This window comes from Phalacrocorax carbo, chromosome Z (assembly GCF_963921805.1).
Source record: "Phalacrocorax carbo chromosome Z, bPhaCar2.1, whole genome shotgun sequence".
Classification (NCBI taxonomy): domain Eukaryota; kingdom Metazoa; phylum Chordata; class Aves; order Suliformes; family Phalacrocoracidae; genus Phalacrocorax; species Phalacrocorax carbo.
Genome location: NC_087548.1, coordinates 48,213,808 through 48,285,896, shown reverse-complemented (window position 1 = coordinate 48,285,896; position 72,089 = coordinate 48,213,808). Strand labels below are relative to the sequence as shown.

Genomic DNA, 72,089 nt, shown 5'->3' with positions numbered 1-72,089 from the left:
TGTGACCAGTTCCCAAAATCCCTTAGAGCTCATCAGTGACAGCTCACAGGGCAAATTCCTGCCCTTGGTTATATTCCTGGGGGTAACTGAGCCACGGCTTCACCTTCTGGCTGTTCTTTTATTGACAAGTTGCTCTTATACTCAGGTGGTCTCATGTCCACTTGTGTCCACTGGTCTTGTGTCCATTCATCCTACCAAGCTAGTTCACAGAAGTTTAGAAAAGCAAAAAAACCAAGACCTCCTATTAGAGAAACGTTTCAGAGAAGAGGCAGGAGGATTTAATTAAAACTGGGACTGACTCATCAGGTTATATTTGAACAGACCCCAGTTTTTCACACAGACTGGCAGTTTTCTGGAATTACAGCCTTTCAGAGGAACGCTCCATGAAATAGACCTGGAAGATTTTGTGATTCACTGCTTGCACCTCCCTGCCCCAAGTCAGTAGAAGAGATTTCACAAGCTTAAACTCCACAGTAGCTCCATGGAGCACGTGTCATACACTGTCAGCAGTCCTGGCCAGAAACTAACCAGAGATGGGCAACAGAAAGAAGCAGGGCTGTGTGAAGTGAGTGCAGTGCTGATCACCTATTACATTATTCTGAGATTGAGAAATTACTGCTTCTGAAAGCATAACTTGTGGAAGGCTTAATCACACATATCATTCCTTTATAGAAATGCAATCTATTTGCAGACTGCTAGAGAATACAGGATATCCAGGACATTTTTTTTACAGATTTCAACACATTGATGTTAATGAGCTAAATTAATTTCTCCAGGAGCCGAATGTGGCTTTTAAGAGCACCTCCTAATTGGTTGTGCAGTACAAGCACTTACTGATAACATGCATTCTGTTTTGTACATAAAGGAAAAAGTTCAACTCTAAAGCATAACTGATGAAAGAACAATAAAATTCTTCTGGTATTTTCATTTCAATAAAACTTCTCTGGATTTACATATGTGAAACTCAGACTGAATTGGATCTTATCATTAAGAAACAAGCAAAATGAATACAATTTATGCCATTATTTTTTATATTTTTATTTTCTGTTGCTCTTAAATCTGGCCTGGGAACCTCTTTGAAAACTGTATCTGATCTGATTTTGTCTCTTTCTTATTAACGTGTTTGGAATAGAAAAGCAAGCAAGATAGTAGACAACAGTTTAATTTCTTTTTAATGAGTTTCATCAAACAAATTGGTTTAAGAAAAACATACATGATTATAGGTATATACAAGTGGAATTAGTGAAGTTACATAGGCAGGCTGTGTGTATTCCACAGCATATTCAGCACCAGTGTGCAGAGTTCAAGAACAAATATGAGAATAGTGTTAGGAGCACCAAAAATTACTTTTACGATACTATACCTCCGTATGTAGAGAGTAGGCAAATTCCATCATCTGGAAACTGAAGGGTGTGCTTCCTCTCTGTAATACATTCAATAGCCAAGGTATATTAAAAGATACAATGAGTAGGTTCTAGTGAGATCAGTGAATGCCTTTTTGTCAGCTGCTGCTGTTAAACAGTGTGTTGCAGTATTAGATTCACTGCAGTCGCGGTAATCACAGGTGAGGGGCACTGCAGTGAAGGAGCTACAGATCAAAGCTCTTTGTAGTATCCCTTATTAAGTCTATATCAGGCTTACTTCTTGTGGAGGGTCTTGGGAATCCAATAAATCTGAATTTCGGAATGAACTGATATGTCTAAGGTAACACAAAATATTTTCAAAGGCAATGATTTGTTGTTGTAAGGGAAAGTTCTTAACAATTGCCACATTCATAGTATGTCTATAAATAGAAACATGTATATTTTTGTTCACTTCCCTCTGACAGGGCCCATTGAGAATAGCAGTTGCTCATATCTCCCAGAGCTCCCTTGTGTGCCTTTCCTGTCTTGCTATTATATGAGGGTGTGGAGGTGATCAGAGAGACCTCATCATCCCTTTCCCTTTTCACTTCTAATACCCTTATAACTTGAAAAATAGACCAAGCACATTCAGATTTTTCAAAAGTAGCCCCTCATTTTGGATACCTCAGTGTCTGGATGATTTTTCTTAGGTATCTGTGATACCCTGAGAATCTTTACCATTAAATTACAGCTCATTCTGGAAAGTCTGGCCGTACTACTTGAAAGCTTACATACTGCCTGCATACCACCCTTTGTAGCTGAAAGTGTGTCACTAAGCTCCTGTTGTATATTGTCCATTTGCTGGTTTGCTTGTGGAATACAGGACACACAACATATTCTTTTGAGTTTTAATTTTGCTTTCTCTAAACATTTGAGGTACTTGCAGAAATTTACAAGAAAGCAGCCTTTTATATTTAAACAAATCCCAGATTGATCTCACATGTAAAGGTAAAGCAGGGCATGGTAAAAGATTTTGGTCCCCTGCCAACTCTTCTGTGACACATTCAAGTTATATGGAGCCAATTAGATACTCTGCATGGCAAATGTCGTATTCTAGCCAACAGAGCTGTGTTGCTCAAAGAAGCCTGTGTTAATGGCTTTTGCAGAAGTTGGAACAAACTATGGGAATGTTATCATAGTCAATGAGGGATTCAAGCCTTCCTCAAAAAATATTAATGGAAATAGTTGTCCGGAGATTTCCCAAAAGATTTGAAGACTTTTCCCCTCCTCTAATAAAAGAGATGTTGAAAAACTGCAGACGTTGCAGTGTTCAGAATCAAGAAAATGCTCAGCAGATGCTGTTTCTGTCCCAAAGTGAGAAGTTCATGGCTTTTTTTGGCAGCCCTCTGCCTGTGTTGGTGGAGTTCACACAGCCTTTCTGAAAGGATGCTCCGAGGTGGAGTGGGCTCCAGAGGAAGTGTGCGTCATGGGGCATGACGCACTCCTGCCCTGCGAGAGAGCTGAACTTGCCCTTGCTGCTTGACACTTCCCGCCAGCCAACACACGCAGCACTGCTGGGCTTGCTTTCTGAAGAAACACTCATTTGTTCTGTGGGAAGAAATTAACTACTCCCATTGTCAGTCAAAATTAAAGCAGAGCTTCTGGTGAAAGAATGAAAATGTGCCAGGCTGATGGTGTATCCTGAGCACCCCTTTCACACCTGCCCTCAGTGTAGAAGGCTCTGCCAGACCTCAGCAGTACAGTGATTCAGGTGCAATGGTTTTGGCAGGTATCGGGTGCATAGATAAGGAATGGCTAGTAATGGAGGTATTCATGAGAAGGACACTGACAGTCTCAGTGGGAGGGCAGAAGTGGTGCAGAGGGGGTCTCCATCCTCTATGTACCACTCAGTCCAGCCAGCTCAGTTTTGCTGTGCTTTCCCCAAGAGCTTTTTACCTGATTCCTCACAGTGGTGACACCAATCCAAACGGTTGCAGTGTACTAGCAGATAAACAGCACCCTTCCATGTTTTCTGTAATTGTGAGTGAGCATGTCTACAAGACCTTGTACCATGTCATCCAGACATACCACATGAGCTCAAAGTTTCTGCATGGTGTGGGATAGATGCACCGAACAATAAACCGGTGAACAACCCCAATCTTCAGTGACCTAAACAAGTGCCTGCTTTGTCACATCACAGCATGACCAGCTTTGCCCATTTTGGCAGCTCCTTCTGTTCTGATGATTACTTTAAACTCTCTTTCAGTATATTTTGAGGTGGGAGTGTGGAACCACTGAAAAACACATTCTGTATTTTGCAGCTATGGGTGTCTTGTTTTGTACTGCTGGGGGACCTTCACATCTAAGGGCATGGATTTACTCCTTTACTAAAACACCTTACAGCCTAGCAAAGGCTCTAACAGGCATATTTTGTCATATAAGACATATCTACACAGATAGACACACAGCTTTTGTTTCTAGCAATGTACATCAAAACAAGTCCAGTGAAGATGAATGGTGTAAATGTGATCAGGACTTTCCCCTTTCTATTTCCTTTTCTTTCATACCTGTGTGTCAGCTCTGGGAATCTCTTTGCCTATTGGCCAAAATAAAGCTCCTAGCACTTGCTCATATGGACACGACAACTGGGGGTTTTTTTTGAGTTTTTCTTTTCTTAATTGTATTCTAACAGTTACTATTCTTCTTGCATTTCTGTGACATCAGTGTGAAGGAACAGAAAAGATAAATTGTAGTGTTTGCTCTTCTTGAAATGATCTAGCACTGCTTTGGAGGAGTGTCTTCCTCTCATTTAGCCTGAAAGAGGCTGCGAGTACTGCTACTAGCCATTTTATTCAGCACAGAAGAAATTAGCGCCTTACATGGCAACCCTGAAGCCAATGGGTAGCAGTATAATGCAGCTCCCACATGCACAAGGACACATATGTGCAAGGAGTTAATTCTTATTACAGTATTTCTGACCTATATCTGGGGTTGAAAAACTCCACGTGCAAGGGCTGCTTCTGAAAATTTGACCTAAACTTTCATTTAAGGTAAAAAAAGAACAGCAGCAAAACTGGTCTTGTACTAGGGGGAAAAAAAATGAAAGTGGTAACCATCATAGTTTTTCCCAGAATTGTAATATTCTTGCTGACACTACTTCTTCATTAACAACATCTTCAACTGAATGTATCAAAAACCCCCGAGGCTTTTATTTCATATTTTGAAATAAGATTCCCTGCTTCATCTGACTTTTTTTTTGTTTTTAGTAATTGTCCGTTGTTTTTCTAAAGAGGAATACATTATGTAAAAACAACTCTTTTAAAGTATTTCAAGAGATAAAAAGGCAGAGCAAACTTCTATTGAAGGAAACAAATGAAATTAGCAACTCATGTGATCTGGCCTTTTTCCTCCAATGCTGCACCAGCCACTGAGACAGTACAAGTACACACTATAATTCCCTGTTTAAGTAGAGAGGACGAGTTCAGAACTGTATCATTTAGCGAGAGGAAAATGGCCAGCCATACAGTGCAACCTGGTATACATCGTCTCTAAAGCTGCTTACAAATCATACCTTTCCAAATAGTTATGTGCTGTCTGCTAGTGGCTCATGTGGTCTAGATTAAAACAAAATTGCCTGCATCTGTGTTTTATCAGATCTTTTTGATCATCTACCATGCTGGGCCAAAAAAAAAAAAAAAAAAAAAAGATTTGCTGAACTTTTTAGACTGCTATGGGAGAAATACACACTATGTGTGTAAATATAATGTGCTGTAGTTTTCATTAGAGATAAAACCAATAAGAATAAATATTCTTTCAGCTTGACACATAAGCTTAACTGCAATAGAGAACAGTATCCAAAAGATGTGGAAATAGAGCGAGCTCTAGCTTTCCTCCAACATGTTTATTATTGATTCAAAAACCATACAGAGATTCACCATACCGTTAGAAAGATTCACTTTTTTTACATTTCTTTCTACTGTCCTTCATAGCAGATAAAGTATTTTAATTCACTGAAACCCTTCTGCTTCATTGTGAAGCAAGAACCACAGCCAGTAAAAACTTAGTGCGTTGTCTGTGATGTTCTCAGCCTAAAGTACACTTGTAACCTTGTAACCCTGCAGAGGAAGGTGGAGGGTGGCAGTAAAGGAACAGTGGCTACCCCTGCCTACGGAGGTTATGCTCCACATCCTCCCATGCATGCAGGGAGGGAGCGGAAGTGCCAGCCACCATGCAACCTCCCACCGAGACCTCATTCTTGATGCTGCTGCTACATTTTTAGGTTATGTTCCCACAAATCACTATTTTCCTAACCTTCTGACAACCAGCTATGAAGAAAACACAGTAAGTGGCACATCTCTACACAGTATCATGAAAAGAAATGTGTTTTTATGTTATTGCAGTTGTTTGCGTAGGAATGAACATGTGCGGCAACAGCAGAGCCAGGCTGTGAAACAAGCCCAGCACAGGACTCTGGGTGCTCTGCCAAAGGTCATAGCCCGAGCAAATGTCATGTAGGACACCGCAGTCTCTTCCTTCCGTAAGTCTGATTTTTATCTCATTTTGCTTGGGTTTTTTGCAGCCATTTTCTCAGCTTAGTGGTCATAAACTGAAGGATGGCTTATGATTGATAAATTCCTGAGTCTCACTTACCTTGGGCCAAGGTCAGAGAACCTATATGTATGACACCATACATACAGTATATATTAAGGTATAATATACAGTATAACACACCCACATTAGTATGCGATCCTTTGGTCCCTTGTTCATGCCTCTATGGACAGGGAGTAGCACAGCACACCTATGGGCAGTAGCCAGGAATTCACTTCTCAGGAAACCCCTCATGCCTTTTCTTTTACACTTTCTCACATGGAGCTGAAATTTCTTTTATGTCCTTGTCCCTTTACCAAGATGCTATTCAATTAAGACATCTGGCAGTCTGTGTCCTGTACGCTCTGGGGAGCTATGCAGTGTTACCTTTTAATGTGGTTTTTTTCTAGTAGAAAACCTGACTGATTACATTAGATTGTTGCCACATCTTAAAAGTACTTATTAGTGACTATTGCTTCATTAATGTTACTGGTGCCATTGAAAGTAATTTTGTGTCGTTACCCTTGCCTCTTCTCACGTGGTGGTTTAATTAAGGCGTTTGTTTACTTTACTGTTATTGCTTCCTGTACCAGGAAGCCAAACACAGTCTAAAGATGTTAACAATGGATTTAAAGTCACCCATATGTAGCTTGGGGGAATAATTTTTAAAAGTCCATTAAAGGGATAGGGGTAGATGCATACATATTTCTGTTATTTCCCTAGAAGGAAGGAACTTGATTGCCTGGCTTTATCTGCAGCATATGCTGATATTTGTTTACACTGGCTGTTTGCCTAAACATCTCAATTTCCTATATTTCCAACACAAGAATAAACCTAATGATTCTCTATAGTGTGTCCCACTGCAGCCAAAGGAACATCTCAATTACTGAGCTCAGCTGGATAAATTCCAGCAAAAATCAAATTCTCTTTGAACCTTCAGAGCAGTTATAGAGCCACAGTCATGCAGGAAATCCCCTCGCACACAGATCCCACAGAAAGCACCTGGCAGTCCTGCAGCTGGAGCAGTTTCAGAAAGGTGCGCCATTTGGTGCACTCTTGCCTATGGAAGGCATCGTCCCAGCTCTGTGGGTTGTGTTCACCGGCAGTTGTGCCTGTTCCTGAGCGATTGCCAGAGAGTTTAGGACAGAGTTTAAGACAATGTGGCCTCCAGTTCCCATACAACCACTCACAGGGCAAGCAGGCGGGTTAGAAAGTCAGAAACCAGAGGCTTTCCCTTTCCCTGCCTTTCGCTGGTGTCTTCTGTAAGGTGGTGGCTGAGGGGGTCGTTGCAAATTGTGCTTTGTCTCTCCGTGGCTGCCTGCACAGAGGTCACACTTAGCAGGTGTAGGCAAAGAGCAGAGCACAGGCTTTTCTAGCTGTCCTGGGGCAGGCATTGGCTTAGAAAAGGCATCAGGACAAAAGGATCAATACTCTGTTCTCTCACAAGAGAATAACTGTGAGACGTACAGCCCAGTGACTCTGACAGGAGCATCAGCGGAAAACTTATTTTTCAGGGAGTGTCTCTGAGCCTCACACCACTGACATGACAGGATCTGTGCACCCATACCAGGACATTTGGCTGGTGTTGCTGGCTGGTCCAAGAACCCCATTTGTGATGCCTCAACGTGCCACTGAGGTTTATTTTCATGAGGAAGTGCTGATCAGATATGAAGGGGAGAACATTGCTTATAAATGAAAAGCAGCCTGCAGCCAAGATCCTAATGAGCCACAGCTGGCTGCTGGTCTGAAGAGCTGGTAAGTGCACTAATTACATCATGATGAAGCATTCTCGCTGACATGTCATCACACTGCTTTCAGTACACAGAGCACAACTAGCCAAGTCTATATATAGGAAAAACGAGTCTGCTAACTCCCTAATACTTCAGAATAAAGTAAATTACAGACACACAAATCACTGTCACAATACAGAGATGTGCCTGAGCTCCAGCCTTATAATCAGCTGATGAACTGGGGCAGCTAGGACTAAGCAGACCCAAGAACCTATTGCTGGGAAAAATGATACAGGGCAGCCATTGTCTCTCCCATGTGCTAAGGCAGTGACCTACTGAAAAAGGTCTCCAATGATCCTGCCTCTGGCAGCTGTGGCTATGTGCCAGTCACCGAGCCAAGCCTAATCTTCCATCCTTTCACAACTTGTGGCCTCCAAGGAGATGGTCTTGCTGCTCCTTTTATTTTTCTTTTATTTCTTACAAACTCATGCAGGGCCTGAACTGCTACATCTGGTGAGAACTAAGAAAAGATAGTGGTCTAGAAAAGCTGCCCCTACAAAACTCAGTAACAGTGCCTGTTATACTGGAGCACCATCTACTGTCTACAAAATACCTACTTAAACACATGTGTATTCAAGCACCTCTCTTGCACTCACACCAAAAACTATCTCTGACTACCCTCCTCTGGTCTGAATTTTCTGCCTGCCTCCTGGGTCTTGTCTCCGGTGTAATGTACAGCCATCTTCTGAGAGCTGGCCTCTGTGTGTATGTGTGTGTCTGTGACAGAGGACTCAAAGAAAGCAAGGTACAGAAGAGTCTGTGTGTGTGTGATCTGCAGGGTACAAAGATGGGCGGGACTGAAGTAAGGCAACGCTGGCATCAGACCAGTAGGTAAGGCCCCACATATACAAAGACAGTGGCACTCACCTCTCACCCAGCCAGACTAATGAAAAAGCAAAAGTCTTCCATACACCTATGAGAAAAAAACACCATTATTTCTCCTTCCCTTCCTGCAGGGCAATGGGCTGCAAGACGTGGAGCAAAAGAAAATCTTCTGGACTAGTATTTCAGACTTTCCACAAGTTCAGACAAATGCTGTTACATCAATTAGACTAGTTGCATCCATTAAAACTGTTGCACTAATTACAGCAGTACTTTCAAGACTTTTGGCAATGATAGCGACAGGAGTTTAAGAATGTGAGGCAGAATTTTGATGTAAAGTCCCAGGACCTCTGGTCGTAAACGTGGGCCTGTAATATTTACTTTTCACCTCCTGAATACAGGAAAGTTGGGACGGGATAAAATGGGGGTATGGTAAGAGAAGAAAAAGAAGATGAAGGAGACTGTGGATAATGGAGGCAGAAAACAACAGTTAACACCAGAATAAAAGGACAAAAAAGAGAAAAAAAGTAAATTAAAGAAGCAATTGCTACAAAATACAGAGAAAAGTGTTGACAGAAATCTACAGCTGCAAGAGAGGGGTGGAAGGCTGATTAGAGAGAAAAAACTAAGGAAAAAGGTAAAGTAGGAGGGAGAAAAAAAAAACCAATGAATGTAGAAAATGTATTAGAAGAACAAATGCAAAGAGAAGAACCTCATTCGTATGACATATGAGATGGACAGCAAGTATTTAACAACAAAGTATTCTGCTACTTCATTAGTTCAGAAATGTACGTGTAAATGAGAAAATTCAGCTCGGACCACAAATAAAAGGTTTACTGTCTCAGTCATACATTTCACTGTCTACTTTAGCCATCTTCAGTTAAAAAAAAAACCTTTTTCTTCGGCCTTCCTGAAGTTTATTGTTAAACAAAGTTGCACCTCCACATGTGAAGTTGTAAATGCTTGTGGTTTTCATTGTGTGGTATTACAGTATGACCTTGCCAGTAGATCTCTGAAACATTTTCCATGAAGTCTACCATCAGTAGAAATGTTACTGTTCAAGACTGGAAGCAAGAGTTAAGCAACAGACAGGTTTCTTTTCCAAGAGTTTTTAAAAGGCAAAAGTTCCTGGCCTGTCTCCCTGCCCTGAGAGCCACTCTGTGTGTACTCCATGGGACAGTAACTTTTCTGTCTCCCATTTAAAATGTTTAAGCTCTTCTAATAAAAAATTTCTGTTTACTTTTGTGGAACAGTTGGTTACTGTTGAAATAAGTGAGGGTTTTGTCATTGCCTTCTGTGGATTTGGTCTTTGGAGTAGATTTGGAGAACAAGATGAGATGAACTCACTGTAGAAACGAGCTGAACCAAACAGCCAGTCTCCAAGATTTTCCAAAGTGTTTATATGTTTGTTGAAAAAAGAAGGCAGTTTGCTGCTCCTCCAGTTTTTTCCCACAGATTTCTAAAAACCTTCCTCTCAAATGCCATCAACAGCCTGCTGTAACCTGTGCCTTTTGGATGCTGGTCTACAAACATCACAAGAATTTGTTGGGCTGTCTCACAATGTGCTGAGAGAAGACAGGGACTGGAGAAGTAGAGGGTGGCTGCAGGAAGCTGAGGGTTAGGACAGGAAGCCTGAGGTCTCTCTGTCAGATAGAGGCAGAGGAGTAGTGCAACGATTCAGCATTAATTCAGCATGGTTCAGAGCCCCCACTGGGAAACCCTCTGAATTCAGAACTATGTGGTATTTGACACAGTTTTTTTCTATCATGCTGTAAATGTAATTTGTTTAGTTTGGGAATGTAACTACACTGAGTAATCATCCAAGGAAATGCAATGGTTTTTCTATCTTTGGAAACTTGTTTTCTGCTCTGTTAAGGAGAACCATTTTTAAAGCTCTGAGCATGTCTAGGGTTCACTCTTACTCTTTCTTGAAAATACAGATGCCGTGCCACTTCAGAGAGTCCTTTGGTGTGTAAAGTGGCCATAGAAAATAATCTTACCAGGCAAAGTATGTAGAAGTTTAGACAAGATCTATTTGGGGGCTTAACTGATTGTCAGCAGCCGCAGCAGCACAAACTGCAAAACTTCTTTTGTAAAGGGAAGGTTATCTGAAGGTCACTGTGTTCAGAGAAGAGTACTTCACTCTCTTCTTCAGCCGCCCTCACACTCCGTGCTGGCACATTCTATTGTAGACAGACGTTGGCTTCTTCAGATAACACATCTATGATTATGCAAATCAGAGAAATCAGTGGCATTTTATTTATTAATAATTCTGTTATCCAATGCAAGCCGCATGTGGTTGCAGCTGCTCTGGGCCAAAAAGTGCTGTCAAAAATCAGTCTTGGATCAAAAAAAGTTCTGGGATGATGGAATGCATGAACCAGATCATCTTCTCCCAGTGTATCACACATCTAAATGTGATCAACTCGTATATCTGATGGACATGATTCCATAGGCTTATTGCTCATAATGACACAACAAATAATTTGGAAATACTGTAGTTTTCCAACTACTAAACCAGGATATTTAATATAAAAGTGGATGTAATGAAATGCTTAGTTAGCCACAAATCTTCTTTGCATGTCTGAGAACTGATTTTGACTTTTAGTCCAATCATATGTTATGAAGATTACAATGTGAAACTATGATTAAGGTAAACTGATGCCAGCAGCATTTTCCTCAGCTTGGCCTCCTTGTGCTTAGGGCTATGATATTTCAAAAGTAGTGGTTTAATCTTGCAATCTCGTGCTCTTGGGAACACTTAGAATGATAATTTTGGAGTCTGATTAAGTGACAAGGATTGAATTTCTACATGGCATAAATATAATATTTTCCGCATTGTGCAGTATATTGCTTTCTATTGCCTCGTTCTGGTGTTCACTTTGCCAGTTTACATGTGGATAAATTAGGTACTTTGAGAGTGAAGAACTCAGTGCGAAGATGGGAGATCAATGTCTTTATTACAGAACTGGAGACCAAGCTACTCAAATCCCAAAGTACACACCATGTATTTATCAGTGTTTGCTTGGGATGTGCACTTGAACAGGTACTTTACATGGTGAGCAGACCCAGATTGACATGAGGTGATCAAATATCTCCTCAGAGGTGGCTGTGGGCAAGCACTTTTGGGGAAGAGCCTCACTTCAAAAACATGTGGCTATTTTCTCATCTCTCCCCAAGGGCATTGTGGGTGGAGGGGCGGGACGAGCTGGCATTGGTGCTCCTTTCCCTGCTCCCCACAGCAGCTGGTGGGAACTGCAGAGGCAGATGAGTGCATGGAGCTGAGGGGTGGTTAGGCAGATGGTCTGTCTCACAGACTTACAATGCAAGAAGGCGGCTGGGGACAGCTAGTTTGCTCCCACAGAGAGACTATGTGTACTAAGCTAAAGATCAATGTAAGCTTCACCTCAAAAATTCTCAGTGAGGTTGGATTTGTCTTAGCACATTCATCTCCTTCCAGTTGTTCTCATGGACATCTGACAGCAGTCTGCCTCTGTTTTCATGACATAGGTCACAGTACATGTCATGGGGAGAGAAGTGTAGGACATCGTACAAAAATGGTCTTTCAGTCACTCCTCAGAAAGATTATGTTTGTTGTGTGAGTTTCTCAGCTCTCATAGGAAATTGCTGAGGCTCTTTTCTTTTTCTTTTTCTTTTTTTTTTTTTTTTTACGAGCACATCTGCTTGGCATCTGAATTTCTAAATAACTTAAAATTAAATAAAGCACAGGGTTAACCCATGTGAGACCGTAAATCTGTAGGTCCTTAGGAACTACATTTTGAATTGCTTCATGTGTTCCGCACTACAACAGTGACTATTTCCACACAGCTCTTTATACATAATCTGAAAACACAGGAATGCAGCCGGAAATGAGATCAGCATGAGAAGCAGCTTTATGCCTCTCTGTCAACTATACTTCAAAACTGTTAGCGTTATAGAAACATCTTCACCCACTGAAGGGAATAGAAATGATCAGCAAGTAGAAATGACCATAGGAAAAGTTCCAAGTATTGATTTCTTGGGACATACATATACTGGTGATGCAGCTACACAAACCCCAGGCATGATCTGCAGATAGCACTAATGCTAGCTTTTGATCCTAGAGGTCTTTTCCAACCTTAATGATTCTATGATTCTATTATGTTTGCAGATGACACCAAATTGGGTAGGAGTGTTGATCTGCTCAAGGGTAGGAGAGCTCTGCAGAGGGACCTGGACAGGCTGGATCGATGGGCTGAGGCCAATTGTATGAGATTTAACAAGGCCAAGTGCCAGGTCCTGCACTTGGGTCACAACAACCCCAGGCAATGCTACAGGCTTGGGGAAAAGTGACTCGCAATCTTGCCAATGGAGAAGGACCTGGGGTGCTGGTTGACAGCTGTCTGAACATGGGCCGGCAGTGTGCTCAGGTGGCCAAGAAGGCCAATGGCATCCTGGCTTGTGTCAGGAATAGTGTGACCAGCAGGAGCAGGGAGGTGATCGTGCCCCTGTACTCGGCACTGGTGAGGCCGCACCTTGAGTACTGTGTGCAGTTTTGGGCCCCTCACTACAAGAAGGACATCAAGTGGCTGGACCATGTCCAAAGAAGGGCAACAAAGCTGGTGAAGGGTCTAGAGAACAAGTCTTATGAGGAGAGGTTGAGAGAATTGGGGTTGTTTAGTCTGGAGAAGAGGAGTCTGAGGGGAGACCTTATCACTCTCTACAACTACCTAAAGGTGGTTGTACTGAGGTGGGTGTTGGTCTCTCTCCCAAGTTACAAGCAATAGAATGAGAGGAAATGGCTTCAAGCTGCACCAGGGGAGGTTTAGATTGGATATTAGGAACAATTTCTTTGCTGAAGGAGTGGTCAGGCATTGGAACAGGCTGCCCATAGAGGTGGTGGAGTCACCATCCCTGGGGGTATTTAAAAGACATGTAGACGTGGCACTTCAGGGCATGGTTTAGGAGACATGGTAGTGTTGGGTTGATGGTTGGACTTGATGATCCTAGAGGTCTTTTCCCACCTTTGTGATTCAATGATTCTATGATTCTATTACTCCAGTTTGGAAGATGACACTTATGTGTCCGGACTGCGGCCATGCAAACTCGAGGGTGCTCTTGGTTGTGTATCCAGGTGCTGTTGTGGGTGATCCCTGACCCTCTGTAGGGGTGACAGCCACCCAGCCTCAGTCTTGCATCCCATGGAAAGGCCACAGTGTACTCCAGCCCCTGCTTGTCCACAGCACCTGGGGCTGGGGGATGCACAGCTGCCTGTGGCCTCCCTGGCAATCAGCTGCAATTTAGCCAGTGATTTTTAATCAAATGCATGAGCCAAAAATGCATTTAGTGACCTAATGAATGACCTGCTGTTAAATATGAGGATTGGTTTATTTTTTAATGCATCAGTAATGTCTTTTCCTTGTGGGTTTCTTAGTTCCTCTGCATTAGCAAAGACTGCTCTTGAGTGTATCAGACCTCAGACTCTAGGTGATATAAACCAAGACACCTTCACTTATACTGTGAAGCTTCCATGGCAATACACACTAATGGAAAATTTGGGCCAAGAAATGTAGAGGAAATAGCTGACAATGCACTAAAGTGCACACACCTTTCAAAGAGTCACTGGTTTAAATTATTTTCTACTTCTTGCCAAGAGTCCATGTTAACTCCTACTTACCCAATAAAGTGCTAAGAGAATTTGTTTCACCACTTTTGCTAGATTGCCAGTTTTCAAAGGGAATAGTTACCACAGGTAAGCAGCAAATGTCACCCTTGAAATCTTGGTAGGACTCAAACCTGTGACATACTTCACCAATTTCTGATGCCAGACTTCATGACTTAAAACTCATGACAATTCTAGCATCAGCTATAGGGAACAAAACAGCTGATACCTCAGAGCTGACTGGGTAAAACCTCTCTCTCCCAAATGCAGTAGCAGATTGAAGAAAATTCTTACCAAGAAATGTCAGTGAAGATGAGAATTTTCTATGCCAATCTACACAGCTTAATTTTGGACCAGTTACAGATACGATAAAGCACCATATCCATTGTAAAAAGCAATGAGAACAATGCATCTTAAAAAAAAAAACAAAACAAAGCCAAAATCTCAGCTTATGTGCAGAGTTGGAAAAACCCCAAGAGGCATGTTACTCAATCCTCATGTCCAAGATCTGAATGCACCACAAAATGTGATGGGAAAAACTTCCTCTTACTTTATTCATTTCTTTACGAACACAGAAATCTTGATTTTAGAATTTTATTGTGGCCCTTTAAAAAGTACAGCTATACTATAATAACAGTATACTGTTGTTATTCATGTGACAGTCCGATCTCCAGGCAGGAAATTCTGACACAAGAGCTCTTATTTTGATTTCCCTGTGTTCTACTGCTACTCATGTACACTCTAGTTCTGATTTTTATCTTGGAGGTTGTGGTGATATTCAACAACAACAACAAAAAAGGACACATACTTACCCATTTGCTTTACACTCTGATTTGTAAAGTCACATATATTCTGAAGGAGTACCTCAGGACCTACTAGAAATGAGAAATATTTTCTGTGTCCAGATAGTCTTCTAAAGCTGATTCCTTATTGATACTCAATGCTTTATAGATTCAACCACAAGATGAGATGTCTCTAAGTTCATAGTTTTCAGTTTAACCCTAATAATTCTTTTCTATATGGAAAAGGATAGCTACTACGTGGGGATACAAGGCCCTTGCACCTGCTGTGTGTTTTGATATGGGAACACGTGTGTTAATAAGCATCAGGCTGGAGCTTCTGGGCCAGAAGCAGCCTCTGAGACAGTGCTTGAGCCTGTGCAGTGTATCAGCAGCTGCTGGGTACCCTTTTACCCCATGACCGGGGATATGTGTACTCTACCCGCTGTACTCCACAGAAACATCCAGATGCCTTCTCTATCCATTGAGATCCCCCTTAGATTCAGTTTTCCTTTTTCTTTCCCTTCTCCTTATCTCCTGGGTCCTGCTTTGACAGGGCATTTCCCTGCAGTCATCCAAGCTCTTTGCCCTCTGAGTGTTGAGCAAATGGCTATAAATGGCAGCGTGGCCCTCATACAGCCTTGCTTTGCTCTAAAAGAAGAAATATGAGAAAGTATCTCTGCAGATGTTCTCACTACAGCCAGAAGACATCAAGCCATATTCTCTAAGATCATCGTCTAGCCTGGCTGGATCTGTCACCTTTGGCTTTTTATATACATGCAACTTTTTAAGGGCATTTTTCTTTGGAAAGTTGTCCAGACCCCCTGCCCAACAGCTGACACTGTGCAGCAGCAGCCACCAAAGGCCTCAAGCCTGCTAAATAATTTTTAAATATTCCCATGCAGGACTGTCGCTTTGTTTGAACTGTTCAGCTGATTCAGCACTGCAGCCATGGAAAGGCTGATTAATGGCTTGCTTATTTTACAGACTAACAGTCCGCAAGCCAACTGCCCGCTCATATTTCTGTGATGAGCACAGGCTTATTTCTGTGTTTCAGTAGGTTGCTGAGACTTTAAACTTCTACATTCCTGAACAGTTTGTGATTATGGTAACAACTACATGAAATTGAGTGCCTATTATTGTATTTAAACATAGTGTGTAGCCCTGTTTGTTTACCATAGGTCATAAAGTTGACTGAAAAATTCCCTGGAATTTTATTTTAGGTTGAAAATAGTTTCGTAATGAAATTAATGGAAAAAAAGATATTATTTCATTTAAAGATGAAAGAAACACAAGATAAAACATGAGGGAAAAAAAAAGAAAAAGAAAAAAAGGCAAGGTATTGGCTGATTGATACAAGCTGTTATTACAGTTTGTACAGCAAAAGGGTACTTTCCTAAATAAATAATTTTGTTCACTTCTTTTAATTCAGTAGTATTAAATAGCTCGGTTTCTTCTTCCCAGATTTTTAAAATCTGTTTTCTTGTGTTGGCTCTCTTGATGTACAAGTACAGACTGACCTGTACTACAGAAGAAGATGGGTTTAAAGTTCATTCTAAGGAATGACATAAAGACATTGCCAAAAACATAAAACCAGAGAGGTTTTGCCTTTTTTAATTTCTTACAGTGTAAAAATTAGAGGTATTATTCATTATAATAGCAGAAAAGAACAGACAAAGGCACACTTTGCTAAAAGAACATGCTTTAATTTGCTCAAACATGTTTGTGTGAAGACTTTATGTTGCCTATTAGCTTCTACAAATGATGTTTGGCGTCACCTTACTTAAATATAACAATGGAGGAAAAAACATTGTTTACATTTATCCCCTTCTGCTTACTAAAATGCATTTGATAGCTCTATATGTTCTCTTTTGGCATATTGACTTTATCTGAGCTTGAAAATTATATACTAGTCCAAGTTTTTTCAGGGTTTGACTTTCTCTTAGTAAATGCAAAGACAAAAACAGTAATGCAATTTTAAACCCAAATGGAAAGGGCAGAAGGAGGGAGTGAGTCTCATTATTAACACTTTTGTTCTGTTTGCAGGTTCCCTTGTATTTAAAGAACTTAGAATTTCTTAGAAATCAATAGAAAAGCCGAAGTTCTATTTGAAACGCCTTTGTAGCTCAAAAAGACTGGAAGGCTGAATATTTTTTAATATTTTTTTTTAATGTTAAGAACATCAGCCATTTAGGCTATATATACAGTGTGTGCCTCCTGAAACTATTATTTCAGAGGACTGGAATGAAAAAGGCTACAAATCTCCTTAAAGTTTAACAGGTTAGTTTTTAGCTGTATTTAAAACCCTCACAAATCCCTGATTACCCAAAAAATCATTGCTGGAATCCTTGGGCCACTCTCCCCACCATTACTGCTCTCCCTCCCTCATATCCACAGGAACAGTGGACTCAAAATCCAAAAAAGTCAAGCTATCTTTAGCCTATAGAGAATTCATTCCCCTGAAGAACATCTCTCACTGGTGTCAGAATAGACACTTTTTCAGTGTAGAATAAGCAGTTTTTCAGTTCAGTTCAGTTCAGTTTTTCAGTTTTTCCGTTCACCTGCAATTCTGGACAGGAATATTTAGAAGCTGACTCAGGACCGAAGGTTGCTCCTGCACCCGTCCCTGGTCATTTAGTTGTTTTATGAAGCTGCATCCCCACAAAAACTTCACTGCTGATAAAAGCTTTATCCCTCTGCAGAGTCAGGGTCACTGCTGCAACTAGAATGAAGCTGCACCGCTGAAGTCTGGAAGAGATGAGACAGAAGAGATGAGCACGTTTCTCACAGCAGCCACGACGACCCTGAGGACATTGCTGTCCTTTGTCTCTGAGGAATGCATATTGGTTTTGCTGTTGAGCTCTTCTATTCACATCTCAGAACAGTAATACAATACATATGGATCTGATGTACAGTCTCGAAAGGATGACAGCATTATGATTTAATGTGCTTTGTTTTAATTTAGAAATATTTTCCAGATTATATCCTGGAAAGGGATACATCTCTGCAATGTATTTTTGTTAAAGCTGATTAATTCAATAATTCTATTCATTCAGTGCTGATCACAGGCACAGCCTGACACAGTATTGAGGGCCATCAGCTCTTTCTATAAACTCTGGGGACCTGAGGATACTCAGCACTTTGCAGAACCAGACATTGCTACAGCAGGGCCAGGATGAGCCCCAGACTGAAGTCCAAGGAAATCTCAGTTATATCAGGCCCATTGATCACCCTAGTCATAGAAGGATCATTGAGCCACTGAAATGCTGTTTGCCTTTGGCAGAAACCTCTCAGTCATGCTCAAAACTGGCATAGAACAGAGGGCTGAAGTTGGGATTGTTGACAGGCAGAACACCTGATATTTCACAGGAGAAGAATCACCATAGGCTCCTCAATTCTCAGTGGCCTTAGGGAAGAAGGGGGATGGCTTTGATTTTCAAAATCTCATCTAAATCTCACATATCCTTACTCCTAAATACCCCTTTAAAGTACTTATTTATCCAGTTAAATACAAAGCCTCTTCCTATGATTCTTCCTTACTGCTTGGGGTACACATTTCTGCTCATATAAGCACTTTGATATACAACATATTCAAGTCCATAGTGCTCATGAATTACTCCAGCTGCTTCCCTCCATTTAGCAGCCTGATGGTATAGACACTGCCTGTAGTCCTTAACTTGCATGAGTCTAGCTTTACCTGTCTGTACACGCAGTTCAGGTGAATAAAGCATTTGCAATCATGACCTAGCTCTGCTACTAATTCCCCAGCCTGGGAACTGATATGCTGAAATCTGGATGTGACAGGAGTGTGACCTGTGCAGGGTCTCTGTGCAACTCAAAAACCTGAGGTGTTACATGAGTTAACTACAACTGAAGCATGAACCGTAAAGAGACACCCCACCCCACAAAAAAAACCCAAACAACACTGTCAAGCAGATTGATTTCCAAAAGTTGACAATTTCACAGAATCACAGAATCTCAGGTTGGGAGGGACCTCAGGGATCATCTAGTCCAACCTTTCCAGGAAGAGCACAGTCTAAACAAGATGGCCCAGCACCATGTCCAGCTGAATCTTAAAGGTGTCCAACATGGCTGAATCAACTGCCTCCCTGGGGAGATTATTCCAATGGTTGACTGTCCCCACTGTGAAAAATTTCCCTTTCATGTCCAATTGGAATCTCCCCAAGAGCAACTTGTGTCCATTCCCCCTCGTCCTCTCCATGTGACTCCGTGTAAAAAGGGAGCCTCTATCTTCTTTGTAGCTACCCCTTAAGTATGGGCACATGGTGATGAGATCCCCTCTGAGCCTCCTTTTCTCAAGGCTGAACAAACCCAGCTCTCCCAGCCTATCCTCGTATGGCAGGCTTCCCAGTCCTTTGATCATCTTGGTGGCCCTTCTCTGGACCCCTTCCAGCCTGTCCACATCCTTTTTGTATAGCGGGGACCAGAACTGTACACAGTACTCCAGGTGTGGCCTGACAAGCGCTCAGTAGAGTGGGACAATGACTTCTTTATCTCTGCTGGTGATGCCCTTTTTGATGCAGCCCAGCATCCTGTTGGCCTTCTTGGCCGCAGCAGCACACTGTTCGCTCATGTTGAGCTTTCTGTCCACCAGGACCCCCAGGTCCCTTTCCACAGAGCTGATCTCCAGCCAGGTGGATCCCAGTCTGTGCTGCACTCCTGGATTATGTTTTCCCAGGTGCATGATCTTACACTTCTCCTTGTTGAATTTCAAAAGGTTCTTGCTGGCCCACTCTTCCAGCCTATCCAGATCTGCCTGCAGAGCAGCTCTCCCTTCTGGAGTGTCTACTTCCCCACTCAACTTGGTGTCATCAGCAAAATTCATCAGGCTACGCTTGATCCCGTTATCCAGATCAGTTATGAAGATGTTGAATAACATTGGGCCCAATATCGATCCCTGGGGGACCCCACCTGTGAAAGGTTGGCACTTGGAAAAGGAGCTATTTACCACCACCCTTCGGGTGCAGCCTGTCAGCCAGTTCCCCACCCGCTGCACAGACCACTTGTCTAGACCATAATGCATTAATTTCTCCAGGAGGAAACTGTGGGGGACCATATCAAAGGCCTTGGAGAAGTCCAGGTAGACAACGTCCACTACCCATCCCATGTCAACCAGGCAAGTCACTTTGTCATAGAAGGCCACCAGGTTTGTCAAACATGATCTGCCCTTAGTGAAGCCCTGTTGGCTTTTCCCAGTCACATGCTTCATTTGACTTGTGATGGCCCCCAGGAGGATTCGTTCCATAACTTTCCCAGGGATTGAAGTAAGGCTGATGGGCCTATAGTTACCCGGATCCTCCCTCGAGCCCTTCTTGTAGATAGGGGTAACTTTTGCCTTCCTCCAGTCCTCTGGGACATCCCCCGCTCTCCACAACTTCTTGAAGATTATGGAGAGGGGCCTTGCAATGATGTCAGCCAGCTCTCTCAACACCCTCAGGTGGATGGCATCAGGGCCCATTGATCTGTGGGGGTAAAGCTCCTGTAGTAATTCATGTACTAACTCTTCCTTCACTGATGGTGGGTCGGTGTTTGCATCAATTGGCAATTTCATTCCCAAAGCCTGGGACTCAACAGTGCTGGTAAAGACAGAGGTGAAGAAGGTGTTGAGGACCTCTGCCTTTTCTGCATCATTGGTGATTGACTCTCCTTTTCCATTTAACAGTGGGCCTATATTTTCCTTCTTTTTCTGCTTATGGTTGACATGTCTGAAGAACCCTTTCTTGTTATTTTTTATTTCTACAGCCAGTTTCAATTCAAATTGGACTTTTGCTTTTCTAACTGCATCTCTGCACACTCTGGCTGTGCCGTTGTACTTCTCGGCGGATAATCCTCCACTTCTCCATCTCTGGTATGCTTCCCGTTTGGATTCTAGGAATTAATCTTCTCTGAAGTGTCAGAAAACAAGGAACTGAGGAAAATGGGGACATTCCAACCACCAAACCCTTCTGGAATTGTTAGCTAATAGTTCCCAGAGAAATAGATGATTCACTTATGAGTTGTCATCTGCTATACAACCCCACCACTGCCACAGCCCTTAAGAAATGAGCAAGTTAGTAATAAATCCTGTATTCTAAACAGGAAATGATTCTTCAGCTGGGGATATCTAAAAAAGAAACAAGCTGCAGTCTCTCAAATGGCACATAGTGAAATTATTGTGCTCCTCACTCACCCCTAGAGAAATTTTATGGCTTGAGTCTGCTGACTTACTGCTGTTACCAGATGCGTTGAGGCAGGAGCAGGTTGTGAAGTTAAGGTTATACAAGAGAGGTGGAGATGCAACTGTTTGTTTAGGTTTGGACCCTGGGGTGTGAAGGGGAGCATCGGAGGCACTGACCTTGCTGCTTCAGAGATTTTTTGCCTCTCTATAGTTCCTGGCAGTAGACTGCATACCTCTCTCTGCTCCTGATGCACTGCCATATGGGGCAAAGGCGATGACTACTCTTAGGTCAACAGAAAGCAAAGCAACTTAGAAAAAGCTCCTTCCTCTGCCTTTCCTTCCCCTCTGAAAACTTCATGCTTTCCTGACATACAGGTTAAGGGAAAAGAGAAAAGACATATGGATACTGTCAATAAGATAAATGGATACTAACAGTGAAGGGCAAAGTAGGGGATTGGGAAAATCACTTGATTATGTAATGAATAATCTTTCTGCAAATGATAGGTCTCTGTTGTCAATTAGAAAGGCCAGAGCTGGAGCAGACCAGAGCAATTACCTTGCTTGTAAATAATGATGGCGAAAATAACCTTGAACCTAGGCTCCCTTATGCACAAATCTTGTGTGAAGCAGTAACTTTTTGGAGGTTTATTAAGCATCACCCTGTTAAGCCTGGACTAAGTTCTCTCAGGGAATGAGGGCATCAGTCTTGCATTGGCTTTAGGCAATGGGAAATACATTCTGCTGGTCTTGTCTAGGGCTGATCATCTATTAAGGACACTCACTCTAGCACTTGGATGGGATTATTATGCTGTACCCATGTGGCACTCTCTGAATCTTTTCCTGGGTGGTAGCCTACAAGTAAAGTCTTAAAGGTATGCTTGTGTCTTCCCACAGTATGATCACATTAGGTAAATTTAAAATGCAGATGATAAAATATTAGATTAGCCAATTAGTTCAAATACTTTTAGGCACTGGTGAAATATGAGTTTGGTTTTTGTTGTTTTTTTTTTAAAAAGCATAATTCTCTCATTAAAAAAAACCAAACCAAACAAAACACACACAACAAAAAAATACCCTGAACCCACAACAACCAGCCTAAGACCTGTTTTCTGAACTGACAAAATACCAGTTTCAAAATGCATCTTTAAACTGTTAGGAAGGCCTTAGGACAAATCACATCACATCCAAGCAAATCAAAGTTATAAATAAGACACAGAGCTTTTTGACAAAGAAGCTGATTAATAATGGGAACAATTCACCCCATAATGTGATGGATTCTTCACTTCTGGGAGTTCTCAGTCAAAATTACATTCAACCCAAAAGATATGATTTAATTGAACACAAGCTGAAGGAAAGAGTTGACGAAATGCCACAGTCTGTGTTAAAAAGAATAGCAGCTCAATGGTTCCTTGTGGCCTGGAAATCTGTAGTGTGGTGCAATGTTAAAAGATACTAGTTTTATTAAAGTGCCCTGTAACTACCAAGCCTGTTTCAGCTACCTTTCCTACCAGCAGTACATGACTGACCTGGCATCTTCTGTGGACTACAACATTTTATAATAGAGATTGTTCTCCAAAACTTGTCAACAGCAATGCTTCATCTTTTTTTGCTTTTAATCCTTCTACTTTTTGTTTTTGTCTTTTATTGCATTTCAACATGCTGTTAGACTTCCGTTAACTTCATTGCTTTTTTTGACATTTCTCTATGTTTAAGGTTCTTAGGTCCAAAGTTTTTGCTCACCCCATCCAATAAAGACAGGCTAAGAGTGAAATTCCTATCCTAGATTTTGATTTCTTTTTCAAAATCAGTAGTACAAGTTTGGCGGTGTTACTGCTAATCTTTCTTTTGTGATAGTGATACTCCATCAGTGGCAATAAAATCTTATGGCTGAGTTTAGGAGCCTTTAATCTGAATCTACTTGCTCAGTCCATTTCATTACTCACATGAGAAAAGACCCCAGACAATTTCCTAGGTCTGGACCATGTGTGTAGAGAGCAGAACTGAGACCTGAATGAGGAAACATCTCAAAGGGGATTTCTTCTCATTCATTTTCCAACACTGCCTCTTTGTCTCAGTCTGAAAAAAAACCTCTATAAATTCTTGAGTAGTCTCTGACTGGTTGCTCTTCATAATGCTGGTACCTCATCTTGTGGGAAAATAATTTGTGGTTTTGAGTTTGAGTAGAAACTTTCTGATATGTGTTCTCAAGCTGAGATATTTTTACGACACGTGCACTCACACACACACACATACACACACACACAGACTGCTTTCTGCTTCGTCATTTCACTCTGACAATCCTGAAACAACCAGACTGTAGCTGATCAAAGCCTGTGACAAAACATTTCACGGAGGCAGGTGAGAGAGATTAGAGACAACTGTTAGAGCGATATGGGACTGCACAGGCAGCTGCATCTCTCTGACATTTCCTCTGCCTTTAATTTTAGCATCACTTTTTCCAAGCAAGTTTGGAATTGCTTCAGTTTATGTGGCTTGCAGCTGAGCTATGCAAAAATTTTAATCTGAAATTCAACTTCATTACCTGCATTTGGATTTTATTACAGGCATGTCCTGGAGCCATTGCTTGTACATTTTCCTAATTGCATAAATCACTTGAATGAGCTTCTACAATATACATTTCCCAACAGCACCATGAGAACCTCACAGTTTCTCATGAAGTCAGTTGAGAAAAAACACAATGGCTTTTGAGGAATGCTAAGGAAGGAGAAAAGAGATACAAGTACAGGAATTAACGAATGGCTAAATGAAGATATAGCAATAAGTTCTCATCACATTTTCTTTTGATATCAACATGGGTAGGGTAGTTACTTTATGAACATTAAACTGAATTGAATTGAATGAACTGCAAAATGATAAAAAAGAGTATAATTTTCACAGTGAAAATTAAATCCATGAACTCCACTTTCAAATGGAGCATTCAGACAAAGAGCACAGCAGGATACAAGGCTCGAATTAGACATTTATAACACATTAGAGAAAACTAACCACAGTTTTGAAAGGGACAGGTCTCCTGACTCAAGGCATAAACCTTGAATCCTTGAAACATGAAACTACAGAGCACCTTAGCATGGTGGCAACTTGCATATTAAATCATGGGCTGGTGATTTTCCAAAGTTGTGTTCCAGTTTGTAATTTTCATTTCTGAGTTTGAAGTGATGTGCAAAAACTAGTGAACACACAGCTGTTGAATGCAAGAGCTGACGGTGACTCAGTCCACACATCTGCCATTGACCACTGATAACTTCATAGCAGAAGCAATGCTCAGTAACACATGTAAAGCCACAAATGCAAAAGCAAAAACAAAAGTAGGTTTGCTGAAATACTTTAGGGGCTGCTAGATGTCAACAGATTTCCGTTCCCTCAATCAAGTCAGTTGAGGGCAATGAATGTATCAATACTTTCAAACTGTGCCTTCTAGAAGTCAGGGTTTGCAAATGTTAACTGGTGTGGGGTAACTAGAATGATTAGTCTCTTTGTGGCTAGCATACACCCGCTACTGTAACTTTCAGGAAATGTCTATAAAATATTATTATGGATGCAAGTTAACATAAAAATGGCAGAGCAGCTGTGTTTCATTAGTATTCATACAACTGTTAACATTGAAAGACCAGTTTTCCTCACCACTAGGTCTATGACTGAAATGTGGTTATCTTTTGAACAGGCATCTTCAACCAGGAGGCAGCAGGTATGTGTAAAGGAACAGAGGCAGATCCCATTAGTGATGAAATGTAATATCCATTAAGGGAAAAAATAAATTTCTTCAAGTAGAACATTTCATTGCCATAACTATAAACCCCAGATTCCAGATAGGTATAACTTTCTACTGAATTATTTTGAAATATAAAGTGAGAGACAAGCAAAAAGACCACACTAGATACACTTCATCAATATTTCGTGCTGGGGGTTTCCTATGTTTTCTTCTTAGTCATCTTGCACCTTATCCTTTTGGAAACCATCTTTAAGTTTGGATGTCTACTCTTCCTCCAGTCTTCTGAATTTAGCTCTCTGTCCATTTTTCCAAAGTCACAGTCACACAGAGTGGATAGCCAGTAATGCCAGGGCTTCAGTAGAGATGTTGACCTTCTTTAGGATCTGAAACAAGCAAATGACATCACTTATTCCCAATTCATTGCTACTGGAAGAGCCATAATATGTTTTCCAGCTAGGACATTTTTGACACAGGTAGTTTAAACTTTCTGTAAATTGAAGAAAGAGACACCTTAGATATATGAAAACAGTATTTTACTCTTTGTTCTCCTGTCTAGTTTGCTGAATTAAACTATGTGAGGTTTGCTGGTTCTGAGGTGACTTCCGTCTTTTCAACCACTGGATGATCTGCGGAGAAGAGAAGAGAAACACTATACTGAATCTAAAGTCACAATTACACCTTGTAATTGTTGTAAATAGATCAAAGGACTGCAAAGTAAAGTGGACAGGTAGTCTTGCTTTAACTGAAGGTATGGTACTCTAATTTGAAAAACAAATGAGAAAGCATAAAAAGTTAACTTTAATCCTGCCTAACAAGGTATAATGAATTTGGTTTTTGTGCAAAGCCATTTGTGATGGCAGAATGTCTGTACAATATACTAATATGTGTAATTGTAAAGGTAGCCACAACTTAAATAGAAAATATGCTTGAAGAGGCAAGGCTTATATGATGAGGTGGTACCATTTTTTAATCATCATGATGGCCTAAACCGTTGACCAGATAGATCAGTGACACAACTCTGTCAAGTATAATAGTTGATCTTATAAAAACCTGTCTCCTCCCAGAGATCTTTTTTTCTTTCATATGGTCAGACCATTGCCATTGCAGTAATGCTACCAAGAAAATGTTATTCACAAAGGACAAAACCAAAAGGCAGTTTGAGGATAAAGATGAAAGACAATCAAGGGTCTTTGCTGTATCATAACACAGATGGCATCAGAAAGCAATGCTTGTCTGCTTGATTCAAGAAACAGCTTGAATCCAACACATTTTTATCCATAATGCACATGAACTGCATTTTAATATGTACATTATGACCACATTACTCATACCTGAGGGCCCAACAGTTGTTAGGTATTAGCCAAAACTGGCTGTTTTTTTCACTCAGACTCTCACTGGAGCCAGAAAGAGAAATAACATGGTTACAGGTGCTGAGCAAAGGACACCAAGGGAGAGGGAAAAGATCCTTGACTTTCACTGATTCAGATGTGAGTTTTAGCACCTGACTCCAAGTGGAGATCTAACAGCAGAATTAGAAAATAATCTTTTCTGGGGAGGAAATCTGTGGGAGTTGGGTAGCTGTTAAGGTAAATCCACTTTGGATTGTATGAAACTCTGAGGTCTCCTGCCGATGTACTCTAACAGTGACATGCTCAAGGTTGCTCGCACTGCTGCTTCATCTGCCCTGCAGCCCCTCACGGGTTGCATGTGGGATGGGCAGATTTCAATCTTCAGATTTAAATATACAAGGGTAGATAACAGAGGCATGAGATCCATTTCCCATACTTGCCAGAGCAGCTCCCTATTAACAAGACTGTGTTTTCCAAGCCAATATCATTCTGCATCTGTTATCCATTTTACTTTCATTTTGTAAGATTACAGTGTCTTGAATAGGGCCTGTCCCTCCATTTTTCTTATTTTTAAAACTGTTGTTGTAAAGTTGTCTCATTTTAAGAGATGATGTCCTCTGAAATACACCAGTATGCCATGCTTCACCTTTTTATAGGGAAAGTGGATTTTAAAATCCATGGTGGTTAAAGTTGTTTCCATCTTATACTCTTAGACAAGTGAAATACCTGCAGAAGGAAAAAGAGTGGACTCACAAAGATATTTCATACTCCTAAACCATTCTATCACTGAAAATTAAAAAAAAATATTCCTGTGGTCCTCAACTGTTATTTATGCAGTACTTCTTAGACTAGCCATTAAATACACTCTTCTGTGCATGGTTTTTACCTAAATATTGTTGATTTTTACATGAAGTCTACTTTGAGATAATAGGCACTTGATAATACATCAGTGTAATGGATTGCTTATATTTAAGATATTTTAGGAAAACTGACCTTCTCTTGCTTAATCCTGACAACCATCAATTTTTCCATCAGTATTCAAATAAACTGTAAATATAGAATGCATTTGGTATATCTGTAAGTGGCCTGGAAATACTGAGCAACAGAATACTTAATTGAATAAGCCTGGGCTGAAATTTTCCTGACATATAGTGGTGAGTTTAGTGACACTCTCACTTGCACAGGATTTACCTTTGATGTATTTTGAACCTTGGCTTTCTGTTCCCTTCCCCAGTTCTCCATTTCCCTCTGGCTGTAGAAGGTGCAGCATGCCAGCCTCCACCCTATCTTTCTTCTTCTACCACTACTGACCAGCAGAAACTTCAGGGCTTTGCTTCCAGCACTGCGTTACAGAAGAAGCAATGGAGGATATTCGATTGCTCTGTTCTGCCTTTTGCTCAGAGAGTTTGCAGTTTATTTGTATGCTTCACATACAAATATATAAGGTGCTTTTAGGATCAGTGGGGTAAAACCTCAGGGTATGTGGAGGGGAACACACAAGGGAGGGCAACCAGCGATGGCAACCTACAGCTGGAGCCACTGGACCAGATCCTGTGGTTGGTGATCTGAGCGAGCTCAGTGGGGTCTGTTCCAAACTCCTCGCGTACACTTCTCCAGAGTCATCTAAAAGTCAGCAAATCAGCACTTGTTGTAACACAGAAAGAGGAAATACTTAAATACATTTAAAAGTGCAGATAAAAAAATTAATGGAAATAATATTCTGAAGTAAAATTTACTCTTGTCTGGACATTTCCATGGCAGATTAGCTCAGTTTGCAGATCAAAGACTGAGGTTTTCAGTTTCAAATTACATATGGGCTTGACAATAAACCTACAGTGTTTTTCCAGCTCATATTCTTGTCAGAGACAACATGAGCTCAGCGATCAGAATGGATGGCACACATCAGTGGCAGCCCATGAGACAGGACAGGAGCCACATCTTGGATGATTCTGCTGTGGGTAGCGATTTTGTCAGAAAAGTTACAGGTGTGAAATGGTATAGAGTGATTAGGAGAAGATAGAAGCAGGAACAAACAGAAGCCACTTTTACTTGGCTGCTTCTGAGGACGGTAACAGGCTGGTAGGCCACTGAGACCTGTGATTTCATTGCTCTGGGGAATATTTAACAAGTGAGGAAGATGGAAGGACTGGGTTCTTTGATATGGTAGCCTGGACTGAACACCAGCAATGTCACACACACCTCAGCTGTACAAGATTTTTACTTGCATTTAGTCTTGTCCTTCTGCATTTGCACTTATGTACTTGTGCGTGCTGAAAAATAGTTGCAGAGTCAAGGGCTCACTTTTGCTGTGGGGTTAAAATCAATTTGTCTTTAGTCTTATGGATTTACAGCACACTGCAAAGGGCCTATGTATTGAAATTCCAGAAAAAGATACTGCTTGTCTTTTACTTCCTGAGTATAGGATTCCTTTTTGATATTTCTTAAGAAATAAATTTTTTTACAGTGAGAACAATGCTTCACTGGAACAACCTCCCCAGGGACATGGTGGAGTCCCCATCGCTGCAGGTTTTCTGGATGCGACTGAACAGGGTGCTGGGTAATCTCATCCAGGTTGCCTTTTCCCAGGAAATGTTCAACCAGCTGATCTTTTGAGGTCCCTCCCAGCCTGGCTGTTCTGTGATTCTGTGGTTCCATGATTTCTTTTTATCCAGTTAAAGATACGTACAGTTAGCTGAGGACCCTAAGAAACTGCATCTGTTGTAGCAGCTACTTTAAAGATTATAATAATATTAGGAAAATCTGTTGGGCTACAGTTGCACAGTATTGCTCCTCAGTAGCAAAGAAGTCCATATTTTTTAGTACATTACTGTTTTTCTCAGACCACTCACTCTGTTTAATTTTGGTTTTTAACTTGGGTGATTGCTTTGCAATGTTCTAAGAATTCCTTGTTACATGCTGAAGAGAAAACAACTAATGAGCCTTTTCCTATATACTAAAATGTGTTTGTTCTAGGTCTTAGGCCTTTGTGCATCATGCACTCAAGCATAAAGTCAATGCAGACTTTCTTTTCTAGCATACTTTATGAGAAGTACTGACAATCCCCACTTTGCGTCACATACAGCCTTAGTACTCCTTGTAACGTGCCCGGGAGGCTCTATGGATGCAGCCTTTGTGAGGCCCTGTCTGAAAAACATCATCTGCTCATCATTCCCCTGTCAGATCAGGAAAGTTAATACTGCAAAAAATATTGTTCATTTTTCAGGTGAAGGAAATGGTAACTAGTAAAAGAATAAGATCACACTTTTAAAAAAAAGACATAATTGAACTCAGTCAGACATTTTCTGAATCTTTGCTGTCAGCAAATTGCGAAAAGCAAGGCAGCCCTCTTCAGAGCTTGAGAGGAGCTGTCATATCAGAACAGGTCTCACACTGCTAAATCTGAAAGAACAGAGATCAGTCTACCTATAGGTTAGATCCTGGTGCTTGCAGCAGTCACCTCTTTGGCTGGTGATCTGGTGGCATCTTTTGCAAAAGGGAAAGGTACATAAACCCAGTTGAAGCAGTCCTAGAAACAGCTCCTGGGGTGTCTGTTTCCTCACTGGACACATCATCATGAAAAGTGTGTCAAGGCTTCGCTCTCTGGGTTCTTTCTTCACCAGTTCAACAACATCCATTAGCAGCTATTGTATTCTCAGAGGCTCCTTCAAGTATTGGCCCATCTAAAGCTCATTTATTCTGTTCATTAAATGCTGAGAAAGCTTCTGTTATAACTAAAATCCCTGCCACTAACAGGAGCAGTGGCAGGGCTGCTTGCTGACCTCACACCCGTAATGAGGTTTTAGTCCTTTGTTTCTCACATTAAGGAAGTTAAGCCTTCTTACTGGCTCCTCGCTTGAGTACCCCTGCTTTGTTGTTTTGTTTGCTATTCAGTTTAATTTTCTGTGCCTTTCATTAAGCTGATTCAGCTATTACTTACACTGGGAGTATTTGAGAAAAAAAAAAGACCTTTTGGCCATTCAAAAATAAAATAAAGAAAGAAACCCCCTGAGATTCTAATGTATCGCCAAAGACTTCCCAAATGACAACAATTGCAGTAGCCATTTCTTCTGGAATGGGTCCTGTCTTTGCCAATTCTACCAGGACTCTAGATACATTTATTTAATACATAACATAGCGATGTATTGTTTTGGCTAAAATGATTGTATTTCATGTTCTGTGTTTCAATTCAACTTTGCATATAGGCTAAACAAACAGATCTATTGTCTCCTGTCCCATGTGCCTATTTACTCTGATTTTTTCTTGGCATTTTAACGCAAAAGCCTTTCCTAAAGTGACAGGGACATATTAATCTAGATACAAAACAAAGTTTTATCTTATTGAAAAAGGCAATTTTAGCGACATCAAGACTTTCCACATTTCAGCTGCATTTCACCAGAAAAAAAAAAAGGTTCAGCTCTCAAGAATTTATCACTCAGTCATCATTGAAGTTTTTACAGTGCTATTTTAAGAACCACATGAAGGCAAATCTCATGACACCTTTTCAAGCTACTTTGGCTGGTGGAGACAGGCAGCCGCGGAGGCAGTGGGCACTGCTGCTGCCTCAGCCACAGCTGATAAGCGGCAGGGTCTCCAGGCACGCCCACCTGCACAGCATGTCCAGGAGCACTGCTTATGAGTCCCACTGCCACTGTGCCACCTTTATGCAATGCATTTATCCTCACTGGAGCACTTTCCTTGTTCAGCAAATCTTGCCTTTTCATCCTCTGAAGCCCTCCAGCTGTTGTTTGCAGCTCTAATACTATCATACAGCACACCTCTGTTTCATTGAGTGCCTGGAGGCATGCAGCTCACATCCAATGTATGTACTTGTTTCTCTCTTACCCACATATATGAATATATATGCATGGATACACTTCTAGAGATACACCTGCACATACACCCCCCACACTTCTCCCGCACACTAACGGACCTGATCCATCTTTCATGAATCCCTGCATTCATTCAGCAGCTTCCACTTCCCATTTCACAATTCAGAGCTGTGTTAGCATCACTGGGGAAAAACTCCCAAGCTTCTGCAAGCAAATGTCAACATTGGAAAAGTTCCGGCTCCATCCCTTTCTCCACTGTCACTGCTTCAGTTCCCACTAGGCCTGACTCCACACTGCCAAAAGCTGGTATTAAACATGCCTGGATATTGGCTTAAAGAGGCCCTAGCCCTTGTTTTGATATTTTGCTGTTATCTTACTTAAGCTGTAAGGTATTCTACCTTGAACAAAGAGTTAGGTTTAATAGAGTGTGCAGTATATGCATTCCTAGAGGACCGTAGCTGGATTTTGTTGTGATAACACCCCAAATTAAAATTGACAAGTGCTCAGCTTCAGAACTGCTCAAGTCAGCTGTCCTTGCTGTTAATGGATTAGACATTTCCCAGAACACATGATGAGAGAAGCTTCCAGGAAAAAGGTAAGTGTAAGAAAGATTAAAGACAGTTTCTATAGGCTGTGCTGGTATTCAGGAATGACAGTGAGGGAGATGATACATCAGCAGTCAGCAATTGGATTTCATACATGCATAGCAATTCCCTCCACTTTTAAAGAATCAGATGAGATAGAAGCAAGAGAAGTTGAAATGTAGGCACGACACCTGGTTACACCACCTGGCCTTGCTTTCTTTGCTTATGGCTTTGCTATCCTTTTACTATTTAGCTGAATTACGCCTTGCTGGTTTCCCAACTCAGGCTCAGAAATACTTAGATATTTTTAAGAAAAAATTCCTTAAAAGTAGTTTCATGGTTTGGCAAAGACAAGTTAGAGACCCACAGGCATTGTATCAGGAACATGCCCTTTTCTATTTTCAAGTAAAACAGGGCCACTATTTGTCTGCGATATTGATAGTGGCACAATTGCTGTCTGCATATAGAGTGGGGAGCTCTCCAGGATCCCAAAGTGCAACCCCATGCCCCAAGTGCCTTCTTCTTTCCTACGACATCCAAATGCTTCTGGAACCTTCCCATGGATTTTAAGGTTGCAGGAATCAATATAACTTACGCTATTCTTGGCTGTACACCAACACAGAGAGAACTCGGCCACTTAGCATGTTATACAGGGGTGAAATTAAGAACTATTGAATTACTCTAGGAGAATAAAAATGCCTCTGCCAGGGATGCCTTCATGGAAGTGAGACTTCTTATACTTTGAAGAGATACTTGAGAATTCCAAGGACAACATGGTATGCATGATCTTGCAGTGATGAGGGAATAAAAGGGCAGTTCAAGTGAAAACTTATGTATTTTCCACTTCAAAATTTATATCCCAATCCCAGATAAAAGTTATGGGGAAACTGAGTTTGAGAGTATACGTCATCAGTATAAGATAACGTATAGTGTAGGGCTAGCAGAATTATTCCATAGCAAAATTTACGAGCCCATAAAATTAATATAATAACTCTTACATGTAGTAATACTCTATGGTAACTATCATATGGTTATGATTAAGCCATTTTGGTCTCCACAACCCTAAATTAGATTAAACAATTTTAAAGGCAAATTCGTCCCTGCCCCTGCATTAGTGCCTAAGGCAGAACAAAAGCTGTTTGAATAACCCAAATGTACATTTTCCTAATTTAATAGGAAAAAAACCCCAGAAGTTAGAGTTAAATCAGACTTCCTCAGGTTTACTATGCTTTGTCCGTTTGGCAAGTGTAATCTGTAATACCTTAGAACAGGACTTCAAAGTTATTATTTTTTCTTTCAGCATCTAGCCCTTAGAGGCTCTAAAATTGGCTGGAGTATCTTGCACATATTATGATACTTATCCACACAATTTCTGTGTGTTATTGCTGTAAGGAGGTCTTATATATATGGTTATTGAATAATGGAAATAATACAGAACAAAGGAATGTTATATATCCTTAAAAAAATATTTTATTTAATCTCTTTCTTTTATGTGTCTTAATGGTCTTATACACTCTTTAGCATAACTAGCTTCATCAGAAACCTTTCAGGAAAAGATATGTTGTTTTCACTCTTTGCAGGCAAGAAAGGAGCTGGCTTGGGTAAGATCAGAATTAAATCCTTGGTAGAAAAAGGAACTGAATCCAGCTTGAACAGTCCCAGACTTGATCACTAGCTTTACAGTAACTTTTACTCTGTTCCTTTATGACTTTTTTTGTAACTTAAAAGGAAAATGAATGCTCAAAGTGAGTGCTTTGATTCTCAGAGGATGGGCTAACATTTCTCATACATCAGGAATGACACATTTCTTAAATAAAATAAAAGCTTAACTGTTCATGTAACAATATACAGCCAGAAACTGTATAACATGGGCAAAAGAAAGAAAAAACATTTTCACATGTACAGCAAAATAGTCCTTTTTTTGTTCTTTTAGGGGGAGAAAGAAAAAGATTGCAATTTTTTGGAGTGCCTGTTTTCAGAGTGTTTTATAGTTCTGTGACTTTAGACACTTCTGAAAGCTCACAAGATTCATCCCATACATATCAAGTCACTTGAGTGCCACACTCACACTGCTGAAGATGCATTGGCGCTTAGATGCTCCCAGACACCGGCACCGTCGAAACATAAGATGGATAATAACTAATGATAGATTTTGAAGACAAGGAAAACAATCCACCAACTTTCTCACAAAATCCAGAGTGTAACTTTAAATTTCAGACCAGCTCAGGAATGTTTTTAAGCTTATTTAATGCCAATTATTTTACATAAGGGTAAGGGACATATCCTTCTACACCTCATAAATTTGACATACTGTAGTCTGAAATCTTGTTAGCCTTCTGTGTTACCAGATGCAGCTTACAAACATTAAGGATCTTATGGACGTGCTTTTATACTGTTACTCTCTACCAGTGCTATTTCTGCAAGCATGTGTTTTCTATTTGTCCTTTCCATGAACTCTCCATTTTGCTTAGTAGCTATATCAAACTATTTTACTACAAATCTAGGTTTCTAACTACTTTGGAGTTTGGGGGATGATTGGTGCACGCTCAGAAAAATGTATACATAATTTTGTCCTCTGGAAGCACATTAAATACCCATAAATTAAACTGAAGTGTCTTGTGGAAGAATGCCTGCTATTCTACTGCAATATCTTAATCCACCTCTTTATACATTGGTAACATATGGTATTTTAAAAGCCATATAAAGTTAAGGCTCTGGCTTAACTTGTAAATGCAAATTAAAGGACACCTTATCCTTAATCCAGTGGATGTGTGTATGCTGCCCAAAATGAGATCCTGTAATTCCCTCCTAGCACTGCTCCAGTAATACAAACTACCATCTTATCCAGTAAATTTGGTGTTACCCTCTCTTTGCTCTGCAGCTTCTACCTCAGATCTGGTTGGCAAAAGTGAAATCCAGTCCGTGTAGGTTTAGATGAGGCCTAAACAAATAAAGTTATTTTTGCGTATACAGAACCTAACTTACAAATTCATACACATATGATGTTCTCACTGGTTTGTGTTTCACTGGCATGCACACACATATTGATTTTTAACATATATTTTTCAATAAAATGTAAATTTTACTTCCTGCTGTTGGTCAATGAGTTTTTATCTCTTGAGCATTTAAGAACCAAATAAATTAGAGAGAATCTTCTGCTGCAATCTGGTTGACATGGATACTGCATTGAGTTAATATTGAACAGCATGAATGAGAAATGCCTAGTTGTTTTACAATAACTGTCTCCATGTTAGATAATGTAAACCATCCATGGTAAAAAAATTCCATACCATTTGTCTGCCTCAAGGAAAAACCTGTTTGTACTCTGCCTAATGACAAACCCTAAGAAATACCAATTTGTACCTGATCATTACAATAACCTTTGAATTTAGCAGCTACATGTGGAAAGGTGCTGTCCTCCTCCACATGCCTGAAACCTTTGATCTGAGCAGTTACGCCTCTAAAGGTGCTGACCTCCTCCTCCACATGCCTGAGTCTCTTCTGGATGTCAGTGCTGAGCAGTGGCGCTGAAGAAGCACTTGTTCCCCCTCCCGGGGTTTCAAGGTTCAGCATTGACCCTCTGATGGCTGCTCCCAGGTCTTGAGACACAGAGCCTGTCTGTGTGTCAAAATCAGAGACTTATTATTTAAAAAAAATGGTGAATACAATTTGAAAAAGCTGTACCAAAATTTTTTTGTCAGCTTTTTGAAGCTTTGGAACAGATGGATTTTATCTTTTCTGCCTAGCTGAGGGAGTTTCTCCATAGAAGAACCTTCTTCAGACTACTGCTGCCTCCTCTGGCATACATTTGTCTAGTTCACTGATCTTTCTCCACTGTTTCCAAAAAGATAAGACCATGCTCTGCACTGTAGTCAAGAGCTTCACAGATATGTGCTGGGGGAGAAAATATTAATTTCCTGGAAAAGTGGTTGTTTTCTCAGAACATTCTCCATTCTGAAATTTTAATACAAAACCTTCTTTCTCCTAAATCCAACTTGTTTCCATGGGAAAAATCATATATCACGAAAAATGCCAAGTAAAGTCCAATCTGCATACCCCCTGAGGCTAAGACTTCACCATATGCTCTTTCCTTATGCTGTGATCCCTCTGGTTCTCAGGAAGGAAACGCATTTCCAAAGACATCTGTGAACATGTAGCAAACGCATTTATGGAAATAAAGGTGGAGCTTCCACAGTAAAGTGACTCCTATGAGAAACACAGGTTTTTTCCTTTTTTGGATAACAAGCTAGCTCATAACTGAGAAGTCACTGGTCACACCACTGCCTTTCAGGTAGAAGTCTATCCCTTCCCTGTAATATCCATTTTGTTTCATTCATTGGCATTATTCCCCTAAGATTTGTGTGAAAGGGAGCAGCAAGACCTCCTCTCCATGGATTAATTGGCTTGGCCTCAGACCCAGATAGAGCAGCTGTCATTCACATGAATCATTGCACAAATTAAGATTTGGATTATTCCCTCTCTTTTCAGTGTTTTACAGATGAAATGCCTCAATTAGACATGATCCCTTGCTACATTGTCATTTATTCCCACCATTCCTGAATGTGTCACTGTTGGCAAACCATGCTGTGTATGAAGACACCAGCCAGATTTGTGCAATGGCTTCTAAGGGTAGTGGCTGGTAGCAGAAGTGCTGCAGTTTTTGGCTTTTTTTGGTAAGACAGGTCTGTATTAATACAGACTGAGCAGCCTCCAAGTGGTGTGCACCCACATCATCCTCAGCTATTAACCATTTGCCCTAACACCTCAGAGGCAAAGGGGATACAATCATCTGAGATTTACTGTTTAGGGAATCCTGCTTTTCCTTGTTCATATCTCCTTTCAACAAGATGCTCTCTGCTCATTCTTTTCACCTTTGCAGCACAAGGCTGGATTTGTGCATTACAAGCACATATGATGTCTCATTAACCAGCCATCCTTCAGTTTACTAAAGCTTTGTGCTTCCTTTTGATGCTTTTATTTTCCTGTGCTCCTTCTCTGCTATGCCATTAATACAACTTTGACACAAAGCTTGCCAAGAGAATTGCATTGTCCTACTTCAGGCCTTTTATTTTGGCTGGTTAATCTGTTCAACATAGCTATAAAAATATTTTGATGCATATTATCTGACAAAGCTAGGTTGAACTTTAGCCAGGCTAAATACTTAGTAGCAAAAATAAAAGCTGTATTTTCTTTCCCTCCACAAATCTAATTCTTTCTCACTATTTCCAAGTCAGTGGAATTAGAGCTGGCTGGAGGGGAAGATCCAAAACAATGTATACAAAACCTGAAATATTACAGGCAGCATGAAATCCTGTGTATGTGCATCCATTTTGCTATTCTTTCAGACAAAGCAAATATTTATTAACAGTAAGTAACCAATTTATGTTTATGCTGCTGATTTTTAAGGAAAATAATTAATTGCTGTTCTTTAAAAGTTGAAGTATTTATGTTTCTAGTTTCTCCCGGTCATGGTTGTTACAGTCACAGGTTTAATGGGGTGAAGGGGTAGCTCTTGTAGTTCTTAATCTAAACTGAGTCCAAAGCTAAATGTGTAACTACTACTCAGCTAGTGTGCTTGTGATTGCAGCTGGCTGGGGGTCTTCTTTTTTAACTAGGCTGATTTACCTGATGTACTTTTGCGTATGCAGAGTGAAGGCACTGCAAACTCACTCTAGGTGGCAATTTCACAGCAGGGAATATTATCAAAGTACCAGAACATTAGCTATGCCTACATTTGAGAAATGCATTTTATGCCATATATGTATATACAGCATTCTTGACCCCTAGTCTTGGCTCCAAGCTTTCCTATGTGTCCAAAACATATATATAACAGATGTTTCTTTGTTTCACACCAGCCACTGTAGACACAGCTGATACTCTTCAGTGGACATGTTTATTCAAACTTTCAGACAAAATATCTCAATCACCTGGTAAGAATTTAAATTTGAAATCTGCCTTTCTTCTGTGCAATATGAAGCTTGACTTTTGTCTCAATCCTTCCTGCAGCTTTTTTGCCACTCCTGCTAAGCTCAAACTGTGCTATACCTGGAGTTTTCTCTTTTCCCTGGACTGTGAAGCCTGGACACTTAGACTGCCTTTTTTTGCACCAAGCAGTTTTATGGACTAGTGTCCAAATCAAAAGGAGGAAATGATATTCACTTCTTAACAGAAGTTTACCACAGATCTTAAGGGTTCAAAACTGGTGATGTCAAAGACAAGTTCAAAAAGCCTTTGGTCTGCTGAAAAAGGAGTAATTAGCCCCGGGTTTCTGTACCTTTTCCAGCTTTTTTCCTACTCATTTATTGAAGCACGTGGCCAAAGAGAACTGTCTGCTAATTTTAAGCACTTTGTATGACAATCAACCAGTTTGCAGCTGGTTTATGGAGATGACATTAAGTTACATTCAGAGGACCTTATTGTGATCTCACCTCTTAAAAAACAGGAGCAATCTTCACTAAAGCCATGAGGTATGCAGCCAAAAGACAGGCACAGACAAGATCAGTGTGAGACATGCGGTGTCTGGTATGTTGCTGTGTACACTTCCTTGCTGCACCAACCCAGCTGGGGTTTTCATCATAACATGCACAAAAAGGCTTACTAAATGTGAAATAAGAAAGATGCTTAATTCCTCTGATTTCTCCAGGGAAATCCTCTCCTCCCTTCAGGGGTGGAAATGGCCATGTGACTTTCTGAACTGGTTAGACTGGCTGCCAAGTGTGCAAAATATTGCCAGGTTTGATAGATCTTCCCTTGCTGTTTCTTTCCTCATTTGGCTCACTATAATTTTAATTCCACCCCAGGTGTCACAAAGATAAAGTATGAATAAACTCATCAGGGTGATACTGGATACAAAGGCAGCATTCAGGCAAATTTCCCTCTCCTCAAAGTCTGAGTCTGTAAAGCTTAAAGAAGTCACAAACTAAACCAGGAACAATCAAAATTATGATTGAAAAACATATTTCATTTTTCTCTTTCAGACAGCCTATCCCTACTTCATTAGAAAACATTTCTGTATCTTACAAGAATTCACTTTAATGATCATATTTTTTTTTATATCCATGTTTAAAACTCCTCTTGGTAAGAGTGGGTTTCAGGTATAGCCCTTTTTCCTAGGTTAAACGGCTTTTTCATCAGCCAAGAACCACTTTCTACACAGGAGAAAAGGTTTTCACTGCCCAACATCTGTTGAAAATTCGTGTTAAAAACTAGTACTGGAGAGCCTGAGTTTGATTTAGACTTAGCAGTGCCTTAATGAATTATTTTTTTTTTGCCTTTGGGCTCATCAAATGTGCACTTAAGTGCACAAATACATGCATTTGGGCACCCTGCTGCAGCCCTGCACAAGACACAAAACAGGAACAGCCTCCTCTGTGAAGTGCAGGTTTAAAGCTTCATTGATGTGTTGAAACAAACATGCAGCACAATTTGAGTGCATTCAGAGGCTGGATCTTGAAAACTGGAATTCCCAAGAGGAAAGCTGACAGTCAGAGAAATGTTGAGGGCAGTGCTGCAGTTGCCTGGGAGGAAGAGCTTGTTAGTGCCCTTTATTCAGATGTATAGGTCTTTCTATGTTCATTCTTTGGATTTAAGTGGGATTTTTATAATCCCAGTGTTTTGAATGTCTTTTTTCAGGCCTTCTCACATTGCTTTAAATGTGCAGAGCTCATGTGTACCAAGCTGTTCTTTCAAAATGTCTCACAGGAAAAACACCCTGTCCCCACGGGTTACAACTTCAGAGGCCTCCAGCTGACTACCCTGGGCCTGAGACATCTTCTTCATGCTATCTTTAATATAAATAAGAGGTAATCAATTACCCTTACTCATGTGAATAGTCCCAAGACTTGGCCTCAGTTTCACCTTTTGAGGAATGACTGATAATCACAGCCATTTTGGAGCTAGTACCTAAGCTACCAACATTTAGGAAAAATCTCTAAATTACACATCTAATGCACCATTGCAAAGGACGCATGAGTACAGGCTCACTCCCAATTCATTCATCTTCCCAAGGATACAGAGAGTGATCCGTGAGGACAAGAACCCAAGAACCCATGACAATGTCATTTGTCTTTCCCATTTTAGTTACTTAAGAGGTCAAGAAACACATTGCCCTTGACAAGAATTTACTCTGAAGTGGATTTTTTCTACATACAAATACTTTGCTTTCAGTGCAGGTTGCTTTACAAATTTATATTTTGTTCTGTTCTTTGTTTAGAATCTCCACTTTCTGGACGTTTGTAGGTAGTGTTATGACTCAGCATAAACTTGATAGTTTTAAAAAGAAGAAAAGCACTTTCAGTTTCTTTCAGTTCTTTGTAATTAAAGGACCAAAAAGATGAAGCTAGGTAGTAAGTAGTTTTCATGTCTCTTTAATATCATCAAGGAAAAAATCCTTGGATCGGTTGACTAAAAAAATGTCATATATAACAAGACAAAATATGTCCTCGTAGAATCATAGATTAATTTATGTTGGAAAGGACCTCCAGAGGTCTAACTCCAATCCTTTTTTTCAAAAGAGGGCCAACTTCAAAGTTAAATCAGGTTTCTCAGGACTTTGTCCAGATGGGATGGGCTTCATCCTTGTCCAGATCAAAGGATCAGAAATGCCACAATCTCTCTGGCAAACCTGTTACAGTCTTTGAATGCTCTCATCATGAAGACTTTATATATGTGTGTGTGTGTGTGTGTGTGTGTATCCAACAGCAATTTCCCTTGCTGAACCTTGTGTTTGTTGCCTTTTGAGCTTCTGCTGTATACCTCCAAAAAGAGCCTAGGTCCATCTTCTCTGTACCCCATTTAGGCAGTGGAAAGCAACAAATAGTTTCCTCCTTGGCCTTCCTCTTCTGTGGCTGAGCAAACTTAGACACATCTAGAGCCAAAATAATTGTTTTTATAGAAATGAATTTTCAAAAAGCAATGTTGAGCTCCATATGTATTGTGTCTCAGTGGTTATATCTATAGCAAATGGACGACTTGGGAAGAAAGGCAGTGTTCAAGGTTTCAGCCTACTGTTTAATAATCAGGCACCTTCCTATTCTGAAAGTCAGGCACTTGGCTGGCAATCAAGGACCTTAAACAAACTGGTGGTATTTCAGCCTTGGATGAAATATCAACTCACTTTTTCCTAGTACTATTGTCTCTAAAACCTTGCTTATAACCCTGAAGTAAAGAGACAAGACCAAAGGGACACACTCAAAGGAACCAAAAAGAATGAAATGTCATTTTCATTTTTACTTTTCTAATGATAATTTCATTCTTCTATAGATCATGAATACTGTCAATCATTATGTCTCATAAAAATGGGAATACATGAGTATTTCACTGAATTTTTGAAGAAAGAATTACATATATTCAATTTTTCTTGATGTCAAAAATGTTGCTGAGCTGTCTACATCAGGTCTTGATCCCAAATGGGAGGGAATGCTAAATTAGAGCTAAGCTGCATGCCTGGAAGAAGCCAGATTGGAATAAAATAATGACATGAAACCATCCTTGATTCTCCTTACTCCCATCTGTCTTGGATCTGAGGCCAAAGGGTTTAGCTCTGAGGTTTTGATCTGTCTGAACAAACAACAGGCCGTTTAAAACAAATATTGAACATTGAAAAACTATCAGTCAGTGCTTACATTGCAGAGTTGTTATTGTTATGTTTAATGCTGTACAAATATACGGTACAATTATGCTAGTATATATGTTACCCATCTCAGAAGGTCCACATGATAAGACCCTAAGGTTGCTCATAAACGGAATTGTCCTGGATCTGTCCTATCTATAAACCCGTCACTTGTTATCACCACCTCAGCACTTTAAAATGTGATGCTCATCTGAGTGGAGGGTTCTTCACTGACCTTCACACAGAGTTCATGGGTTTCCCTTATCAGTAGGAGTGCCACTGGTGCCAGCAGGATGCACTGTACTTGCTCCATTCCTACCACTAGAAAGTAATACAAGCATGAGGCAGTCCAGAGTCATCTGGCCTCTGTGAAAATACACCTTCTACACCCACTGAACTTTATTTGCATTATTGTCAACACAAAAATTGCCTTTGCACCAGAAAATAACAGTGCCCTGGTCAAAACACGTGGTCCTTCCCCAAATTTCACAGCATCTGTTTAGGAAACAGACTCTGCATGTCTCTGACCATGAAAGGAAATGTGGATTGATTGGTAAGAAACACAGCTGGAAGTGGCCCATGTTACACGCAGGTTACTTTTCTCTGCATGTACCTAGGAAAAGAAGGTCCTGTAAGTCACACCAAGGAGCAGGTTATTCACAAGGCAACTAGAAATCCTGTAAATTCTGGGCAGACAAGACTTTGGAAATATCCTGCATATTTATTTTAAGATGAACCATAAAAAAAGAGATCAGTATCACCAAAATATATGTTGCAAAGGAGACCAAGGCATCAGATAAATTGCAGTGTTTGGCCTGTACTGGAGAGACTTGCCTCAAGGCTCAGTAATTGCTACAGTCTGCTGTGTAAGAAGGATGGCAATGAAACAGGTAGGTCAGACGGGAGAAACAAGCCCCGTTCCCTACAGAGAAATTACACTCTTGCATAAAACCAGGGCACTCTTTCTGGAAGATCTGTGTATATTCATGTGGAAAGAAAGAACCAAACATAATTACTTGCAATGCTACCATGCATATAAATACAGTTGTGATAATATGTGAAATAAGCCAAAACATTTGCTGGGCTGTTTTCTTTAGAAGGACCCAGAAAACACCATAATAATAACCCTATCAATCTAGAAAAGAACAACTTCTGCTATGACACAGGGACATAGCTTTGAAGACATTTTGGCTGTCCTGCCAAATGCAAAGAGACTCAGATTTTTTTTGTTCTCTGTACTAGGTTAACACACAGCCTGAGAAGTAAGTGTCATGCTTCTATTATTTCTGAAATACATTATTAGTCTTTGCTTTCTTGCCTTAGCTCTTTCTTTTGTCTTCTAGTTCAGTAGTTTTAAAGATCCTTCCAATATATGAACCCCAGAAACATTCCCAGTAGGAAGAGGGACCCATTTCCCATACATTGATTGTTGTAAAGCGTTTGCAAATATGCTTTCTGTTGTCACTTTTCGCTGACTCCTTAAAAGCAGACATGGGTCCCCCATGGTTTTGCAGTCCACAGCCTGAAAACTACTGCTCTAGACACTTTGGCATTTAATACTGTGTTTCTCTGTCATTGTGTTTTTAAGCAGCTTCTGTTCAGAAGTAGGTCAGCATGTGCCAGCAGCTCATGATCTGGAGAAAAGGCGACACTCTGGGTCATGCCTCACTATGGCTGTGGGAGTCCTGATCCATGACTTGAGTGTCTGTTCAACTGCTACCTCAGTTTCTCAGATCAAACAGGCACAGAGACCTACACACAAACAAGCACAGAGTGCACTAACTTTTTTAATCATGAGCAAATATCTGCTTCTTACTTACAGATTTGCAAGCTGGGTAAGTCATCAGTGTTAAGTGGATTTTTTTCAGAGCAAGGAAGAGAGAAAATTTGCGTGGGGACAGCAGGATTCAAGCCCTTCTTCTTTAATGAGGGCTCCCAGCTTCATCTGCAGTGACCTTCATGGCAGGCCTCCCATGGACTTCAGTCGGGTCAGGGTTTTGCTTTGAAAACTGCATGCTGGAACATGTCGTTTTGCTCAAAGACTGTTTACAGCTTGAGGGAAATGGAACTTGCCCACTTAATGTAGAGGGCTTTAAAATCCCCAAGCAGTTCATTTTCCAGTGTTAACTTCCCCAGCATTGTAACCTCAGACCCAGGGGTTCAGCCATCTGTGACCAAGACTCAGATTTGCAAAGAGTGACAGGGCTCCAAAATGACATCAAGTTATGCATATTACAACATTACAAAACTCTTGGCTTGGATGTACATTTTTTCTCTTGATGATGGGGAAATTTAGTTCGAGGTTGCCTGAAATTAAGACAAACATGAGAGAATAGCAAGCCCATCTCTACTTTTTTCAACATGTGGTTGCTTTCTGTACCCACAAGGGACTCACTGTCCATATCCTTCCGAGACCAGCACTAGCTAAGTGGTTATGTGGGATGCTTAGGGGATAAGCAGTTTGATTACTGTAAGCATCTTGCTTAATATACTAAGTCATGCAGTTCCACCTGGTGGTAAAAACATAAAGATTTTATCTCTGTAGTTTGTTAAAATGTGCCAGATAATTCAAGATATCCATACTTCGCTTATCGGAAAAGCAACCAAGTATAAAGGACAATCTTGTAGTTTTGATGGTAATTGTTATAAGCTAGTTATTTTTCAACAATGGTTTTAAAAGTGTGTAAACACACATTCAAACTCTAGAAAAATTAACTGTTATTGAATCTTTAAAACATGAGCCTGTCATCCTCCATCAGCATGTAAAGACATATGAGTTTGTATCTATCAGCAACCCAGCTCTATTTTGATGAATGAATTCTTAACAGAAAGTGATAATTTCCTCACTTTTTGAAAAAACATTTTACTGGGATTTTTTTTTTCCATTCGTCTCCATTAGATTCTTTAAGGACGTGAATGCCAATATCCCATTTCCTACAGAGTTTGCTTGAGACTTTAATCCCAGAAATTACTTGCTCCTGCAGAGCAAGTAACTGTGACAAGCAGCACAGTACTACCGTTATTATGGTGTTCCAAATGCTCAAGTTAATCAAATAAGAAGAAAAGGTAGCTTTTAGAGCAAAATTTACTTGCTATTTTGTCAAAACATGTGCATTCCATTAGTAGTAAGCAGAACATCAACAAGTAGCAATCACAGTACTATCATTTTTGCCCCTTTAGTTCTAAAGTTACAGACTTAAAGGCAAGAAACGATCACTTGAACAGAACAAACAATTTTTTTTAGAAAGACGTTACTGTTACTAACCATAATTGCAAAGATGACAACTCTCCTCATGTTTTTAGTTATCCTCTATTTAAAATGTCGTGTTTTGCTTCTAGGCTGAGCTTGTCTAGCTTCAAATCCAAGCTTTAAGTTGAATTTTGCAGTACCATTACCTACTAAAGGCTCTGCCAAAGACAAGTCTGTTCCTGAAACCTGGGAACTCCACTCAGCCACACGGTTGCCACTTCACTATTTTCCCATCTCACCACAATGAGACCTACTTTCTTGGGACAGAATGAACGTAAAAAATTACTAGCTCCTTACTCCCTCTAGAAGACTTCCTAAGTACATAGAGGCTTTGTACACACTGTACACCTTCCTTCACAGTCACATAAGACTGAACCTGAAGAGACACATGTGTTCTATAGTGGTTCAAATGCATGATCACTCCTTACTTTTCAATAGCAGCAATGCAGAAACCCAGACAAAGAAAATAATGGAATGTTATATTCCCACTTCAGGGTCCTCACCACTCTTAAATTCTAATTGTGTTTTCACTGTGGACCTCTGAAGCACCCAGATATTTTTCCTGTAGCTTCAAGTTTCTCCTCTGAATCACTATGAAGCTAAAATTGGTGTATCCTTTGCAATAAATTTAATTTATTCTTGGCTGATCTCACTGTGTAATCTACCCTTTTCACACCTTTCAAATTTTTGTTTCTTGTAAATCCATGTTCTGACTTTTTAGGCACATTGCTTTTGAAAGGCTTTCCCAGAAGTTGTCTTTTTTTGTTCAGATCCTCATCGAAATGCCATTTTTTTTTCAAATCCTACCCTCTTAGAGATTTTACAGAAAATTAGTTTCTCTGTGCTTCTGCTTCGCATTCTTTCAAGGTGTTTCCAACCCGACTGGCAGGCAGCTAAGTTCCACTTTGCTCCTAAGACTTGATTTTAGTACCAAATAGTGGACTTTACAAGCAGCAAATATTTATAATTCTGGAGCTTCATAGCATCAGACAGAAACCATAGGGTTTACAGAACCAGACTTCTGAAACTGCCACTTCTCTGGATAAATCAAATCACTTCTTAACCCTTTCTTTGGTAAGCAAAATGGATTGTGTTCCTTAGCATCAGTATTATAAGTCATGGTGCTTTTCTCCCAAGCCTTAAGTCATTATTAAGGTTTTCCTCTGACTGTCAATAAGGTAACATTTAATTAGTGATCATACTAGTGATCGTATCATCAAATAACTTCGTTAATCTCATTTCAGAGAGTTCCTGGATATAATGAGTGTCAAGACAGGGACAGATCCTGGCAACAGGCTGCTGCTTCCAAGAGGATGCCGTAAGCCCGGTGTTACTCCGATACATTCCCAACTGCATTCTTTCATCAAAATTTGCATCTGAAGCTGTTGCAGTAACACAGCAATAAAGAGCTTGTGTGGTGGTTTAGGTATTTTCCTGGACAGTAGTGGCTTCAGTTTCCTGGAAGAGAAGCAAATTTGGGAATCCATCTAATAACAACCTCTAACCATTGAGCTGATCTCTGACAATCTGCTCCATTTTAAGGTGTAATTTAAGACAATGAACCAATGTTCTGTTCAGTTTGCTAGAGCTGAAACATCTTACTCAGCAAAGATAAAAAAATGTGATTTCATAATTATACTCTGGTCAAAGGATCATGTAATCTGGGACTATTTCTTGTAGAGGTCACAATGCATTTCTGAATGACAAGGCCATCTTTTTGGAAGCACTCCCTCCTGCTCACATGAATGAAAATTAAATTCCCTGTACACCTCAAAGGACAAATCAAGCTATGACTACCCTATCCTGAGAAATCATGAAAATTGCTCAACAGTGAAAACTGCCTTCACACTCTCTCCATCCCTCATGCATTTCCCTTACACAGGGAGCAGTCTGATTTCCTCCAGCTGTGATTCCTGCTCTGCTTCCACTCTTACAAATCCTCAGAAAGTGTCCTCGGGATTAAATGTTAGGGAGGGCAGGGGCAGGGTGTCATTCCAGTGACAAGATTGTGCAGATTAAAATGTAATGTAATAAAACAAGTTTTTTTAGAAATATGCACTTACAGGCATTTAACTCTAAGCAGACCATTTCATAGCTTTTATTACACTGGACTTCTGCCAGTAAATGAAAATCACATGGAACACTCAACTTTCACAATGAGATTTTTCCCTTATTGCATCTAACTGCCTACCACCTCCACTGGTGATCTGCCTTTGGCCCCCTTTGAGATTTAGGCCATTAAATTGCTTCCACATGACAGGACTCGGAATGCTGAAAATCAATCTAACTTATGATTCTGAAGTTTAGTTTCCTTCCAAGAGTCATATTTCAAAAGTTCGCAGCTGAACCCCTTCCTCTTCTAGCTTCAAGCCGGGATCATTTAAAGGTGATTTAAACACTATGAGAAGATTGTAACATAAACTCTTTCTCTGCATTGATTTATTTTTCAACATGAAAGAGTTAAGAGAAGAAAAACCTTTTAGAATGTATCAAGCACTAACATTAAGGCATTAATTGTGGAAAGCGTCAGAAAGATTATCTGATTGCTGCTTATTTGAACATGTCATTTACTATACAATTCAACAGCTTGTTTTCAAGCTCTCCTCTCCCTGTCACAGATTACAAGACACGCTGATCTAGTCTCTGGCAATCTGGTGCTATACTGAATAATGGGTTTGGACACCATTGGCCAATCTTCACAAATGCTTCAGGATAAAGAAAACTACCCTTTTTATTTTTGTTTATTCCAGCCCCTCTTGCACTGGAATTTCTTTGTCTAGGAACAGGATTGTATACCAGCATTTAAGTGCTCTTGATAAATTTGCTCCCAGTGGCCATGAAAGAGCTGTGTTCATTTCTTAGCCCGCTAATCCTTTGTGATAGTTTCACTAAACTGAGCCTTACCGTCCATTTTAAAGGTCCTTTCAGTAAGATTAAAAGCAATGTAATAAGTGATGTATAAATATTTGGATATTCTGTTGTTTACCAAACAGAATACAAAGCATTTGCTTTTTTCCCCCGGGGTCCTTCTTTGCACTAGCCACCCTTAATTTATGGCCTAAGGGTTAATACTATACAAACAATCATTTATTTCAGAAGAAATGTGATCATTATTAAGCTATTCCATTGGTTAAAAAAGAACCTTTGTTTTCTTTATCCCAGCTGGTTTGAGGTGATTGCCTCAGGCTGCAGGCAGGAGAATGGAAAGCAGATGAAGCATGTTGAAGATTAACCACACAAAGAAACTGCCTAAACAAAGAAAGGGCCAGGATAGGAGGAGGAAAGCCTCTCAGCCTAGATAGGCATACCAGAAAAGAAACTGCGCATAGCTGCTCACTACTTCGTATCTTCACAAAAAAAAAAAGAGGAAGAAAGTTATCAGCAATTCCTGTGGACTGATCTGTACATATGCAAACGAACAGGGCTTGCGGGCACTTTCTGATAAGAAAGGAAATGTGACAGCCCACCAATGACATTTGGAATAATCTCCCCAGTGAAGTGGTTGACTCCTTCAAGATTCGGCTGGACAGGGTGCTGGGCCATCTTGTTTAGACTGTGCTCTTCCTAGAAAAGTTGGGCTAGATGATCCCAGAAGTCCCTTCCAACCTGGGATTCTGTGATCCTGTGATTAACCCAAATGCTGATATGAGGAAGATTTTTCAAAGGCGAAGCTGTTCTTCATTTTGGTCTGCTTACACTCACATTGGAGACCAGAGGAGTCTCTTTAATCGTGTTAGAGACTGAAATTAAACCTGCAGAAATCTATTCAGCCATATTACCCTTATATGTCCCACTACCTCATACATCCCAAATGCACTAATGACTTTTGTCTCCAGTACTTTATATGGGATTCATCTTACCCAACTGAATAAATTAAAGTTTTAAAAAGTTTAAACATTGGTGCTACTCACCCTGGCTTCCTTTGCAGTTAAGTGAGAAAAATAAGGAGTGATTTACATGACTTGCCTTAACAATCTGTCTTAGAAAGAGATGAACTACCCTCTGGAGATGCTCACTTCTTTCCACTGATTGCCAATGGAGACTACAGTGAGCAGTACAAGCTTCAAAGCCTGATTTTGCAGCACCTTACTGAGGAGTACACAAGCAGGGAATTAACTTTCTGCTAGAGAAAAGTTTTTCCTAGGCATTTCCAGGAGACTGGCAGTGCTATTGCAACAGTGTTTCCGGCTGGCAAACCTAATATTAACAATCACAAGAGGTTTATTTATTATTATTTTTCTTATGAAAAATCCCTAATGCATTGGCCTATGCTCACTGCCAGTTAAGTATCATTTTGCTTGATGCCAAGTCAAACTGAAGTCATGGTCAGTACTGACAATAACTCAGAACAGTGTCTAGCACAAAGTGTCCACCAGCAGACTCAAGGAGACATCTTTAGAAGTCCTCTCGGTGGGGACAAACATGTGGAAGGTCCCCAGTGCGTTTCCTTACTCTCTATTAAAGGACACTGTATGCCAAAGACACGCAGTCATGTTCTTTAAACTTGATAATTCTTATGGGTCCTATCCTTCCCCTTCAATCAGTAGCCACAGGATAGATCTTCAGTTTGAAAAATCTTCACTTACTCCATATTAAAGAACTTGTTTTCAATTATTTTTAAAGAAAGTTTATTTCTGGTTTTACATAGATTCTAGATGAGAAGTGTGACAGCTCATAGAGGAAAACAGCATTCTTGGAAACATAATGCTGGTTAGGTTCCTTTGATATTTTTGTGCTTAACTAAATACAAGTTACACTGAAATATGAATATGAGTGATATACCAGCACTTCATTAACAACCGTACACTGTTCCCTCTTCCTTTCCCAAATGAATTAAATTTTAATGCTATTCCTCAACTACAACTATAGAAATTTCCACAAACAGCTGAGGCAGACTTTTTGAAGCTGGCCTAAAAGCAGCAAAAAGTATCTACAGCTTTGTTACTTTTAACTGATAATTAAAATAGGAAAGCTTGATCACATCTATGTTAAGAAGAAAAAATATGGACACAAAAGTAGTCCTACTGAAGCCCTGGGAAAGACATATGAGTCTGTCCAGGGACTTTAACTGTCTTTGCATCAGGCCATCATTAAGCATTTGGCTGGACATGCTATTATAGACCCTTGATTTATGACTTTATCTCTGTTTCAGTGACTTCTGTGATATAAATGGAGTGGACATAGGATCTGTCTAACCAGGCTATCATCTGGATGTCATGGTAAAAGGAAAAACCTTTAGAACTTTTGCCACAGAATAGGGACATATCAAAATTGTATAATCTGGGGATTTTCAGTGATCCTTATGATAGAGTATTCTGCTGAGACAATCAGTAATCTGAGATGGGCTCTGGACTATCCAGAGGGAAAGGCAAAGCTGCTCATAACAGTGGAATCAGAAGCACATACCTGGATTCCACTGGGTTCCCAGAGGCTGGTTGGATAATGTTACACCACTAAATAGCTGACATGTCAGTGAAATGGTTTCTGCAGTCAGGCCTTGTATTGGTATAAGTTTTCCTTGAACTTATCTAAAAACATGATTTGGAAAGGTTTGTAATCAATGCTTCAAAACAAGGTTTAGCATCTTCATATAAAAGTTGCATTGCATGAATAATCTCTTTATACACTGGGTAATTCTATCAAATAATTTAACAGCTTTCTCCTCTTTTCTTGCTGAAGACACATTCCTGACTTCTATTCAGGAAAGGATTAAGGCAAATCTTCTGAGCAATCAGCTGACATTTTATTAGATTAATGCAGTTGACTTCTTCATGAGTTTTTCAAAGTGCAAAGACCTCATACGTATGAGCAAATGAATGAAATCATAAATCTTGACATCTAGTAGCAACACAAATTTTTTATGACTTATAAACATTTGTTTTGGCTGTTCAGCAACACCAAAGCTATACTTAGCATATAGCCACTATTAGTAGTATCAGGAAAGTCTGCCATTTGTCTGTCAGGGGTGGTTGTGTCACTTTGGAGTACAAGTGCTCATTTGCTTGTTTCATAACTGTCATAAGTTTTAATATTAAATGTTAATGCTAAACACTGAAAATAAAATTTCACTTTCACTTCCAAACACATCCTCTACCCATTGACATGCCTTTCCAGTCTCACAGTGATCTTCATTTGCTTGTTCTCTTTCAGATCACACTAAACTATAAACTTATCTCTTGGCAAGGTCAAAAAATCTTATGCATCTCTACAATATCACATAAATGCTAAAATTAATTTGATTTATAATACCAGAAATGTACGATCTGGGTGCCTGAAATTCTTCTTTTGTTAAGTTGCTCATGCCAAAATATGCAGTTCTCCAGGGATTTCTCTATATCTCACTGGCATCTACCGGGGAAGAACTGTTCTGTAGCCTGCTTTTTTTCTAGTTCTCCACAGTTATGAGACTTCTTTTTCTTGCCACAGTGAAGTTTTAAAAATTAAAATCACTTTCTGTTATCCATTTTCTTCCTGCGTACCTTTATTACTGTTTGAGATTAACCACCAAAGATGACATGTGTTTGATTTTGTTTTGTGGACACACAATATCTATTGCATCACTATTTTGCCAGGGGCATTCGAAGTGCCCTAGCAGATGAGTGCATGCGTGCTTCTGACTCTTGGATATGAAGAGAGCTGTTTGAACAGCTACAGCCAGCTCCATTGTGTTCATAGCAAATTCTGTGAAGTTCCTTTCAGCTACATGTCACTTCCAGTTTACATTGTCTGAAGCTTTAACAACGATAGATGGTACTAAGCTCTTTGCAAAATTCTTGTTCAATCAGGGGCTGATACCCAAACCTGGCTGCACATAATTTTTTAAGTATGATTACTTTTTCAATAAGTGTGAAATAATTTTCATAGGCACATTCAGACATTTTTTGGACATTCAGATTTTTTATTCTACGTGGCATATTTGGCACTACTATTTACCTATGTGGAAAATAAATAATGAAATAGACAAATCTGCCATATGAAGAAGACAAAAATGAGAGGTGCTCAGTGCTTTCCTTACAGAAAATAGTACTGTTCTGTTTCATACCATCGTCAACTGTAATTTTGGCTCAATCATTCTCCCCAAAGGCTAGGAGTACTTGCTTTAACAGAGAAGCTCGCCTAACTGTTCTGCAATAACTCCCCCATGTGGGCATTCCATTTTAATCTATATTTATTATTTAATTTTCAGAAGAGGAAAGTTGTTTCAAATATTAGTCTTCCTTTCAAGTATAGTGGCTGCACACACAATTTTTTCTGTTACACTTATGATGTATGGAAATCTTTATCTTGGTTACTCTCCCTGTGTCAATAAAATCCAGAACATGTCATCTATGCTAATCTAAGACTCAACATGCACATATTGTTTTGATTCCCTATAAGGAGGAATGGTTCCAGCTGCATGAGAATGAGCTGAATTGCCTTTACTGGTAAAAGAAGGCTAAACATTAATCTTTTCCTATTATTTAGTCGGTTAAGCCTGACTCCTCTGGAAGCTCATGTTGAGCTGCCTGGCTTCACCTCAGTTTACTCAGTTTGCTGAAGTTAGGCAAAGCCTGTTTGCTGTCAATAGCTCTCAGCGTGTCTAATCAGCCTAGTCTCTGAGTACTGGTTAGAGCTGGCAGCTATCCCTTGCTAATGCTGTCAGTGTCGCTCAAACCCATGGAGATGAACTGGTAGTGCAAACAATTTGGAGGGCACATATGGACTAGAAGTTTTGGAGGACTGTAGACCCTCCAAAACTCTATCTGGTCAGTACAGCTATGAAACTTCATATCAGAAGTTTAACATAATTAATTAACAGTTTCTAAGCTGCTCAGTCACACTAATTCTGATTGCTTCCCCACTTTCTATCTAGGGATAACAACAATCATCTGATTATCTGATGGGCTTTCTGAGAATGAATAAACACCGATTTTTGTCTTCACTTTAGCAAAGACTAAAATCTAAGTCCCTTAAATGACAGATTACCAAAGCATGAAAGACTATGTCATATTTCTGCTGCCATGTAGGTTGTATCACACAAGCATCCCCATCATATTTTTATGTGAGCTTTAAATGTAACTTGGCACAAAGAGGGGAAGAGATCCTCCAGTTCTCTTCTGTCTTTGAGCTGGTTGATTGAACAATGGGCTAGAGGTAGACAGGAGGCAGGCCATTTTCAGGCTGAGTAAACACAGCAATTTCTCACCCAGAAGTCTCCCCAGTGGCAGCTGTTTGACCTACAGGGGACTTGTCCTCTGTGTAGTCAAGAAGAAAATTGTGAAATAGGTCTTCTTGGATGTCTTCTTCTTCCTTAAACTTATTTCTTCTGGGAGCTAAGGTACCAAAATACCACAACAAAGGGAGTTTCTATCCTGTTTTCAGATGGACCAGTCCCAAGAAGTCCTGGCATCTCTCTAGGCCATTTTTTTTTTTTCATCTGATTCTAGACCGTATATAAATGTCAACGACTCATGTCTTCTGTCCAGAGGAAAACACACTTCCCCACTGCCGATTTCGCTTCTTTAATCTAACAGCTTTGTGGTTTCTCCCATTGTCCAAACTCATTCCCTAAATCTCCCCTTGGATGTGTCTGTATCAGCTATCAGATTTTGCCTTGACATTTGTATATACATATGTATCTATATATTTATATCTATCAATATATAATTTGCCTAAGAATATTTTTTATGTGTAACTTTCTGAAATGTACAGCTTCTCTTGAATAAAATTGACCCTTCATAGGTATTTGTTGAAATTAACATAATCTTTTTTCAGAAATGTTGAAAACTGAATCTTTTTAATTCTTCAGGTTTATTAATTTGGCAAATCCAGGGTAAGCATTTTTCATACTTTTGAGAGTAACTACTCTAATGCATTTACACCTAAATCAACACTTGAATTTTCTGGTAAACTCATGGAAATATTGCAGCTCCCCTTCCAGGGACTAAGTGAGAGTCTGAAATATCAAACTGAATGCTAAGGCCAGCTCGCCCTTTCGGTGTTTGGTGATGTAAAGGAATCTGACTAATGTAACATAATCTAAGGATAATAAGGTGAACAAATTCTTAGTTTCCTAATTAGCAGATGCATACAACAACTTTCCTTCCATCTGAGCTGGACGTCTATTGTCACTGACAGAAAGACGAGTGTTGAAGTTTAGAGCTTATACTTTATGTAAACTTCAGCAGTATTACTCTACCTGAATTACTAAGGAAACCTGAATCATCACATGTTAGTTGTTGTAATTAAATAAATAATAGCCCATTGCATCTTTGTATCATCTGTCCTTCAAGGCTATTAAAACATTTTCTAAAAATTTAGGCAATGCTATTACACACAAGTGAAATAACAGCAAAAGAAAGCAGAATTTGTGAATATGTGGAAGCTGGAGGGGGGGTTTGGGGGGGTGTATATTCACAACAGCTGCTTTAGCAGACAAAAAGATTCAGAGATGAAGATCCCTATGTGTCATATGCAGTCAGTGGAGAGATGCATGCCTCCATGGCCTGACTCAAAACACTTAATTTAGACACCTGTATGTAGACAGCTGTAAATGCCCCACCGCCTTCATTTTATGTTATATTAATGGGTCTGTCATTGAAGAAGCAGTAAGATATCTCAAATGAGTTCTCCCATTTTTCACATTTGACTCATTTCTTTCATTCTTCAACTGCAGTCTGAATTTGCTCCTCTTGACATTAGAAATCATTTGGTCTAGTAAGGCTTTTAATTGCTTTGTATACTTTAACATGATCTCAGTAGAAGCATTTGTTGTGTGGCCTTATCTTTACTTTTATTCTACCCAGAGTGCTGGGCTTTATACTGAGAATTACACTATTTGGCATTTTTCTTTTTATATGGAAAATATAATAAAAATTTTGCTTGTGCTATGACTAATCCTAAGAAAACCTCTCATGCAGAAACAGACTGTCACATAGGAGAGTCTGTAGGAGCTCTTCTCAGTGCTTAATAAATTCTCTCTCTTCAAATTCCCGTTTCTCCAGTGCTCTTGAATATCAAATTACATTTGTCCCTTTCATACTGAGAAACAGAAAAAGGTCAGTATCTGCAGATAGAGAAATTAAAAGTAGAGGCCCATGTACTAAGTAAGAAAGCAAAGATACCCTCTGAGTATGACTATACTTCTGGGTATAGTTAGCATCACACAAGCAGCCAATATAACTAGCATAATTTTCAAGCTGCCTTTTAGTTCCCTTTTTAGATTATTAAATACCACACACATCTGTATTTATCGGTGTAGCCTTCAGCACAAGTGCAGACTAAGTCCCTGATATACTCTCTTGGATCCATAGAAAGATGCCTTAATTGCTCCATTATCTCACAGCTTTTTGCTAAAAATACGTAGGCAAATATTTTAGTTATGACTTCCAGAAACATACCAGTATGATTCTTGTGTTACAGAAAGATTAAACATTCTGGGTGAGTGACAAGATTAAACATTTGGGGAGAGATTTCTGGGAACAGCAAACTAGAAAATAAGAGAGGGAGCATTTTTTGCTGCTTCTTCTGCTGTCAGCAGGAGGTCTCTGCACACTGCAGAACAAGAGACTGACTTTCTGCTTCCAAATTATGGACGTGTTAATTCCTTCCCTTCCAGGTTGACTACCAAAGCCAGGTAAAACCAGAGACTAGTGCCATTTTAGTGTCAATTTTCTTGGTAAGTTTAGTTATACATGCAAAGTTATCCATGAGCAACCCAGTAGGAGTCAGGTTTTAAATTGAGAAGGTACTATCCCAAACGTTTGTTCTGATCTCTTCAGTAACACAGACTGTAAAATCTTACCCACAGATTGGTAAAATTTTACCAATCTTACCCAATCTTAATCTGTGAACCAATACTCTGAACTTGCTCCCAAAACTTGGTTTTTGTATGACCTAGTCTGATGTTTGACAAGACAGATGCTGTGAATGCAAATATTGATGCCAACCACATTTTCCTTATAGATACCTGCTTTCACAGCTGAAATGAACAGCCTGAAATTGTTCAATATGCACCTAGATATGTACCTCTTATTTGGTAAAGAAGAATGTATTGATCCAATGGCAGGACATCTACAGAGATAAAATAAAAGTGTCAGGAATAAAAATAAATGGGTTAATCTGCAAACACATGAAATGGGACAGAAAGCAGGTGCACACAACCTTGTCATCACCCTAATTTTAACACTAACCTATCATGAACATTCTCTACTAAAGACCCACATTAATGCTAATATCATGCTTTATCCTCACCACAGAAAGCAAGTGCGTATGACTTCAAAGACTATTTACTGAAAAGGAAAATCATTATTTTTTATATTCACCAGGAGAAGTGTGTTCTGAGCTGTGTTGCTCAACATGTGGATGTTTGACTTGCCAATTAAGCCTTTCAATTAAAAAAAATACTGTTCTAGCACTGATCAGTTGACTGAGGGTGGGTAATACCTTACAACTTTATTCAGGTACAACTTTGGGCATCATGCCAGATGGCTTTTCATTGTTCATGTCCATTTCTAGGTACATCTATATTCTCATGAACCTGTATTTTACTGAAATATAAAAATTATCTTTGAAATAGGTAAGTGGTAAGCCTAAAATAAACACAGTTCCAGGCATTATTTTGCTAGGTGTTGTCCGCTCCATGGTGGATTTATATCAGTGGATTTCAGTGGGGTTTTATTAGTTTAAAGGAACAACTCAGAGCTCCTGCTGTTTCATACTACACTATTTTCCTTTAATGTTCTGAAGTCATTGGTTGAGATGAACTACACTGAAGAATAACATAGCTAAAACTAGCAAGAACAATCTGTTATTGCCGGTCTTAATCCCAAACCAAAAACTTCACGACAAAATCTTCTTACTGTCACTGTGTGAAAAGATATAATATGTTGAAGTGTTGGTATGCCATAAAAGGGACAGCAGTCATTCCAGCTGGCAGGAAACCTACTGCGCTACTATGCTCCATACCTGGAACAGAAAGATTTAATTATTTCCAGAATAGATCTGGGAGGTACAGGTATTAATTCATATGATCTCACATGTGTTTATCTGCAGAGTACCAGCTGGAATGCCGAACACCAGTTATTTGCACTTCCTCACTTCCAAACAGGTGTTGTGTCTGTAGGCAGAGACAAACCAGTCTGGAAAAAAGTGGAGAATAATATAGGTTATTCAACTAGGTTCTGCTAAATAACAATTCCACCAGCTATTAAGAATTTTTCGTTGCCCCAGCAGAGTTCATTATATTTCTGACACTTCTGGAGTTTTTTTAAAAGATCTGTTCTAAATGCAGAATTCCTTGTTGTGTTGCCCTATGTGAGGATCAGCAAGTTATTATCAGGTAATCCTGTATTACGTATCAGATTAGTCACCCTGTTGCAAAGCTAAGTCTGACAACTGCTTTGGAAGGCCTCGACATGGCCAAGCATCTGATGGCATTTTTTTCAATACTTGGGTTTTGACTTTCTGGGCCTGAAAGTCCAATGCTACTGCCTCTCTTGACAGAGGATCCAAGCATATAAAGGACACTCCAATTCATACGTCTTCTTTAATGCAATTATATTAACCACAAGCAAACACAGAAGCTGATACTTCTTCTGTGGTAGTGGATTATCCTCCTAGTGCTGACAAGTCACAGATGTCTTTTTTTTTTTGGAAAGTTTCCCAGAAAATACTCCCAATGCTGTCCAACACCACTGTTATCATGTTTTTTCTTAATTCTTTATTTTTCATATTTCCCCAACTCACTTCATATAAATCAGAACTGTACTGATTATCATTACCTGGTTATTTCCAATGGATAATTAGTAACACACGTACAGTATTCATCAATTTCAAATGAAAACTCAGGGCCATTTTGCTTCATAGACAGCAGCCTGTCTGTTGCTTATCAATGAACTCAAGTGTCTAATAAAGATTCAGAGTTTATGATGATTTCAAGCTAGTGAATCATATTCTAGGTTAGGAATAATGGCAAAAATTATTCATTAAAATGGTGCCAATATCAAGCATAACAAAAATACCTCCGCTCCCACATTCAGAGTGGTTTATAGCTCCATGACCATTGTTCTGCCTGAATTATTTAAAAAAGACTTGATTATATTTTGTGATTACATGAAGAGTTTATTTCTGTCCTTTCCAAATCCAATTCTCTGCTGGCTTTTGGTTTAACCCCAAAGAAATAAATCAATTGGCTCAGCATCCCCATAGTCTTCTGTTTGGAAGAATTCTAACAAATATCACTAAAATGACAATATCCAACAGTCATCACTGCAAAACACTGTTGTGCTAGGACAAAAAAATCAGTTTCTCAGTTTTAGGCTTCAACAGTCGGGTGGCAGTCTAAACTTCTGTGTTCAAAGGAGTGGGACATGAGCCTTCAGGGAACATTTACTTGTCTATCCTAGACCTGTATTTTTGAATAAGATGAACTGTGTTTCCAGGTTGACTACTGCTTTCCAGTGCAAGGGAAAAGTTTGACACAACTTTTAGGCCACTAATGCTCATAGGAAAGGTGCCACCTGTAATGTAGAGTTTATTTATGTTGGTTTATGACATAGTCTGAAAGCAATTAGAAAACAATTTTAATTGCTTGCAATTACTTTTAGTTCATAATAACACTCTCTGTCACCTTTTTGAAATACCTATGGAAAATAATTTTTTTTTCACACATTCATTTATTTTCCTCTAACTACCACATTAATTTAATGAGACAAATCTTAAGCTATCTGTAACCTGACCTTACATTTTTTACTGTCATGGTTGTGATGTGACATTTTGTTTTACACTAAGAAGTGCAGCAGGGACCATATATTATACATGCTTTTTTTGCCCCTCCTCCCTGAACATGCCATTAAGATTCTTGAAACATTTATTTTCATTGCTGGAACCCTCTTGGATTCCCAGAATCTTTTCTCTCAGCTTTCTCTTTTCCTGAAATAGAAGTCTGGATTTTGTTAAAGCATATAAATAGCTGTGAAGAATACGGTATTTTAATGAATTTCAGAGTGTGGGATTTTATGTACTTTCAGAATTGGGAGCTAGGAATGAAATAACTCACACATATAACAGCTCCTAATGGATACAATAGGCATGCCCAACACCTGATGGTTTACAGGTACATACACATAATTTTGTCCCCCTCTAGCTAAGCGCAATAGTATTATGCTACAAAGTCTTCTGTGCTTTTTGGTTCCAGGATTTGTGCCCTTGGCAGCACAACGTTCCAACATCAACCATAGGCTCAGTTGATGTACAATCTGCTAATTATAACACTAATTTTCTTAGGAGTTGGAAAAGATTAATGTAAATCCCTGTGGCTGAGGGCAGTTTGCACTCCAGCTTTCCTGCTGCTGAGTGAGTGAGTGCTCCTGCCACTATGTGAGTGAATGAGAGGTAAGAGCTGCAAGCTCCATTTAAAGCCCCCCAGGTGCCTTTCCATGTACTGCATTTCATTTCTTCTGTACTTCTGACCATTTATTAATAATTTATTAATAATGTTGAATCTTGTTACTGTTTTCCTTTTTTTAAAAAAAATACATTTCCATTTTTTGTGGAAAATGCTCAGGTTTGTAATAGTCTCCAAAATATGCTCAGGTAACACAGGTTTTTAAAATTACTATCTGCTTGTGAATTTCAAGGCAGCTAGTCTTTTCTCCCTAAACCCATGCACTTCAGAGGCTGTAAATCGCATCATCATTAAGCTGTGGTGCTAAAAGCTTTTATTTTTTTGAATGCTGATATGATTTAGCTTTTTCTTTGGCATAAATAATATCACATGGGTTACATAAAGCATAAAGCAAAGTGGTTTAGCATCCTCATTAAACTATTTGTTTTTGTTGTTCTTAAGGCCAGATTCTAAAGACAGGACAGGACCACAATGGATAGTTACAAGTGCAAGAAAAAGACCTAATTGGCTAATATGTACAGTTGATATCACATCATAATGACTTTCCCTCTTTCAAATATGCAACCTGAAGTTGAAAAGTTTTGTCTGTTTTTACTGTTAAAATAGAAGAATTACCCTTTAGGCAATCTCAATCTAAAAAATAGAGGAACAAGTATTTTTAGTTGTTTTTATAAATTTAAATTCAATAGGCCTGATTCCTGAAGCGCCCAGCACTTGTCAGGCACATTTCTGAATGGCATCATACAAGAGCTGGGTGGTCTACACCAAGCGTTCAGAGACACAAGGCCAAACAGTTAGCTACCAGTCCTACAGTCAAGAGAGTTACAGGCCCTCCTACCATCTACTCTGCACTGAGCTATAGTGTCAGTGCCTACCATCATGTTGTGGATAGCATCAACATGCATCAGAATAACCACCACCTTTACAGTGTTAACTTCTGGAGCACAAATGATTTTGACACATGGTTCATCTTTGACCAAAATATTTTAGACAAAGGGAACTTGTAGGGAACTCCCAGCTCCCAGGGGATGAATTGATCTTTCTGATGGGATTCATCTGACTAAATGGAAATGTGTACACTGAAGATATCTGTACCTGTCAAGATCAGAGTTTCTTTGTATGGAGGAACACAGGGCCTCATTGGTCATGATTCCTTTCATCTTCAAGAGACGTTAAAGTAGTACTGATAGTTATGCTCTGTTTTCTCCTGACTGGTGTGACTTCATAGTTGCCTATATAGAAAATGTTTAAAATTAGGTGAGAAAAAATCTAGCACCTGCCTCGTCAGATGAACCCCATGGGACTGACCCACAGTCCACTAAAGTCCATGCAAGGCTGCTCATTGACCTCTCTGGGCCAGAGATCATTCCTTTCTGCTGCCAGAACTTTCTCAAAATTCTGGCACAGCTATGGGAATACATTAGGGACATAAAAAAAAGCATTTTCTCACATTAGTCATTGGATGTACATTTGGGTATTAGCCATTTTTCTTTCAATCCGTGATTTAGTAAGAGAAAAACAACTAAATCAATCTTCTTTTATTTAGTAAGGGAAAACACTGTTTTAATATATGGAAACTTTGGGAAAATACTAGGAGAGGAAAAGGCTTGACTGAAGTAAGGCATGTACAAACTACCTCTCCAAAGTATGGGCTGGGCAGGGATATGCCACTCTGACTTCTCAGAAATTACATACCAACCCATGTAAAAAAGCAGCACTCACTCGTGTTATCAGTAGTGTTACAAATGACTTTGTGTAAACATTACCCATATGGTTCTTGGGTCTCAGAGAGCACACAATGTCAAAGATTCCATGGACGGCAACAGATGTTGTCTATCCCCAAGAGAGTCCTCAGAACCTGGCATGGCCAGGACTTTAAGGAGAGGTCAAGAAAATGCATGCTGGTACCAATTAAAAAAAAAAAAAATGTCTTCTGTTCCAGAACAGAAGAATGGTATTTGGTATTTTCAATGGTCAAATGTTATTACCACAATGCAAGTTGTTGAGGATTTCCACACATTTCAGCTATGGAATGCTGTACCAACTGTGAGAAGTATTACAGACTTCCAGACTGTTGGGGGAGTATGATCCAGTTCGAACTTCTAGCTGCTGTTTCAGGATTTAATTACCAAAGCATCTCAATATGGAGCTGGAGAAGTGAGAGAAGGTTGTTTACATAGAAACAGTCATGTTCCATCTTGGCACTGCTACATCCTTTTGGGACCCTGAGGTTGTATCATTAAAGAAGATGCTCTCTTGTTACCTACAGAATTGTTTTGTGCTCCAGTCAGGGATGACATTGCACTAATACTGCTTGTAAGAGGTCTCTAAGGCCTTTACATTGAGAAACAATGTCTGCTGGGCAAAAACCCCTTGTTTTATCTTCCTAACTGAAGATCATATGTGACAAAATAGCTATTAACTATAAATAAACCCCTTCATGCAATTTTCCATACATGATGATAGAACTCATCAATCATGTTTCAAGATTGCTACACTCAACAGGTAGCAATGAAATCCTGTCTCTTTATGAATAACTATCACTTATTACTGAATGTCAAAGGTCACATTTTCAGCTGCTTGACTAGGAATTTTTAAGCATGTGCTCCAATTTTAGTAAAAAATCATGGAGGCTGCAAAAAAGTTTTGTTAATCATGAAACATGTTTCTATTAGCTAAAGTTGCTGCAGTGTTGAGAGAATTTTTATGTGGAATGATATGATAAACATGTCATGTATTGGCTCCAAATATAGACTAATCGTAAGACATGTTAGCTGTGGGACTGTAACACTGTAGAATTTTAGCATGAAAAATGAAAACCTCATACACCAAAAAAAGCTAATAGTAGCAAAAAAGCACTAAAACACCGTGCTTACCAGGAACAGCCTTTCATTGGTTAGCATACATGTGTAGCTTCTAAACAAAAATGAGTTTAATATTTCAGAGTAGCATGCTTTGTTTTCTCTCTTGTTTTCTGAGATAAAAAGAGCCTCTAAAAGATGAGACGTGAGATGAGCCTCTCTGCTAAAAATCTTTTGACTTTTCTGTAAAAACTTCAGATTTGTGGAAACAAAGTCAACATTTAAGAAAACCAACAACATAAAAAAACCAAACCCCAAAATCTATTAATTTTCCAAAAAATCCAAATGTTTGCATTATCATAGCCCAAATTAGGCCCTTTTATGTTTTCTACTCATTATGGAGAATTAAGTACTGCAGTCACTATTAGGCAAACAGTTTTTCATTATTTTTCAGGGTAATTTCTTCTTCTGTACCACAGAACAACAGAATGATTTGAATCTCCCTTAAATATCCAGTAAAGGTATGATCTTACAAATGCCAGCACAGTTTAACCATAAACAGAAGAAACAGCAATAAAGATAATTTACACTGTCAAAGAAACAGGGCAAATTTCTTCCACAAGACTGACAGCAACTGAATTTTAAACTAGTTTTTACGAGTTCTTAAGAACAACACAAGCTGAAAGGAAGCAAACTGCAAATAATAATCAGCATTGGCCCTTCTGACTGAGGCAGCTGAGTTAAAACTCAGTGTCTTGTGGATTATTCTGGGTAGGAGGAAAAATATATTATGAGTATCTTAGACACAGATCTGTCCGTATTCTAGAATGCACAAAATCATATTTACCTGAGCACAGAAGGTATTAAAAATCCCAGGTTCTCCACTTGCCTCTCCAGTCCTTTCTCAACCATCAGGGAGTTCAAGAAGTAAAGATGTCAGCTGTATCGAGACCAATGGCAAAATCCAGAGCTGACTGCAGTGGGACCAGGATTTCACGTGAAGAAGAGATGGAGTGGTGCTGTTATATTAACTTCTTCACAATTTGGATGGCTCAGAATAATTCCCTTCCTCATTCAAAAGGAAAAGACAGTGAAGCGTACTTTGTAAAAAATCCACTAAAAGGAGGTAACAGACGACCATTAACTCCCCAATAATGTTTAATTATTCATGCAAAATATGCCATGGGCATTATGTTAGTCACAGGAACTAAGGCCGTGGTTTAAACAAGCAAGTGAGAATATGGAGTGTCTCCACTTTTGTGTACGCAGCTTGAGAAAAACCACAGGACCTTGCTGTCACAGGTAGTGTGTTCAGCCCTTTCTGAAAAACATGCCTAACCAGAGCTTGGCAGCTGTCTGTCCAGACTCTGTCCCACTCTGTGAACAACAGTCTTGGCTACTTGGGTCAGTAATGTTATTTTCAGGGAATCCGATGGGGGGTTTCAGCTTCTCCGATGGAGAGAGATCCATTGGATGAATATGCTGAGCAGCGTCGTCAGCTTATTGACTTTTCCAAGTTGGTTGCTGTCTTTGTGGCAAAAAGAAAGAATGAAACTTACGACTTTATACTGTTTTGCCTTGTGAATTTATATTAGGAACACTGGAGAGTACTGAAAGCACCGTATGTCACTTTTTGACATCCTGTTTGAATTTCTGTAGGTATTATTCTTCGTGAAACATGAACCTCCTAAGATAGTTAGGGCCTTTCTTGTCTCATACCAATAATGCCTCCAGCTGAGGCACAGGAAATCCAAATTGCTGTTCAAATTAAATCATGGAAAACCTTGATTCCTTCCTTGTCTCAAGCAAAATTAATAGGAAACAGATGCACACTCCTGTCAGAACACTAAGTTGCATATTTATCTACTGCTGGCTTATCTTTTGGCTTACTGGGTTAAAATGTTAATATTCGCTTCCCCCCACCCCCAATTAGTATTGCATTTGGTTAGTAGGCTTTTTCAAAATACTAATGAAAATAAATTACCAATTTGTATCGATACTGATAACTCTGATAATTACTGGCAAATTTAAACCACTAATTTGGTCAAAAATGAAATTTGTGTCCTCTGGGAAAAACAGTAGCAAAAGTACCATTCATGATCCAGACTGATACAAAAGGATGAAGAATGTAATCATTCAATCTAACAAAACATTTAATCCAGACTCAAATGAAATATTTTATTTTGACTTCAGCTAACAACATTCTGCTAAAATAAATCTGTCCCTAACACAAAATGAAGATCTACTTTTGTTTCCAAGACCAACGTCTCCTCCCTGCCCCAGTATGAAACTGTGCAATCTGTCCACCAGAACTACCACTTCAGTTGTAACGAAAGAGGTTGCTGGGTATCCTTTATCAGAATTCCCAGGACAATGTTTTAGATTCATCACTTAGATGATTATGTGCTGTATAACATGTGAACAGTTGCCAGTGACAGTATCAGGAAAATGCTGGTTTAGATCCGTGCGTACATTGATTATTTTCCTCCTTTGCATTTCTCAGCACTATGAATGGACAAGGTTAACATCTTCCTCTTCCCTTTGAATAGGGAGGGAGTGTATAAAAAATACTCTTGCGATGTAAAACACATTTTGTAAGAGTTTCATGATGATTGTTCTGGTTAGTATATACTAGAGTCAGCAATGATCAGGCACATGCCATAGAGGTAATACAAAATGGAAAAAAACCACTTTCCTCCTTTGTGAACAAAGCTAGTGTTTGGGTTTTTTTTAAATTCAGTCTTTGTGAGATTCAGAAATACAGACAAATATTGCCTGTAGTTGAAAACAGAGGGAAATCTGGGTGTCCAGGTTAATATTACGTTTTATAAATACAGCGCATATGATTAAGGTCTCAACTCCCGTGTGTACAGAACTGATGTCCTGATTTCAGTGAGATTGCCCTCACCTGCAAGCACCTAACTGAAAGATTAATCAGGCCTGTTTGTATCTTCGTAAAGGGAAAGTCAGGAACTGTTCACAACACTGAATGTCTCAGTGTCATCCTGAAACTTATTTTTACTGCAACACAAAAAGCCAGTGTTTAAAATCTGTCATTTCCATAAACCTGACATATTCACCCAGCTGCATCCATTCACAGTGTGTTGGCTTATGCTTCTCTTCCCATTGCTCTCCCCCTTCTCTTTCCCACCTTCCCAGCACTTTGGGAGTCATTGAGTGTTTAATTTACCTGTCATTTACTGTTGAAGGAGCCCCTTAGCAAATGATCAACTCTACCTTCCAGCTTTGAAAAGGATATACTCATTCTCTAGTCTTTGTTTCCTAAAAAATATAAGACATCATAGAAGAATGGTGCTGGTCTGGAGCACATGAATCGGTCTCAGTGGAGCCCAGCCTGAGGTCACATTGGTATTCTCCCATGCTTTAACTGAGGTTGCTGAGTTTATACCCATTTCACTTCCTTGCCTTCTTGAAAACATCAGCTTAATCATCCCTGGGGACCTTGCAATTTGCAGGATGCTGAGGAGGAAATGGACTAGAGGAGCTGTAGTTCCCTTGCAATGGTACGTTTCTCCATGTTCCAGTTTTTTAATCGGCATCTCGATGAATAAGGAATGAAAACAAAAGGCAAAGCAAGGAATGTTTTTGCAGTGCCGCCTCCCTCTCCTGTCACCAACCTGCACAGGCTTGCTGTTGGCTCCCTGAGAAGACCTCCTTGCTGTTCCCGAGGGTTATCTAACTCACCCTTGGGTTGCATGACTGCCTCCCGCTTCAATCTGTACCGTGGGCTTTGATGCTGTGACAGATTTAAATGCTGAACATATTCCTGTGTTATTGTTTATATTGTTTTTCCCGCCCTCTTTCCAGAATGTATTTTTATATTCTTCCACTGTAATAGCCTGGCTTGCTCAAGGAAGTTTTTTGCTTTCAGCTACAAAGTAATTTTGCACTTAAGATAATGAAATCAGTAGAAGTTGCTAAGTTTTATGTCTTCATCGCCCCACTGGCAACAGGCATAATCTAGCAAGCAAAACACATGCCATTAGGAAATGCCAGGATGGGGGCTTTAGATAACCCTTTAAACATCATGTCACTGACGGTAATAACTGCACAGGAAAGGACTGCAGTAGCCATCTCATTAAATGCTTGTCCTCAGAGGAAAAAAGTAGTTACACAGCAGCACAGATGGTCTCCTACCATTAAAAGAACAGTGGTTCAAACCATGCAGGAAAATTAGGCAGATAGAAAGGCAGGCAACATGAGCAAAGTGATTGTAAGAAATGCCAAGGGTTGTGATTTGGAAAGGAGTGGAAATGCCAGGGATGCACAGCATTGGGAAGACGGGTCAGAAATTGTAGCAGAAAACTGAAGAGAGATTGTTTGAGGGAGGGGAGAAAGACTGGTGCTGGTTTTATTTTGTTTGTATTCACGTCCTGTGCAGACCATCTGCAGGTGCTTTAGGCTGATAATGGCTGAGGGCTTCTTTTTTAAGAGGGATACAGCTTGCCGGAGCAATGTTTCTGGTATAGCAGGCTTGGGACTTTCCATGCAGTATAAAATCATTCACAGGATGGCTCAAACTTTATTTAGACACTTTTTTTTCAGGTATTTGAACATTTGCTAGGAGTGAGTCTTTGGTATTTTCGTCACCCCTCTTGCTATGGCTACTGGACTTTACATATATTAATTTTACAGAACTGAGGTGACATAAGAAAATATTATTATCCTATGAGGCACAGGTAGATGTGGCTTGCCCAGAGATAGTCTGCGGTGACTAACTCCCAGGCAAGCATGCAAATTACTGGCTTATTTTACCCCTGATTTCATCTCCCTTGCTGTTTCCTGTCACCGCATGAAGCTGAGACCTGCACTGATATCCACTGAAAGGGGTAACCTCCTGGTTAATTTACATCTCCTTGAAGAACTGCTCCCTGGGTTAATTTAGCACCTCTATGTCCCAGCAGGGTAAGCTGCGTTGCTTCCTGTGCAGTCTTGCCCCATCCTTGTAAGCAGCATCTTGCAGCTGTGGCTGAGGGCCAGGTCCTGCTCTCAAGTACAGCCGGATAAATCTGCTCTACCCACAGACTTATCCAGTCCGCCTTTTCCTCCCTTGACTCAGTCTTACTCAGGTGGTTCTATATTTTGTACGCTTCTGTCCAGTTCATCCTTTTCTTTATACTTCAGACTTCATGAAAGGCTAGGGGTTTTTTTGAAAAGAAAAAAACTATTTTTCTTTTGTACACACACTGTTGGTCTGATGTAACCCTACCAGGGTTTCTTCTTGACTACTTCTTGATTACATCAAGGTCAAAATAAATCATTTCAAGTAGCGTGTGTGTTACAGCAACACACTGAGGCAAGTTTATATATTTTTCATGCCACAACAATCTTTTAGCATCTAGTACAAATGACTCATTGCAGTTTCAGCAGGTTATTACCTTCTTGAAATACTAGTAAATTCAGTCTCCCTTCATCAGTTGCTGCATGGTACTCTATGTCTCTGGTTATTTCCCATCATAGTAGAAAAATTAAAGGAACAATGCTCACAGCAACAGGAGTGCTCTCTCATGCCTAATACTACCCTGCTCCCTCACTGTCCTTTTTTGGTAATGTTTGGGTTAGGTTCTGGATGTGAAACAGTCTGACAGAAAAGTGCCTTGATGTTTGCAATGGTGGAAAATTCCAATCTCCTCATTAGTTTATTTACGGTGTTTTACTGAGGACTTACTGCAAGTTTAAATGCTGTGATGATTTTTAATGATATTAGTAAGAAACAGTCCTGATGCTTGGAAGCAACTGAATTCTTTGAAGAAATAAAAAATACTTTGGAACACCAAGCCTTAACTGTAAACCAGTTATAAATTGGTGGTCTGGTTTTCTCAGAAGTGTTTCAAGGAGTCATTTACTCCTGGTGTCACAACAGCTCCTGCCATTCTTGCTGGAGACTGACTTTTGCTGACACAGACTCATTATGTCAGACACAAAAGAATCTATTAATTCTCTTAAGTTAAGTGGGTATTGGACTAGGCCCGAGGGAAAGAGAAAAAATAACAGAGGGAAGAGGGTTACCATTCTAGCTACACAATGGAGAATAATCTGCCCATGCAGTGGGAGGGGAAAGACAGAAAAGGAAAAGGAAAATAGTTTCCCCTCTCCCAGGGCACCCAGAGAGGGGAAGGGAGAGGGTCAGGAGTGTAAGCTGCTGCTCTAGTCTACATATCAAATTGGTTTAGTTTTTCTCACACTGAAATGTTATGGGATTCTTCCTGTTTGCTGCCATTTTGAGAGCTGCTTAGAGTTTTTCACCATCGTGCTTTCCAAACCTAAAAAACCATCCAGGCTGAGATAGGGATGGGTTTATAAGATTGCTCTGTGTGTATAAAAAATATACCCAAGATGAAGAGGAAATTCAGGCTAGGCTAACTTACTTGAGGACAGAAAGGGCAGCCAGGTAACAGAGTTTTAATGTCTCCTGTTGAATTTTTTTTTAAGAAAAAATTGCTTATGCTTTCTGGTGTCAGGGGAGGGGAAGAAAAAAAGACAGAGAGAAATCTTTGCCCTTAGACCTCTTACTGATGAAGAGAACCTGGGGTTTTTACCTTACACATAACGCTTTACAGGAAAACAGAATTTTCTATAAAACGAATACTGAAGCATTGTCTCTTACATGTTCCTGCAGCAGCAGCTGACACCAAGGGTGTTTTACAATACATACCCGTGTGCCTATCTCTGCTTTCCACCCCTCCAGGCACAGGTGGGTTACCCAAAATTCCATTCAGGCTGTGACAGCGTCTCCCCTCTCTGCAGTGGCCTGGAACAGGGGGCTGGGAGAAGCATCCAGCACGGTCCCCACAGAGGAGAGCAGCAGGGTCCCCAGGCAGGTCTGTGGGAAGAGGCTGCTCAGTTCTCTGCAGGCATGGGCAGCTTTAGACATGCCTGCAGAGATGTGCAAGCGTCTGAGGGATGCCTTTTTCTGATACGGAACTGCTGTAGGACTGCAGGCATCTTGAGAAGTGAGCAGGTGGCAAACAGCAAGTGATCTGGCTCCAAGTGCTGGATTTGGCCAAGTAACACTAGGTGCCGAAGTAAGTGCCTTTGCTGGTTTGACAGCCTTCGACTGGCTATGCAGCTTTCAGTGGTTGTGATCAAAGGGTTTGAGTTTGCTGCATTCACAGTTTGTATGAGCAGAGACCCCAGTCTAAACCAGACTTGCCTTTTGCTGCAGCTCTCCTGCCCTGATCTCCACCCTAAGGAACTACTGGGTAGTTAGTAAGGACAGACAGAGCCTTGGAGCACGAATGCAGTCTCGATCCTTAACTAACAAGAGAGCACAGACTGTCTTTTTGCCTTCAGTCCTCAGAAGTATTACAGAACCAAGAAGATGCCCTTCTCCAGATATTGGGAGCTTGACGGCAGACACAGTTCTTAATATGAATTTCCATGCTTTCCAGCTGAAAGAAAGTACAGTGCAAATAATAGAGGTGGAAATTAAGGCATTTAGTTCTTACTTTTGCAATAAGCTTATCTGGAGCTGGGTTATGCCTGGGGGAGCTAGTGTGCTCTTAAGTCGATGCCATCCTGCCTTAGCTGCTCTGAACGAAAGCTGTATTGATTCAGAATGCCTGAACATGGTGTAACTACTCCTCCCACTCAGAGCAGGGCATGCCCTATATCCCTTTATTTTCCCCCAGAGTATTGCTTCATTATTATGCTAAATTGCAGAAACATCATGAGTCTTTCTTCATCATACTTAATAGCTGATTAAGTAGTTTTATTCTTACATATTCCAACAAGCCCTGTTTAGCAGGGCTGTGTGTTAGCTAATTCTGATGTAGCCACTTGGGTTTAACTTTTCTAATGAGAATGGACCACATCTATTATATGGAGATAGTAAATCACTTTAGAGGCTCCAGCAGAAGATTAGAAGATCCACCTACACTGTTGGCCTGTACCTATCATGCAGCCGTAGCTTGCAGTTGAATCAGTTTTTTTTTCCCAGTACTGAACTATTTGAAGATTTGTAGTTAAATACAAACTCGATCATAGAGTTTACATTCCACAAGTGGTTCAAGCAATTTTAAATGAACTTGACATGACTTTTTAACCTTCTTACCAAGTTATGCAGACTGTTTATACTGGCAGGAGGATCTAACAGTTGGGGTAAAGAAAGGGAAAGAACAAGAATCAATCATCTTATCTTAGTTGAATCACTGATTCACTGTGTGACCTGTGCAAAGCCCTTAGTCTGTATTGCCTTACTGACTTTTTTTTTCTAAAACAGTACTCTGAGAACAAATATACCACTTGAAATGTGATTTTCTTATTAAATTTATGCCTGTTTTCAGAAGAATTTTCTAAGCATGGAACATACTGTACAATGATAAAAATAACAAAGAGCTATTGGAAATAAGACGATTGCTCTATTGTGAGTCTTTCAAAACATGAACTGGGCTATTAGCACACAAACCATATACTTAGGGCTGCCATCCTTGAAAGTCATTACAGCTTGCATGGGTTTGGTCATGACTTTTATTTTTCTCAGAATTTCCTGAATTCTCAAGGATCGTGACTTTCCACCAGTTGATGTCAGCTTAAGGTCTTTTCATCAGAACTGAATCATAAAGGTTTAGAACACTTTGAAAGCCCCCTCAGCTGGCCATTCAACAAAAGCATGGCCAGCCCAGGGGCTCTCACCTTTCTGTCATTCCTGAGAGCTGTCTGTCTCAAGAATCATAGTATGAAGAAGATGATTCAATCATGCTCTGCATGGTAGAGGCAGTGTCATGGAGATATTAATTATACAGAAATCCCTCAAACTCTTGAAAACAGCAGCTGCCATTTTGTATGCTGTTTCACACCCAGAACATAAGGGAACGATGTACTACATGACCTGCTGTGTTCTTTGCAATAGCTTATTCTGTATTTCTTATCCTAAAATGATATTAAGGTAACATCCATTCAAAATTAAAAGACTGCCGCTAAATCTCCTGACCCTGATTTTTACCACAAGCCTAGAGCACGCCTGTAGGTTTGTGGCTTGACATATATGTTACCCATCTTTTAGTCAGAGTAAATACCTTGTGAAGTATGGTCCACATCTTGCCATCTGTCTGTGGAAAAAAACGTGCCACAGATAATATTAGCATGTGGTAAAAATGCACTGCCAAGAAAAAACAAAGGTTGCAATATCAAGCATCACAACTGAAATAATTATTTCAGCCTTCCTTAAAAAACATCAAGAAATACCATCTTACCCACCTTTCCTCCTAAAGCAATACCATGAGGTGCCCAGCCCGGGGCAAGGAAAAAGGTCCCCTTTGTCTGCTTTCTTCATGCTGGCACCACTTGGGCTCCAGTGGGGGTATGGAGATGGGCTGAATTCACACCTTCCAGTAAGGATGCTGCCTTTTAACTTCTCTTGGGGTTTCCAGGGACAGACTCCGTGTGTGTGTGTGTGTGTGTGTGTGTGTGTGTGTGTGGAGATGACAACCATTGAGAAAAATAGTTGCTCAAGCAGACTTCCCAGGAAGGGAAGAGAGCTCTGCACCCACAACACTTGATTTCAGCCATAGATTTCTCTTTTAGAGGGTAATTGGTATACTCTCTTACCTTTGTTTGGATTCAGAAAAGAACAAGCAAATAAAATGGTTTTGTTCAAAAGTCACGTAAACAGCAGTGAGAAGGTCAGTGCTGAAAGTGCACAGGAAGTGCTGATGACCCAGTGAATGGAAACAAGCCACTGGGGTCACAAGCATGACTGGCATGTCTGCATAATCTTTCATTAGCCAGAGAAATCAGGCTCCTCTCTGTTAGTGGCCATTTAGTCCTTCAGCACGAACAGGACTGATTACTTGACACTGTTCTTTTTACATTACCTTAGCAGCCTCTAAAAAGCTAACCAAGGGTTGATGTATTTAAAGCCATAGGTCTTTTGGAGGACTTTGGGTCTGGCTTTTGTGTTTGGTTTTTGTTTTGTTTTGTTTTGTTGGGGTTTTTTTTGGTTGTTGGTTTCGGGGTTTTTTTTTTTTCCCTGAAAAGGCACTGACTCTGGAACTGTTTGCGAAAAAAGTAACTTAATAACTCTGGGCACCATTTTGGGAGTGGGGGAGAGCGTGAAAAGGGAGTGGATAGCAGAGGAAGAAAAGAAAAATACCATGTTCAGATTTAGACAAGGCAGGAAACAGAAAGACAATAGGAATACTGAAAGATATAATGGCCATGAGTTCTCTGTTGTGAAATTATTATGTCCTTGCAGGCTTATTCTTTATGGATTTTACACCTCTTTGCAGATCATCCATTCATCTCAAAGGTCACATCGACAACAACTAGCTACTGACTGAAGCCTAGGAAATTACAAATTTATTATTGTAGCAGAGTTGAAAAAAAGATGTTGCACTGATGATCTCACTGCTGTGCAAAGGGGAATAACTTCTTTGTTACGCATCTTTT

General features: G+C 39.9%; 2 long non-coding RNA genes across 3 annotated transcripts; both read right to left on the bottom strand.

The window, feature by feature from the left end:
• Positions 1 to 23,723: 23,723 nt before the first annotated feature.
• Positions 23,724 to 28,349, bottom strand: LOC135310450 (uncharacterized). Its single transcript, XR_010370513.1, has 3 exons — positions 27,748 to 28,349; positions 26,866 to 26,945; positions 23,724 to 25,496 (listed from the first exon to the last, which is right to left on the bottom strand). It is a non-coding gene; the product is annotated as an uncharacterized LOC135310450 (long non-coding RNA).
• Positions 28,350 to 40,985: 12,636 nt separating this feature from the next.
• On the bottom strand, positions 40,986 to 70,898 carry LOC135310530 (uncharacterized). 2 transcript variants are annotated; one of them, XR_010370627.1, is made up of 5 exons: positions 62,527 to 70,898; positions 59,974 to 60,110; positions 56,510 to 56,611; positions 49,899 to 50,020; positions 40,986 to 45,950 (listed from the first exon to the last, which is right to left on the bottom strand). It is a non-coding gene; the product is annotated as an uncharacterized LOC135310530 (long non-coding RNA). The 2 variants fall into 2 exon arrangements; XR_010370628.1 differs by lacking the exons at positions 40,986 to 45,950; positions 49,899 to 50,020 and adding an exon at positions 50,352 to 56,438.
• Positions 70,899 to 72,089: the final 1,191 nt, after the last annotated feature.